Here is a 72,089-nt window from a genome sequence, read left to right as displayed (position 1 = left end):
CCGCCGGCCCAACCGGTTGCCGATCGATGCTCCCGGCCGACTGAAGAGGCGCCGACTAACCAGCCGACGGCCGGAGTCATCAGCATGATCTCCAAGCGGCTGGGACCGGGGACGTCAGCAGGGGGAGCCGACGAAAAGGCCACGCCCGGACGACGTAATCACTTTCACAGAAGACGACGTTCGGGGCATCCAGACTCCCCACGACGATGCTGTTGTTGTGTCGGCGACAATAGCCAATTATGATGTAAAACGAATTTTTGTTGATAATGGAAGTTCGACAAATATTTTGTTTTACTCGATCTTCTTCCGAATGCGACTGTCAACTGACCGACTTAGGAGGATCCCTGTGCCCCTGATCGGCTTTGCCGGAGACACCATCACGACAGAGGGAGAAATTACCCTGCCCGTGACGGTCGGCACCGAACCACGGCAAAGCACGGTCTCCCTCACTTTCGCGGTCGCCCAAGTTCCTTCGGCCTACAACGCCATACTCGGACGACCCGGATTGAACGCCCTCAAGGCGATCGTCTCGACGTACCATCTCCTTGTTCGATTTCCGACCAAGAACGGAGTCGGAGAGATGCGCGGAGATCAACAGCTCGCTCGCCGATGCTTCCAAACCTCCGCTCAAAGCGACGGGACGAAGGATCCTCTGACAATCGACAAACTGGACCAAAGGGAGAAGGAAGAACGGGGTTCGCCCGCCGAGCAGCTCGAGGCAATCCCGATTGGAGAAAATCCCGACAGAAAAATTTGGGTCGGGTCTCAATTGCCCGACACCGAACGTCACCGACTGGCGGAGCTGCTGACGGCCAATGCCGACATATTCGCTTGGTCGGCAGCAGATATGTCGGGCATCCCTCCAGAAACAATTACTCACCGACTCAACATCGACCCGACAATGAAGCCGGTGAGGCAGAAGAAAAGGTCCTTCGCCCCAGAAAGGCAGAAGGCTATCGACGAGGAAGTGGACAAGCTGCTCGAAGCAGGCTTCATTCGGGAATCTACGTATCCCGACTGGCTCGCCAATGTCGTCATGGTCAAGAAAGCCAACGGAAAGTGGAGGATCTGCATCGACTATACCGACCTCAACCGAGCCTGCCCGAAGGATAGCTTCCCACTTCCGAAGATCGACTAGCTGGTGGATGCGACGTCCGGATTTCGACTGCTCAGCTTCATGGACGCCTTTGCCGGGTACAACCAGATCCGGATGGCGCCTAAAGATGAGGAGCACACCGCGTTCGTGACTCCCAAGGGCCTCTACTGTTATCGGGTGATGCCCTTCGGATTAAAGAATGCCGGCGCCACCTACCAGCGACTCGTCAATAAGGTCTTCAAAGATCAGATCGGGCGTAACATGGAGGTGTACGTGGACGACATGCTGGTAAAGAGCACGCAGATCCCGGACCATGTTCAGGATCTCGAGGAGACCTTCCGCACCCTTCGACGACACCGAATGAAGCTCAACCCGACCAAATGTGCTTTCGGGGTGACCTCAGGGAAGTTCCTCGGATTCCTCGTTTCTCAGAGAGGGATCGAGGCCAACCCTGAGAAGATAAAGGCAATCCTCGACATGCGTCATCCGAACACCAAGAAGGAGGTCCAACAGCTGAACGGAAGAATCGTCGCTCTTAGCCGATTCATTTCCCGATCAGCTGAAAGGTGCCTCCCGTTCTTCAAGACCCTGCGCCAGGCGAACGGTTTTTCTTGGTCGGATGAGTGCGAATAGGCCTTTGAAGACCTGAAAAGGTACTTGGCTTCCCCGTCGCTGCTCGTAAAGCCGTAAGTCGGGGAGACCTTGTATCTCTACTTGGCCACATCTTCCGAGGCGATCAGTTCGGTGCTTGTTCAGGAAAACGAGTGCCGGGCTCATCAGCCCGTCTACTACACCAGCAAGGTGCTCCACGGCGCCGAAGCCAGATACTCGGAGATGGAAAAGATGGTTTTCGCCCTGACCGTCTCCGCGCAACGGCTCCGACCATACTTCCAGGCCCACGCCATTGTGGTACTCACCAACCGGCCCCTGAGGGCCATACTGCACCGACCCGACACATCCGGACGACTCGCTAAGTGGGCGATGAAGCTTAGCGAGTTCGACATTCAGTACCGGCCAAGGCCTGCCTTGAAGGCCCAGGTCTTGGCCGACTTCATCGCCGAATGCCCGACGACCGACCGAGGGTCGGGAGCTGAAGGCCCGGGACGGGATTCGGTCTCTGAGCCAGACCCGATCTCCACCTGGGTACTCCACATCGACGGAGCCTCCAACGCTCAGGGAAGCGGGGCCGGGCTCCTGCTCACGAATTCGGATGGGGTAGTCACCGAATACGCCCTCCGGTTCGACTTCAAGGCCTCCAACAATCAAGCCGAATACGAGGCACTCCTCGCGGGCTTGAGGATGGCGAAGGAGCTGCGCATCGACAGCCTCCGGGCATTCTCCGACTCTCAGCTGATCGTGGGACAGGTCAAGGGCGACTTCGAGGCGCGAGATCCGACCATGATCAAGTATCTTCAGAAGGTAAAGGACCTCGTGGCCCGCCTCGAGTATTTCGAGATCTCCCACATCCCCAGGACGGAGAACGCCCGCGCCGATGCTCTCTCCAGGTTGGCAACGTCGGCCTATGATTCTTTGGGTCGGACGTTCGTCGAAAACCTCCAGCAGCCGAGCATCGATCGGGTCGAAGAAGTGCAGCAGCTAACGTCCGAACCAAGCTGGATGGACCCGATCGCCCGGTACCTGTCCGACGGGACCAGTCCCGAAGATCCCACGGAGGCCAAGCGACTCCGATGGTCGGCGTCGCAATATGTGATCATGGACGGCCGACTCTACAAGAGGTCATTCTCCCTCCCTCTGCTCAGGTGCTTGGGACCAACCGACGCTGACTACGCTCTCCGAGAGGTTCACGAAGGAATTTGTGGGAATCACTTGGGGGGCAAGTCCTTAGCCTTCAAGGTCTTGCGACAAGGCTACTACTGGCCGACTATGAAGAAGGATGCGGCAGAGTTGGTCCGAAGGTGCGAGTCATGCCAAAAGTATGCCAATATTCAGCACCGACCGGCTAGCCAAATCGCTCCTATTGTCGCTCCGTAGCCCTTCGCTCAGTGGGGAGTCGATATTCTCGGCCCATTCCCACCGGCGTCGGGCCAGAGAAAGTTCATCGTTGTCGCCATCGACTACTTCACGAAGTGGGTCGAGGCCGAGCCCTTGGCGCAGATCACCGAGCGGAAGATGGAGGACTTCATCCAAAAGTCCATCATCTTCAGGTTCGGATTGCCGCACACCATCATCACCGATAACGGACGGCAATTCGACAACCAAGACTTCAGAGACTTCTGCGCCAGGTTCCACATCCGCCACCGACTAACTTCAGTCGGGCACCCACAGTCCAACGGTGAGGTTGAGGTGACCAACCGAACCTTGCTCCATGGACTCAAGACCCGACTGAACGAAGCCAAAGGTCTCTGGGTCGACGAGCTGGGCTCCATTCTGTGGGCTTACCGAACGACCCCCCGCGTCCCGACCGGGGAGTCGCCGTTCAGTTTAGCTTACGGGACAGAAGCTATGATCCCGCTCGAGATTGGCCTGCCATCTTCAAGGGTCGAGCAGTACCAAGAGCCGGACAGCTCCGAGAGTCGGAGGGCCGACCTAGACCTCCTCCCCGAGCTGCGAGACGAGGCTCAGATTCGAATGGCCTCGTACCGACAGAAGGTCGCCCGGTACTACAATGCCAAGGTCAGACCAAAGCTCTTCAGGCCTGGCGACCTAGTCTTGAGGAAGGCAGAAGTGTCGAAGCCCTTGGACCAAGGAAAGCTGGCTCCCAACTGGGAAGGACCCTACAAGGCCGCTGACACCTTCGGGCCGAGAGCCTATCGGCTGGAGACCCTTGAGGGGAAGCCCATTCCCCGGACTTGGAACGCCGACAACTTGAAGCTGTATTACCAGTGAGTTCTCTATTTCGATTGTCGGAATACAAGTTCAGTTTGAAAAATCGAGGTTCTAACTCTTCAGCTACTGGTCGGCGCTCAGCCCCGACGCATCGACGCGGACCTGGCACCGACGACACATCGGGCCCTTACACGGACCGATGCATCTACAATAACGGGAGTCAATACCCCTTCGACGACTCGTCGGACCTTCATAAGGGCCGATGGACTCTTATGAACGGGAGTCACACTCCTTCGACTTTCGGCAACACATCCGCCCCTGACAAAGGCCGATGCAGCTGTTGCGACGGGAGTTCATACTCCTTCTACGGTCGAATTTTCGGGCAGAATCCATTGCCGACAGGCCGATCGGGCCCCGACCGAGGAAAGGCTAAAAGCCCACGCGACTATTGTCGCGACTTTCGACCAGGCTACGGTCGGTCGAGGGGTATTCGGCTTACCACCGTCTATCACACGATGCGACCTTAGTCGCACCCACTACTTGCCGACCGACTTCCGGCCGGCTGAACGACATTCGGCTTGCTAACCGACTGTCGGGGATACAGGACCCGACGCAGGAGAGTGGGGACCCGACTTACTATCGTTCCCCGACATTGCGACGCAAATGACCGACTAAACTCATCTACGGAAGTCCGACTCCCCAACCTTTACCAGGTTCGGTCGGCTCCCGACTCAACAGATGGACCCAACTGACAACTTCGACTACCCGAAGCCGACCTAAAGTCGGGACGCTTTCTACCTTCGGGGCTACACAAATTGTCGAAGTCCTATCGACTTACGTAAGTTGGCGACTTGCTTAAGTTAGTCACTAAGGTTCCACATCGCAGCAATGGTTGGCATTACAAACAGGAAGGAAAAGAAGAAAACTTCATTCATTGATGAAAGGAAATTACAAAGTCAGGGTCGAAGCCCGATTACATGTATTTTCAAAAAGAAACAAAAAGGGAAGACGGTCGGCTGGGCCGATCATTCGTCCTAGTCGATCTCTTCAACCGACGGAGGATCGGGAATGATCGGCGTCTCGACTGAGAGCAGTGCTGGGTCAACGGCAGAAGGATGTCCTTCAGTCGGCAAAGGAGCTTCGGTCGGCCCCTGCTCCGGGACAGCTTCCTCCGCTAGGATGACGCCTCCCGATGGCTGGTCGGCTTCTTCTTCGGCTCCTTCTTCTTCGGCTCCTTCCTCGGCAAACGGCGGGACGACGCGGCTGACGTCCACCTCTGGGTACAAGGCATGGACGGTGTCCCGACCATCCTCGAACCCGACCCGGTATGAGGCGAAGCCTGATTCGAGCATCTCCTCCCGGTATCGGTCAGAGGACCGAAAGTCCTCCACCGCCCGTTCGGCCGACTCCCTCGCCGACATCGCCTCGTCCTCGGCTCGGGCGAGCTCCTCCCTCGCCGACTCCGCCTCGACCTTCGCCATTTCGGCGTCGACCTGGGCAATGGACAGCTCCTCTTCGGCTTCCGCGAGCTTCTCCAGGCTGACCCAAAGTTGCTCGCGTTCCCCTTTGAGTTCGGCAGTTGCACCATCCCGTTCGCGTCGAAGGCGACGTACGGCCCGACCTTTGTGCTTGGCCTCCTTCTTGGCCGACTGTAGTTCGGACCCAAGTCGGGAGACCTCGTCGACTAACTTGGCCTCCCGGTCGGCCGACTCCAGGAGTTGTTCGGCCAACATCACCCTCTCAGCTTCAGCCACCGCCGACTTCTCCTTGAAAGCTGCCCGGACGTTGCCGAACCTTCGGTACCCGGCCTCAAGTTCGGACATTGTGAAGATCAGCTGCCGATTAGAAAGCTTCGTCAGAATCGCATGATAAGCAAAAATTCCTAAGAAAAATTTCTGAGGAAGAGAGGACCCGAAGCTTACCTCGACCATCGCCGGGTAGAACCGAGACAACATCTCGGACACCTGCCAAGTTCGCAGCAACCCCACGTCGGTTGGGAGGAGGATTCCTTGGCACAACCTCCTCGCAAGATCGTGGTCGGCCAACGCCGACGCACCCTCGGGGTAGTAGGCGCTTGGGGGCATCGACCGGCCCCCCGACCTATCCTCCTCCGCGGGCTCCATCGGGGCTTTCCCCCGATCAACTGCCCCGACCAACGGGACTGGCAGCGACGGGACGCTGGAGTTTGACCCGGCGCCTCCCGTCGCGCCAACGGACGCCACCGGACGATGTTCGGTTTCCCGAACGTCATCCGGCTCCACCCGTGTAGGCGAAGACACCGATACTCCTTCGGCCGCCTCCTCAGTCGGCCTCTCCTCGACTTGGACCGTCGGAGCCGCAAGAGCTATGACTGGCTCCGACTGGTCGATTGCCGACGACTCGACGATCGGCGGGGCTGGGGTTGGCTTCTTTGCAGGATGTGAAGGGCCGGCCCCCGATGCTGGCCTCTTCCTCTTGGCGAACTGCCGAATCTCGGCATCCGTCGGCCTCATCCTCGATGGTGTCCCTGCAATGCCGACAAGAGAGTTAATGGCTGGACCAAAAGCCGACCAAAAGATGGACAAAAAGAAAAGCCGGAGGATCGGGCGATACCTATTCGGAGGACCAGACTCAAGCCGGCGTCATAGAGAGCTTGTTCGGTAACAAGCTCCCTCTGCTTCGGTACCGACATGTCCTTCAGTCGGTGGAAGTCCTCCCGGTCGTCCGCGTCCACCCGACTGTTGTCGTTGGCCTCTGTTCGGGGTGTACCCCAACGAGAAGGAAAGCCCCAAGAAGAGGAGGAGGAAACAAAGAAAAACTGGTTCTTCCATCCATGAATGGACGATGGAAGACCAGTTATGAAAGCAAGACCCTTCCGGGGGTTGAAGAGCCACCACCCTCGGGCTTTAGGGTGGGGTCGGAGCACAAAGAAGGCCCGAAAGAGGGAAACGCGGGGGTTGGTCGGCAAGAGCTGACACAACAGCGCGAAAGAAATGATTAGCCGAACAGAGTTCGGCGCCAGTTGCGCCGGACAGAGTCCGTAGTAATCAAGCAGATTCCGGACGAACTCCGGAATCGGAAGTCGAAGACCCGCGCGAAAGTCTTCAACGTACAGCGCCAGATCGCCAGGCGGAGGGTTGTTGACCCGACCGCCGGCCCCTGGAGCGGAGAGCCGAAACTGCTCCGGGATGCGATAGTGCTCCCGAAGCTGATCGACGTTCGGCCCCGAAAGCGAGGAGGCCTCATCTTCCGGAGCCGATCGGGAGTCGTCGGTCGGGTTCCCCGACCGAGCTCCTTGAGTCGGTTTCCTGGTCATTATGCAGGGACCGAAAGAGAAGAAAGGAAGGAAGAAGGAGAAGGGGGACCACGAACCGGATGGACCCTCCGCAGGCGAAGAAGAGCTCTGCCCGCGACGACTGAAAAATCGCCCGGACAGAGTTTCCCCAGCGAAATGTTGCAAATGTGGGTCAGGGTCCGGGAGGTCCTATATATATAGGGCCGACCGACGGTCGAGATCCTTCCGCGCCGACCGAAGACCTGCAGATGCGTGACGCGTGGCGACCCCAGTTGGCGGAAGATTCGGCGCGCCCCACCCCGGGACGGCCGCACCGCCCGCATTAAATGCCGGAGGGGGCGCCGGCCAACCACCTTGACACGCGGCACGCGGGGTGCGGCCCTGCATTCACGCGTCCGCACCGGTTCGCGTTCCCGATGGGATGCCTGACAGCGGCCCTCTCTCCCGCGATCGGCGCCGAATATCCGATCGACTGATGCCGTATCGTCCGACGCCCGATCTTCCGACACCGACGTAACGACTGACGACGACAAGACGTGGCGTCTGACACCTGACGCCGACATGACCTCTGACATCGACTGGACGTCCGGATCGCTGGGCATTCATGAGGCGTCTGACATCGGATCATCCGACAGTACGGTCGGATCTACACATGCGACAAATCCACTCCCAGTCGTCCGGGATTGCTGCCCGAATGGAAGCCTCGGCCAGCCCGCCACCCGACTTAGGAGTGGAGGGGGGCAACTGTTGGGGAATACCCGACTGCCGGAGGGCCCGACCGACTGCCGTAGGGCCCGACATACTGCCGGAAGGCCCGACCGACCGGAGGGCCCGACCGACCGGACGGCCCGACCGCCCGACCGCCTGGCGGCCTGACCGCCTCCGTTGGACGACTTCGACTGGCCGATAGGCCGACCGATCGTCGGTCGGGGCGACCGACTGACGGGAGCCATCAGCGGCTAATCGCCGGCCGTCCAACGGCCCGTCGCCGACTGGGGGTATGTCGGGCGTATCCATCCCGACCGACCGAACCCCGAGGTTTGATGGCCGACTTACATGATGCTCGCCGACCAATGGAGGGGCCCGACACCACTTATCTGGCTACCGACTTTGGGTCGGTCGGCTCCTCCAACTGCCGTACAGCCGCCAGACGTTGTCAGCTCTGACACGGACATGCGGCGCAGTTACCTAGGGGCATTGTCCCGCCGAGAACCGGGTCAACCCTGGTGATTAGACGGCTACACGACGACATGACGTTTTCACGGCGGCTCTGACAGTCCACAGTGAGTTGACAGTTCCTCACTTGTCCGCGCCATTAATGACGGCGCCATACCTAGCTCCACTATATACACCGGGGAAGGCAACAGTGCAAGGGATCGATCCGCCCATCTCTCTCAAAAACGCAGGCTCGCTCCTCTCTCTCTCTCACTCTCTCTCTCTCTCAGAGCTCTTTGTCTACATTTCACTGTTGCCCAGTCACCTCTCTGACTTGACCGTCGGAGGGTCCCCGTCGGAGCCACCTCCGGTCAGTGCGGACTTCCTTTTGCAGGTGCACGCTTCCCGACGATCGGGCGACGAGGCGATTGGCCGCAACAATGGCAAATATCAAAGTTGCCATAGTATTTTGGATTTTTTGATCATTTTTTCTTTTAATGCTCATCCCTTTTGTAGTTCTCACTACAACAAAATAGGATATTAACGATGAAAAAAATTCATCGCTAATAACGAATTTTCATCGCTAATAGTTATTAGCGATGAAATTATCGTCGTTAATATTTAGTTATAAATAATGACGTCGTCGATAATTTTTTATGATAGAAAAAAAATTTTATCGTAAAAAATCAATATTATCGATGAAAAATTTTTATCATTAAAAAAATTATTTTTTTCAAAAACTATTTATGATGAAAAATTTTAGTTGTAAAAAAAGATATTTCACGACAAAATGTTACGTTGCTAATAAAAAAATAATTATTTATAATAATTTTTTTCATCACTATTAATTTAATTAAAATTTTGAAGAAAATCAAATTTAAAAAAATATTAAAAATATAAATTTTTTATTGTAAATATGATAATTTTTGACATAATTTTTTTATCATTAATAAATAATAAATTAATAACGATGAAAATATTTTCATTGCTATTAATTTAATTAAAAATTTTATAAAAAATAAATATAAAAAAATATATAGTGATGTAAATTTTTTATTGTAAATATAATTATTTACGATGAAAATATTTTTATCGCTATTAATTTAATTAAATTTTTTTATAAAAATTAAATTTAAAAAAATATTAGTGATGTAAATTTTACGTTGCAAATATTACAATTTTTGATGTAAATTTTTATCAGTAATAATTTTTTAATTATTTATGATGAATATAGTTTCATCACTATTAATTTAATATAAAATTTTGATATTTTTAAATTTATTAAAAAAATTATTTACGATCAATTTTTCATCGCTAATATATTTTTTGGTAGCTAATATTTCATTGAAAATAATTCCATCGCTAATAATTTATAATAATTTATGAATGTATATATTTAATTTATATTTATAATATTTTTTATCAATTAAAAATAAAAAATAAAAATAAAAAATTCATACAATAAACTCATAAATAAATTTTATTATTTTATTATATTAAATTAAAATTAAAAAAGATTTAAAATAAAAATAAAAAGCTACACAAATAGGTCATTAAGTGTCGGCATCTGCAGAAGGAGAATGGACTGAGGAAGAGGAGCGCTCGGATGAACTCGGATTAACCTACTGCTGCCTCATCAGCTGCATCATCTGCTCCATCTGTGCTATCCACTTCATCATCTGGATCTGGAGCCGCTGGTACTCGTCGATGCGTACAGTCAACTCATCAGCTTGCTGCTCAGCCTACCTCTGCACCTCCACCAGTCGAGCATCGCAGGCAGCATGGATGTCAGTCCTGGACGAGCATGAGGATGAGGAAGCAGTGATCCCATGCCTTAGACCCCTAACATAATAGGATCTCATATCAAGTACCTGATCACAGATCTTGTCATCTGTGGATGCGGTCGAGCCCTCAGAGGTAGGCTGAGATCTGATGTCTATCATACGATCTTGAAAATTAAAATTATAGATATTTTAATTTCGTACTAAAAATCAAACTGTGAATGAAAAAAATAATTAAAAAAATTTATAAAAAACTCCTGGCTCCCCGTCATCTACTCTCCTGACCATCGCTGGCGAGTCCGCTAGTAGATATCGATCCTACCAGAAAGCTCGCTACTCTCAGCATCTCTTTGTAATTTGAGAATAATTAATTAAAAATTTTTTAAATAGTTAAAGAGTTAAAATATACTAATTAGAAATTACTTACCATTTACTCTATGTGACGAGTGAACGACCTCAAACTCTCACAATACGGTACGATCTGTCTCGTCCGATTCGTGGCATTCTGGATAGATCTTCTCTGTACAGTTAGTAGTCAAATTAGTAGGTAAGAAACTAAATTTAAGAATAAATGATCATTAAACTCAAAAAAAGAAGTTTGGATGTGTAACCTGATATGCTGGAACCTCGTAATGCTGGCATATGACAGTCCAATCATCCATAGTGATGCTGTCATAGGGTTGCTGCCACGCTACCTCCACCCTATGATCCTGCATTATATGTAATGCTGATGGATGCAGTGGTGATACTCCTTGAAATGCAAAGATAAATAAGCGTCCACAGCTCGCCGCATGGGAGATCCTCCTCAAAATCAATAATATCAAATACACCCTGTCAATAACAAATATTAAAAAAATATCATACAAATTAAATATTTATAGTATAATTTATTTTATCTATAATTAGGTGTAAAAAATCTCTCTCTGAGCTGGTACAATGTGACGCCAATCGAAAAATATCACGGGGGCATAGCTACGGCACATGATGCCCAGCTCGATTTACCACAGCTCGCACCATCCCTTAATGAGCCTAATGTAGCTAGGTGGTATCTTGATATAGAGACGCTATCTCGGGTGTTCGTATCTCCAATACTCTAGAGCGAGGTTCTTCGATGGACCTCGCCCTCACCTCACTACTGGTAGAAACTGTCCTGAAACAACAATAAATAAATCATCAGTACGATAGCTATCCAAATAAAAAAATTAAATTTTATTATATAAAAAGTATAATAATACCATTCGGATCTACCTCACTAGGATCCGCCTCACTCGGACCTGCCTCACTGGGACCTACTAGTGCAGGACCCTCTAGCGATGGAGCTGGTATGGCAGTGGAAATCGATGAAGACACCTTAGCCTCTGGGGTAGACTATGAACGTGAACGTCGTCGTCTATCTTCTGATGTCATACCGGCAATTCTTGACATATAAATGAATATAATATTGAATAATAATTATAAAAAATAAATTACATTCTAATGAATAAAATTATATCACATACCATTATTGCAAGAGAAGATTGAATAAAGAATATAGATCTACTCATCAATATTCATATCTTCCTCGATGTATAGATCTTCCTTCGAATCACAATAATCGACATATGTATTATCTTCTATCTCATCATCATTTATGAACTGATCGTCGCCCTCTGACTCATCAAGATTAAATAAAAAATCAGCTTCAACTTCATTGGATGACAGATCAGCCTATTCAAAGGAGTTGTTACAAGTTCTTCATCAACAAAAAGCTCAGCTAATATTTATTCATCCTCTTAAAAAGCTTTCTCTTTATGTAAATCCAAATTTTCATTAATCTCTAATCAGGTTGGTATGTCATATATGCTTTTAGATATTTTTTTTTGTATGACATGTCAATTACCTCGATACTTTAGATCTTTCAAATATATTACTTGTTTTGCTTGAGTTGCTAATATATACGGCTCATTCTGATACCATGTTCGTACAAAATTTATACTGATAAAGTATGGATTGATATGAATATTAATTTTTTTATTGCTAATATCCCACCATTCACACCAAAATAAGAATATAGAATTACTGGACCTATACTTCAGTTCTATGATATCTATCAGTACATCATAATATTCAATCTCTTCTTCTCTTTCATATCCTATCGTAGCAATCCCACTATTCTGGTTCTGTCGTTGTATCTCAAGCTTTCTTATGTGAAATTTTATTCCTCCAATGATACAGGATGCATAGTGGTTAACCCTTCGATCAGAATCACATGCTAAATCATAGAACTCATCAGACGCACCCTCTTCTCTATTGAAATACTTATATTTCATCTATACTATAATATAAAAAATTATATTGGTTCAAATAATTATTTTTATAATTATTAAAAATAACATATTACTAGTGCAACTTACAAGATCATCAAATCATTTTATAAATTTTTTCTATGTCGATCATCAGCATCCGTAATATTCTCTCTGTATATTATACTCTTATGCTCACTGCAACAAATCATGATTTTTAATTTTACATCGATATAAAAAAATTACTTAGAATATTAAATAGTATGCTAAAATAGTACTTACTCAATAAAATCTTCAATTTCTTCATAATTATTTAGAACATAGAAATGTACTTTGGATAGCTCATTCACGTCCATAAATTCATATCTCCTTCTACCAATGGGTCGAATCATTTGTTTAAATATAGACAGCATCGGTTCATTGTCACCCCATTCGCGGTCTACGTTACAATCTGTATGATTGAATCTTATTTCAATATCATCAAGATATATCGAATAGAATATGACACACTCCGTAGCTATGTATGCTCCGCTATAGATCCTTCAGGTCGTACTTTATTGCGCACATACTTTTTTAGGATATACAAGAATCTATAAATAAAAATAAATTTAAATTTTAGAAATATATTTATATCTTATAACTAATATGACAAAGTGCGTATAATTTTTTTACCTTTCAATATGATACATCCACCGATAATGTATCGGTCCAACCAAAGATAAATAGTCAAATGCATCATAACATCAAAAAATGATGGTAAAATTTTTTTTCTAACTTATAAAGAATGAGTACAATATTCTTCTCAAATTTTTCAAGAAAGTTAATCTTCAATTTTTGATAACACAATTTTTGAAAAAATAATTTCAACTCAATCAATACAGTTTGAACATCACCATTCAAATAGCCATGCATGACCATAGGAAGTAAGCGTTGCATCTCACATGAGAGTCATGACTTTTCATGCTAGAAATATTGCCGTCATTGTTTTCAATACATCGTAATACGTTTGAAGCATATGCGTCAGAAAATTTTATGATTTTGAATCATCCACAGAAACTATTCTTTTCCTCGCCAAACAGCTAATAACATGTAGGTGACATAAAAAATCTATCACCTCGACGAACTAAATGCAACTCCAGTCGTATTCCCATTTTCTACAAATTAAGATGAGCTTTTGTACTATCTTTTATTTTTCTAGAATATTCAATATAGTATTGATAATATTATCACAAATATTCTTCTCAATGTGCATTACATCCAGATTATGATGAAGTAGTAGCTTCTTCCAATATGGTAGTTCGAAAAAAATATTTTGCTTCGTCTAATTCAGCTCAGCTTCAATACGCTTCCGCTTGCGAGTCTAATATTTTCTCAAATTGGATGTTTTCAATGACTTCAAGTTGTTTTAAAACTTCTGCTCCACTTAACTCCTTAGGTGGCAGACACCGATCAGACTTACCATCAAAGTATTGGTTGTAATGAGTCCTCTAAGAATGATTACTAGGTAGAAACCATCGATGACCCATGAAGCATATTTTTCATCCATACTTTAAATGTAAGGAGGATGCATCTCTGTTACATATTGGACATACCAGATATCCTTTGATGCTCCACTCAGATAAGTTTTCATATGCAGAAAAATCATTTGTGGTCCATAAAATTGAAGCATGCATCTTAAAATTTCTTCGACTTACAGAATCATATGTCTATACTCCATTTTTTCATAGCTCCTTCAGATCATTGATTAACGGTCGTAAATATACATCAATTTCATTATCTGATACTTTCGAATCCAAAATCAATAGTGATATAAAAATAAATGGTTCTTTCATGCACTTCCAAGGTGACACATTATATACAACTAGCATCATAGGCCACATGCCGTAGGAAGTACTCAAATTGTTAAAGAGATTAAATCCATCTGTCGCTAGACCAAGTCGGATATTTTACGAGTCACTCACAAATTACAGATGCTTTGCATTGAAGTCTTTTCACACTACGGAGTCGGTCGGATGGCTAAATATGTTTTTCTCTGGAACTCGCTGCTCATGATGCCATCTCATTTTCTTTGCTGTCTTTGTGGACATATACAGCCTTTGAAGTCTTAGAATCAATAAAACATATCTCAAAATCTTTTAAGGTATCTTCTTTCCTTTCTTGTTATCAATTTTATCCCTAGGCTCACCGCATTTTGAACATTCTGTTGCCTGTTCATTATCCTTATAAAATAATATACAGTCATTTTTACAGACATGTATAGGAATATAGCAAAGTCTCAATTTTTGCATATATATTTTTATTTTAGAATACGATATCGAAAGTCTCTCTCCATCGAGAAGAGCTACTTTAATCAATGTCAAATTTTGGTCAAATAACTTTTGACTCCATCATTTCATGATTTTAATATGAAGTAATATTATCAAAAATTCTAACTTGGAAAACTTTGCACAATTTAGATAGAGTGGCTCTCGTGCATCTCTTACAAGCTTTGCAAACTATTCAGAAGTTCCTTCTACCTCAAGTTGGATATTGTATTCATGATCAGAATTGCCTTCAGATGTACTACTATTCATGCGTACATTTGAACAAACATCCTGATGTAAAGCATCCAATAGTTTTTCTATACCATCATGTTCGACAGGTTCAGCAGCATCACTATCATCTTCAATATCGTCATCGTCATGCACAACTTCATTCGGATCACCCTCTCAATGCTATATCCAGCAAGTATACTTCTTATCCATACCATAATGTAGCAGATGCTCTTCAACAAGTGTTATGTGACGATATACCATATTGACACATCTCTAGAATGGATATTTTATCTGACTAGTACTGTGAGTCTCATACCGTGCAAAGTCAATAAAATCTTGAATATTTTTTTGATATTCAGGCAAAAAAATATCTCTATCATTCATCCAACTTTTGTTGATATCCATCTAGTAACAAATATGAAAACCATTAACAACAAAAAAATTTTCAGTGGTATTCATCCGAATCGGATCTCAATCCGAATTTCGGATCGAATTTCGATCCAAATCCAGACATGGATCATTTTATATAAAACAATGCGCATTAAAGAACACAGACTAAACAGTAACACAGAAAATCTTCTTCCACCAATTTAATGAAGCAAAAATGCATGATCCTATCCATTTCAAATCATTGCTAATAGGTGTGGCTCTATTTCTTTCAAAAAAGTAATAATCTTATTATTCTTATAGTTGATATTTTGTTTCATTATTGTAAAAATTTTGATGGTATCTCTCTATAGTTCTCTAAGTATACGACGTAAATATGGTGTCTACTTATCCTATCCACCATATACCAGAAGAATAATGGACAGATAACTGTTGAGTACCAAATAATGAAATAAAATATCAACTATTAATAATAATAAGATTATTTTTTTTTAAAAAAGTTTGAATACGGGATATCCAAGAGTCGATCTTGATTAAGATCGATTCTTGAATGAAAATCTATGGCTGAATGCAATTTAACTATCATCTCTGAACGTACATTCAAAGATGAATTTATAAATCATCAAAAAAGAGTAACTCTATATTAAAATTTTTTCATCAAAAATTTTAGTAGAGTTTTTTTTAAAATAAAAATATTTTTTATATTTAATTATAATAAACAAAAGTATACAAAATAGCACACAAAATAATTAAATTGTAATAAGCAAAAGCACTGTGTATTGTGCTAGTGGAACAAAAAAAATTATAAATTTTAGCAATAACACTAAAAAATTTATGCAACAAATATAAAATAAACTATAAGTAGTTGAGCATGCAAAATAATATTGACGCAAAATAATAACACAAAATCTAATCTCGAGGGCCCAATGATTTTTTATTTTTTTTATTTTAAATATTTTTTATCTAAAAATATTTTTTAAATATTTTTTTCTAAACGAGCTCCGGACTCGGCCACCTACGGCCCCCGCTCCTACGATGCCAGCGCCGTCACCCACCCTGCGCTGCCTGAACTTTGCCCCCGCGACCCCCGCTCCCAAGGTGCCATCGCCATCACCCACCCCTCGCAACCCATCCCCCGCAGTGCCGCCATCCTCTCCAACCCCCCGCAACCTGAATTCCAACTCGAATCCTGATCAGATCTCGATCTGGATCTCAATCCGAATCAAGATCTCGACCCAGATCCCAATCTCGATCCAATTCAGATCGTGATCCAGATTTTATTTTTATTAATCAAATAATAAAATATTTGATTAATATTTTATTTTATTTATTTATTTTTATTTATTCTTTTTTTTCATATTTCTCTCTTCCCTTCCTCCCCCCAACCGTCACCCACCCCTCCCCGACCGACCCCGTCCCTACCATCACCCACCCCTCCTCGATCGATCCCCTCCATCGACCGACCCCCTCCCCAGCCCCTTGGCACTGCCATGTCGCCCTCGACCCCATCCCCGCCCCGTGTCGACCCCGGCCAACCACCCCCATCCTGCAACCCCCTCAACCGATCGACCCCCTCCCCAGCCCCGTGGTGCCGTCAGACGCCCATGGGCCCCCCTGCAACCCCCTCCGCCCCCCGACCCCATCCCCTCCCCCATCTAACCCCCAGCTGCCCACCCCCACCTTGTAACCCACTCTATCGACCGACCCCCTCGCCGACCCTGTGGCACCGCCGGCCGCCCCCCCATAACCCCATCCACCCCTGACCCCATCCCCGCCCCCGTCTCGCCCATGGCCACCCACCCCCACCCTGCAACCCCCTCCGCCGGCCCTGTCGCACCGTCGGCTGCCCATAGCCCCCCCCCCCGCCTCAACCCCCTCCGCCCCTTGGCGGTCTGATTAATCCAAAAAAAAAGGGGTTAGAAGAACCCTTACCTCCGACGGACGGCAATGGCGGCGCGACAATGGTGCGGATGGCGGACGACGGCGGCGACAGTGGAGACAGGCTCACCGGTGGGAAGAGAGGGGGGAGAGCTCGGAGAGGGAGAGGGAGAGAGGAAAGGGAGAGGGGAGAGGGAGAGAGGAGAGGGGAGAGGGGGAAGAAAGAGGGTTTTGCATGAAGGGACGTCGAGTTCACGTGCATTGAATGTAGAACTATTAACGATGCAAATTTTCATCGTTAATACCATTATTAGCGATAAAAAATTATTTTCATCGTCAATAATTTCTATTAAAAAAATTTTCTACTAAAAAAATTTTTTTTGTAAAAAAAATATTGACGATGAAAAAAATTCATCATTAATAACCTTATTAGCAACGAAAATTTGATTTTCATCGTCAATAATTTCTGTCAAAAAAAAATTTTCACTAAAATTTTTTTTTGAAAAAAAAATTACTGGTGATAAAAAAATTCATCGTTAATAATCTTATTAGTAAAGAAATTTTAATTTTTGTCACCAATAATTTTTGCTAAAAAAGTTTTTCACTAAAAAAATTCTCTAAAAAAATTTCATCTAAAAATAAATTAGTTAAATTTTTTTTTCTTTTTAACAATTTTTTTTCAAAAAAATTAAAAAAATTATTTTTAAAATAGTTTTTTTTATGAAAACTATTTTCCTCGCTAATAAAAAATTTTATTTCATTTAACAAATTTTTCATTCATAAAAATTAATTAAAATAATATTTTTAAAATATGATTGCTGATGAAAACTATATTTATATCACAAATATATTTTTTAAAAAATTTGACAAAAAAATTATTTTTAGATTTTTTTCATCAAGAAAATTTTTCATCCAAAAAATTTAACAAAAAAATGACATTAAAAAATATTTATGATGAAAAATAAAATTAATTTTCTTTTATTTAAAAAATTTTTGATCTAAAAATTTTTTTAAAATAATTTCATCAAAAAAATTATTTTTTTATTAATCAAAAAAATTATATAAATAGTTAATTTATGATTTTTTCTTCAAAAAAAAATTTTTCTCTCAAAAAAATTACGCACATAAAAAATATAATTATGATGAAAAATTTAATTTATATTGTTAATAATTATTATAAAAATAGCTCTTCGACTTTCGTAGTGAAATGGACACTATGGGAGATCGTAGTTGTGAGGTCTTCGATCTCCAAGAAGCTCATCTTCTTCTTGGAGTTCTCATTTCGAAAGTAAGAGTACAAGAATATCATGACAATTATGAGATCGCGAGAAAAATCTATCAAGATTGAGATTTGAAACATAGGATAGGGATAAAAAGTTAGAGGTCTAGAAGCTCGTATATTGCATGCATATAAAGATCGAGCTTAAGAAATTCGTTAAGAATTGTGTCAGCATCAAAGATCTAGCAATTAACCAGAATCAAAGCAGACCTGTGGATAGTGCAAGTTGTATTATAAAGCACAAGCTCATATTTATGCTTTACATTATTAGAAAGATAAATGCTCGTATTATTTATCTTCTCATGATTGAAACTCCTACAGAGGTATATTTGAGCGTCGATCAATATGAAAAGTGTGGTACCTTTGGAGATTGTAGAAGCCATGCTAGAATGCGCTATTTAACTATATGATTTCTGCATAAAAGGAGATTCCTTTCATGCAGCTTAAGACAGATACTCTATCAGAAAGATTCGTTGATATCACTAGTAACAGTGACAGTGATGAGCAAATAAATTTTACGTCACAAATAAATATATAGCTCATTTCATTCAAAAGGTCTATTCATTTTAATTTACAAATAATAATTAATTTTTGATTTTTTTAAATTTATGATTTTTTTAACTATTAGTGGTGAAAATTTTTCAACAAAAATAATTAAGTATTTATTATAAAACTTTTATTTTCATCGTAAATACTTTATTATTTATGATGAAAAATTTTCATCGTAAATAATAACCAACTTTTAATTTTTTTAAAATTTTTGATTTTATTTAATTATTAGTAATAAAAATATTTTCATCATAAATAATAAAGTATTTATGATAAAAATAAAAATTTCATCATAAATAATAGTTATTTATGATGAAAAAGTTTTATCACAAATAATAAGCAACTTTTGATTTTTTTTTAAATTATTATTTTTCTTAAATATTGGCAATGAAACTATTTTTGTCGTAAATAATATATTATTTATGATGAAAATTTTTTTCATCATAAAAAGAGATTATTTAAGATGAAAATTTTTCATCACAAATAGTAAGTAATTTTTAATTTTTTTTAATTTTTTAAATTTTTAATTTTTTTAACTATTGGTGATGAAAATATTTTCATCATAAATAATTTAATAATTTATGATGAAAATAAATTTTTGTTGCAAATATCCAATTATTTATGACTAAAAATTTTCATCACAAATAATTTATATTTTTTTATAATTTTTAAATTTTTTATTTTTTTGAAATATTGATGATGAAAATATTTTCATCATAAATAATGAGTATTTATGATGAAAATTATTTTTTATGATAAATACTAAATTATTTATGATATAATATTTTTATTATAAATAATTTATAATTTTAAAATTTTTAAAATTTCTTATTTTTTTGAAATATTGGTGATGAAATATTTTTAATCATAAAGAATTGAATATTTATGACAGAAAGAGCTATTCATCATAAATACTTAATTATTTATGATGTAATATTTTTATAATAAATTATCTATAATTTTTAAATTTTTTATTTTTTTAAAATATTGATGATGAAATATTTTCATTAGGAATAAGTTTATTGCTAACAAAAAATATTTTTTTATCATAAATACTTAAATTATTTATGATTAAAATATTTTTATTGCTAATATTTAAAAATTTAAAATAAAAAAATAATATATTATTTATGATGAAAATATTCATTGCAAATAATGAGTATTTACGATGAAATTTTTTTCTGTCGCTGATAGTAACTATTTGTGATGAAAAAATATTTTCATCATAAATATTTTATTATTTATGATAAATTTAGTTTTTCATCGTAAATATTTTTATTGATGATGAAAATTATTTTCATCACAATAATTCTGTCGCAAAAATATATTTTTTTTATAGTATCTCTTGATTGTAGTACGAATATTTTCCCTATGAGGGTCCTCTAGATAGTGATCCCACCATCAATCCTTTAAGTTGTCTGGTAAATCCGACAACTAGAGCTTGGGCAATTGCATAGTCAAAGGTATTTTGTTTAGTTTTGTAGGCTGTGCTGACTATGGTCATTTCTTAAAGAAGATTTAGAATATGATATTCTGTCATTTCGTCTATGTTCTATTTATAGATGGAGCCTCTAGAGTATTGTGCTTGTTTAAATTGAGATCTTTCTTCAAAGAGCGTATTTGGAAAGGTTGGTCTAAGATAATAATTTTTTTCCACCTTTCTCCAGTTTTGTATTTTGTTTATTTTTAATTCATCTTCTTCAGTTATTTCTGTTTCATCTTCACTTTCATCTATTTGTCCTAGAATAGCTATTGATTTTCTCTTGGAATATTGTTTTGGAGTATCTTAAATAACTAAGTCTTGTAAAGTTTCTAATTTTGCAAGTCTTTCATATATTTTTTTTTACTATATTAGGCTTTATTAATTATGGTATATATTTTCAGGGAATCTCATGAGGCTTGAACATAAGTGATTCACTTGTCGATCCATTTTTCTTTTCATTTTTGACCAAATTTTCTATCCTGATTAATTGATCTCCTATGATTTTTAGATTTTAATTTGTAAAATTATTTTATTCTATGATATTTTTTATGTCTTTTTCAGTCGATGGTTTTTATAGATCCATTTTTGTTTTGAAAGGTGATACAATAGCCTGAGCATCTTTTACTAAAATTTGGATTTCCTATAAAAATGGGTGAATATTTTCTATTACCCTACCTTTTCCATCTTGCCATTAAAGTATTATCTTATTTTTGATCAATTATTTATTTTAACATCAAAGAAATTAACATGGACTTGGGATCTCTTAACAAAGTCCAAGTATTCTTCTTGTATTTCCTTTCTATGGGTTTCTCCAAAGTTTCTAAAAAACCATTTTCTTTTTTTTTTTTATTTTCTTCTACATAGAATTCCATTTTTAATCTATCCTTATTTATTTCAAAATTGATTGTAATGGTATATAACTTAAGGTTTTGGTTTTCAGTTATTTGAGAATAAGTAGGTGATAGCGGTGGAGATTCTTTTTCATCACCCTTTTCTATATATTGTGGTTGTGGTATATTTTGGCTATTCTTGACATTCTCTATAGATCTATTATGGGTGTCCTAGTAATACTAGGGATTAAGGAGCGTGAACTCCTATTAGCTAGTGGATCCTATCTTTTCTCTACTGTCTTGAAGGTTTAGTCTATGAAATCTTATTACCACATCCCCATCCGGGTGTGCAGTAATGGTTTCTACAATACTTTTATCTACCTGAGTGGCTGGCACTGTTGTTTCTAAACCAATCCTTAGGAAGACTATTTGGTCCCAGACTAATGTTTTTGCGATATGAACGTTGCTATTGTTTGGGTTTGTTTGAAAATAGGTTGTTTTTCCTATAATTCTTTTGTTCTTTGTCCCTATATGATTTAAAGTATTTACCGTCTTGTAATAGACTCTGTAAATCATTGCAACAGGATATGATCCAGGCAACATCTTAAAACCATATAAGTTGATATTTAACTCTAATGCTCTCATAAAATTCTTGTCATTCATTTTGATAGTTGTATATGAGCTACAATTGAAATAAACCGGTCCATCATACAGACTAGTTTCAAGCATTTCTAGAGTGAATTTTGAAAGTCTACAAACCTGCCATCCCTGAGGCATAATAGGGTAGTAGTATTGAGGTCACGCCTAACTAAGGGTTTGATTGCCACTTGAACTAGTCCTATGTGGATGGACTCATACTTGATTCTTTGAGTTTTTATCATTTCTTTAGACAATAATGGAATGATCTCATGATCATTCATTATTGATATTGTTTTGTCTACTACTCTGATCATTGGATCAAAGATAATCTTGAAACCTCCATGCTTGTAGATGGAGTTCTTTGCCACTTTTTGGATAGACCGGTTATCTATTTGTCTTTCTTCATCTATATTATTGCCCAATTTACCTCTAAAAGATGAGCTTGTTGAATAAGATCTGAATAAAAAATTTATTTTTGAAATAGTGTCTATTCCTCTTGGACTGTCAACAGTTTATACCAAGTAACACGGCCAATACATGGTCTAAAAATGGCTATGCAACTTAGGGTTAGACAACAGAAAAAGATATTATTTTCAAAACTATCTTCTTGTTGCTACCTCCTTCAATCTTCTAGCACCAATACCATTATGTCCCAAATGATATTGAAAAATAGAAAGAAGGGTAGAACAGTTATTAAAAGATTGTTAAAATTTGCTAGAACAAAAATAATAAATGAGATGAACAATATGTCACCATATATATATTAGTATTATATTAATATAATATTAATATTTTAATATAATAAATTTATTAATATAGATATATAATATTAATATATTAATATAAATACTATATTAATAGTAATAAAAATATTATGTTAGTATAAATATTAAAATAATATTAATAAATTATAAATATTATCATACATATATATTAATATTAATATTATGATAATATTAATATTATATTATATTAATTTTATAAAGAGGAGAAAATAGAGATCTTGGTATATATCACTATTCAATATTTTATCTTAACCATCTATTGATATTTTGTATAATTTCAGTTATGAATCTTAAAAAGATATTTTTGAAAAAAAAAATCATCAATTTCTATCCCATAAAAAATCTCAAAATCTACCTTTTCTATAAATTTTTATTTTCTATAAAATGTGAAAAGTATCTTTTGAATGAAAGAGATTTTTTTTTTCTTTTTCTTTAAAACTCTAAGCTTTGTTAGTTTACTATAGGTCACATGAGATATAAAGCTGTTCTACAATATCTTTTTTTTCTCCGATCATATAATTAAAATAATTTCTTTATTATGTATCATCATCTATCTAGACCAAATTTACCAATCTTCTTATCTTCTAACACCTAAAATTATTACAATCGTTTGTACCTACGTATCCTACTTATCAAGCTATATAAAAACGAAGGGCTATAATCGCGGGCATGCACAGCCATATACGGTGCGCGCCAAAGGACACGGCACCTTCAAATTTGACCTCGAGCACGGTCTCCCAGGCAAAAGAATCGCAATCCTCTTCGCTTTTTTTTTAAATTTTTTTTGGTAAGAATCCTCCTCGCCTTTGCCAACCCCAAAAATCACCTTCTCTCCAAGCGTTTGCCCTCCTCTCCCTCTCACCCCCTCCAAACAAAGTGACCCCCCGACCTGCCCCCAATTTCTCCAGCTTAACGAGAGCCAATGGAGGATTCGAACACGGGGAAGAACAGCAGCTCGCCATTCCTGTACGTAGAAACCAATGAAGGAAACAACTCGATGCTTGTTCCCGTCGTGTGCTACGCTCCAATTATGAGCACCAAGACAGGCGTGTGGCTTGAAGATAGCTTCTTAACATTCCCCTTCCCCCTCTTCCTCTTCCAATGCTTGCTTATTATTGCCACCACACGAGCCATCGACTTCCTCCTCCGCCCACTTCGTCAGCCTCGCTACATCTCCGAGATCGTGGTAATTGATTAACCTACTGCATGCATCAACCAAATCCTTCTTTTTTACTAATTAACCATGTATCTACCATCGTTAAAAAAAATAAGTTTTTTGAAATCTAAGAGTATAAATTCTTTCTGGATTTGTCTGTTATTTTCGAAATATTTTTTTCTCTATAGAAAACAAAATACACCACCAGCGATTGATTCTTGAAAATATATTTAAAATTCTCCCATCTTACAAATATCATAATTCCACCATTCCTAGAAATTAATTGTAATCCAAATATGCGCAAGTAGGAAATAGGAATCCCCCACCATACTCAATTCTAGATTCTGATTGAACATATAAGAAATTTAGAAATCAAATATGGAAGTATAGAAAATTTCAGAATTTTCAAGAATTTTGATTGATCACATAAGAATTTAGAAATAAAATTTGGCCACGTAGAAATTGTGATCGTAAGTTATTTTTCTGAGATCTTGTATATGAGTTTTTTAACCAAAAAAAGGCATTTTCCATTTTTTCATAATATATGACCTATCTTTCTCGATTGTTCAAAAAGAAAGACAACATAAAAAAAAAAAAAAGATAGGTTGCTTTTACAAAGTCAACATGATAAAAATTAAAAAATTCCTCTCAAAATAAATTATAGCATTATTATTTAAATGATAATTTATAATATATATTAATTTCTATTTTTATTCTTTCACTCAAATGTGCATCATACTTTGTGGTTAATGTGCATTCATAGTTTGCGGTTGTAGGGAGAATTTTACACCCATCAGCAATTTTAATAATTCAAGCTGTAAATCAAGAAACGGAACTATTCCATATAAACTACAATATTTAAAATATCATTGTCTTGTCACCACATCAATTCCTTTTTTTTATATGGAATGCTTGCTGCAGTTTTGATTGGGTTTCCCGTTGACCTCATGCGTAAAATTGTAATGCTTTGTATATCTATATATCTGTTGTATGCTGTAATTTAATTGGCTCCATATGGGACCCTTCTTTGTAAGTTACATCTTGTGCTATGGTGCAAACTATTTTCCTATGGAAGAAGAAAGAAATAAAACATCTCTATCGGAAAAAATTACGCGTCTTTAATTGATGTCAGTAGTCTATGTGTGAAGTCCTTCAAAAATCAATATTGTTTCATTAAAACTACGTAATATTCCAGAGAACTTATTATATTATCATCCAGAGATTTCAAAACTTATGGTATTTTTTTACGATATATGGTTTAGATCTCTGATTGCATGTATCAGTACCTTTATATTTTGGATTTCTGACTTAAATCATTAAATTTTACAGACGGGGGTAAAATCCAAAATCCCTTTTTTTTTTTACCAATTAACAGACTCGGCACACGGTATAAATAATTAACTCACGTCCAATTAATGGAGCAGGGTGGGTTCGTGTTGAGCTCGTCGGTGATGGGACAGATCCCGGGTTTCAGCCAGAACGTGTTCCCGTTGTCGAGCCTGCTGACCCTGGACGGCGTGGCCCACCTGGGCCTCATCTACTACATCTTCGTGGCGGGCATCCAGATGGACGTGGACTCGCTCAGGGCCCGAGAAATCCGACCGTTAGGGTTCGCCGCGGCGTGCATGCTGCCACCGCTGGCCATCACGTGGAAGCTGGGCGCCAAGGTCCACCATCTCTTCGGGGAGAGCACCCAGAAGGGCGCCTTCCTCGCCTTCCTCGGCGTCGCGGTCATCGTGACCGCCTTCTCGGTGCTGGCCCGCATCCTCGCGGAGATGAAGCTGATCGGCTCCGACGTGGGACGGATCTCTCTCTCGTCCGCCAGCCTCACCAACAGCGTGACGTGGATGGTGCTGGCGACGGCGATGGCGCTCGCGCGGGAAGGAGGCAAGGAGATGGAGAAGTCGATCTACGCGATGGTGTCGGGGGTCGCGTTCTACGTGGCGTGCCGGTGCCTGGTGCGGCCGGTGGTGGTGTGGTTGGCGCGGCAGACGCCGGAGGGGGAGGAGGTGGACGAGCTGCACATGTGCGGGATCCTGGTGGGGGTGATGGCGGCGGCGTTCACGGCGGACGCCATCGGGATGCACGCCATCTACGGGGCCTTCCTGCTGGGTCTGATGGTGCCCAACGGGCAGTTCGGGGAGGCCATCGCGGACAAGGTGGAAGACTTGGTGATGGGGCTGATGATGCCGCTCTTCTTGGTGCTTAGCGGGATCAGGACGGACTTGTCCCGCATTCAGAGTTGGCAGGGGGTGGCGTTGTTGGTGCTCATGGTGTTCGCCTCGGTGGCGTCCAAGGTGGCGGCCAGTGTACTCGTGGCCGCTTTCTATAAGATGCCTCTCCATGATGGCGTGACCGTGGGACTGCTCGCGAACTGCAAGGGGGTCACCGAGCTGGTCCTCCTTGACATCGCCAAGGATTCCCATGTACGTATATAGCATACCTCCTATCGTTTCTCCCATTACTTATTGCCTGTATATCTTATATTACGATATATTTTTAATGTTAAGTCAAATAATATATTGTAATTGTGATGATTACTGATATATCTGTACATTATAGTATCTAATCTATCTCTAATGTATTGTATTTTTTATTGTATATAAAAATACGGTCACATATTGTATTAGTATATATCGTTTAACAATCTTCTTAGACATTTGATATATTATTGACAAATAGCATACACATCTACATGATATTATGATTTTATTTTTGTGCAGGATAGATGATGTGATATATATTGATAAACATTTATTATTATAAAGCTTATAAGATTGCACAATATGTTACATGATTAATTATAATAATAATATATAGAATACAAAATACATGATATGGTGTACATACTATCATTATTTTCTATGATAAACAACATATAAAAACTATAGTAAAATTTTGATATACTTTATGTTAATCGATTTAATATATGACACTATTTTTTATCATTATTTTTAGGTATATATTTTGCACTAGCAAAAATGACATCTAAACCCACCCGGTACGTACGGTTTTATCTCTTTTTTGGAAACTCAGTACTCATTCAAATAAGTAACTCTACAACCAATTAAGTTATTGGACATGAGAGTATGAACTGAGATAGAAAAACGATAATCATCCTTACCTCCCATTATAGAAAATCAAATTTAGACCAAATTGAATATTTTTTTTCTGACAATAAAATTGAAAATTTTGTTTCGACACCTATTACTCTCTAATCAATTAATATTATGGATTTCTTCTTCGTCAAAAGTTATAATTTGGCAAGAAGAAATAAGTGTCCAAATTATCCAATTTCTTCTCGGATGGTATCAACTATCATATATTTTCAAATATAAAATATTTTACAACTGCAGATAGAACAAAATTATCAAACTATAGTTTATTAATCTGGAATAGATAAAGCTAATGTAAACAATAATCTTCTTCTTATTAATATAAGAAATTTCTCATTTCAATTCCATCCCAGTTTTGATTCTATTTTGAAAATTTCTTTAGATTTTTAAGAAAGGAAAAAACCATGGACTCAAGTCCATTACAGCCCTCAAAATTCCTGGACGCTAATCCTTTCTTTTACCCCCATGCATCTCTCCTATCCTTCCATGCTTTAGATACATTATTCGTCCAAAATGCTAATGCTAAATAAATGGTACGTGCTCTTTTTCACCACAAAATTAAATTGTATTCTAAGTTCTAATAAGAAAAATGAGCAATTGAGAGTCGAGCAAGGTTAAGTTAGACGGTCAATATGGTCATTCTTCAGCCGAGATTTTGTGGAAAATTTCTTTCCATTTCCCATGTCATTCTGGTCCGAAACCAAATTCTTTTTTTTTTTTTTTGATGAAAAGAGAGATGATGATACTGCCTCTTTATTTATTCAGAAAAACCATGTACATTCCATTTGAGAGCTGAAACCAAATTCTTATCATCTCCTCTGTTCCCATCTTATGGACTATTAGATCATCGAGGACCAGACCTACACCATACTGGTGTTGATGTCGGTGTTGGTGACGGTGGCGGTGAGCCCGCTGATGACGAAGGTGGTGAAGCCGGTGCGGCGGCTGGTGTCCTACAAGCGGCGGACCATCTGGTGGTCCAACCCGGACTCGGAGCTCCGCATCCTTGCTTGCGTTCACACCCCCCGCCAGGTCCCTGCCCTCATCTCTCTCCTCGATATCTCCCACCCCACCAAGAGCTCCCCAATCTTTGTGTGCGCCCTCCACCTCGTTGAGCTCACTGGCCGCACCGCCGCCTTGCTCGTCGTCAACTCCGCTGCCCCCACCGCCGCCGCCAAGGACCACCACCACCAGCAGCACATCCCCTCCCTCGGCCGCATCCAGGCCCAGTCCGACGCCATCACCCACGCCTTCGTGAGCTACGAGCAGCGCGCCGGCGGCGTCACCGCCCAGTGCCTCACTGCCTTCTCTCCCTACGCCACCATGCACGAGGACGTCTTCGCCGTCGGCGAGGACCGCCACGCCGCCTTCATCGTTCTCCCCTTCCACATGCACCAGACCGTCGACGGCGGCATGGAGGTCGACCACCGGGCGATCCGTGGGGTGAACGAGGCCATCCTCACGGGCGCCCCGTGCTCGATTGGCATCCTCGTCGACCGGGGCCTCGGCGCCAGCGGCCACCGCGAGTCCAGGTACCGGGTGGCAGTGCTTTTCTTCGGTGGGCCCGACGACCGGGAGGCGCTGGCGTTCGCGGCGCGCATGGTGGGACACCCGAGGATCAACCTCACGGTGGTCCGCTTCGTCTACGGGGATGGGAGTAGCCGGCAGCAGCAGAACCACCACGAGAGGGCGGCTGGGAGAAGGTCGCCGAGGGCGGAGAAGGTGCTGACGATAATGAGCGAGGAGGACAGGGAGCGGCAGCTGGACGAGGAGCGCCTAAGAGAGTTCCGGGCGAGGTGGGGCGGGGACATGGTGGAGTACGAGGAGGTGGTGGCGACCAACGCGGAGGAGACAATGGCAGCGATGAAACGGGTGGATGAGAGGGGCCGCGACCTCTTCGTGGTGGGGATGGGGCATGGGCTGGAGTCGCCGCTGACCGAGGGAATGAACGAGTGGAGCGAGTTCCCGGAGCTGGGTCCCATCGGGGACCTACTGGCGTCGGCGGATTTCGAGGCCACGGCGTCGGTGTTGGTGGTGCAGCAGACCGGCGCGCGAGGCGGAGGACCGGCGGTCGACATGCTTATGTCGCCGGACAGTCCTGGGAAGTTGGGAAGGCCGTTTGGCAATAAGCGTGACGGTGATCGAGCGTGAAACTTTTTGGGACACGAAATTGGCCGGTTTTCATGGCTCCAACTTTGTTCATAGCTTGTATTCTAGCGCATAAGAGTAGGATGGTGATGGGTTTTTTCCTTAAAACCAAAAATTTTAAATTATTTTAGAATAAATATATTTATGAGCATATGTAAATAAAATGTTGAATGATTAAGAACAAATATCTCTCACAGATAGATCCCATATAATTAGCAATATATACTGCCTTCCAATCTCCAGCTATATTAATTTCTTTATATATATGTTTTATTTAAGAAGACTGAATAGGTAATGATTTTATTCTTTAACAATTATTTCAAAGGATGAATGGTGGTCTCTTGCACAAGTTGAATCAACAAGTCACATAGCAGCAAACAAAAATTCTTCTGATGTAGTTTATTTTATTATTTCAATTTTGAATCGTCACCTTAGTTCCACCAAACAAATGGATGGGAAAAATACATAACGTTGACTATGTTCACATAGAATAGGAAATGAAAGGATTTATAGCAAGGGTCATCGGAAATGTTGACCGTTTGACTTACCATCGTTTGCCTTCTTGGCCGACTGGCCGTCTCCTGCCTGGGTCATGAAATAGTCGTTGAAGTTCATGATGCACATATATTTAGATCTGTTGCGGCCAATCGCCTCGTCGCCCGATCGCCGGGAAGCGTGCACCTGCAAAAGGAAGTCCGCACTGACCGGAGGCGGCTCCGACGGGGACCCTCCGACGGTCAAGTCAGAGAGGTGACTGGGCAACAGTGAAATATAGACGGAGAGCTCGAGAGAGAGAGAGAGAGAGAGGAGCGAGCCTGCGTTTTTGGGAGAGACGGAGCGGATCCATCTCTTGCACTGTTGCCTTCCCCGGTATATATAGTGGAGCGCGGTATGGCGCCATCATTAATGGCGCGGACAAGTGAGGAACTGTCAACTCACTGTAGGCTGTCAGAGCCGCCGTGAAAACGTCATGTCGCCGTATAGCCGTCTAATCACCAGGGTTGACCCGGCTCTCGGCGGGACAATGCCCCTAGGTAACTGTGCCGCATGTCCGTGTCAGAGCTGACAACGTCTGGCGGCCGTACGGTGGTTGGTGGAGTCGGCCGACCCAAGGTCGGTGGCCAGCAGAGTGGCGCCGGACTCCTCCGTCGGTCGGCGAGCTTCATGTGGGTCGGCTACCGGGCCTCTGGGTTTAGTCGGTCGGGAATGGACCGTGGAATGGCCTCAGTTAGCCGCTAATGGCGTCCGTCGGCCTGTCGCCCGACTTACTATCGGCCAGTCAGAGTCGTCCGTCGGGCCGTTGGTTAGTCGGTCGGGCTGCCAGCCGGTCGGGCCCTCCGATAGTCGGTCGGTCGGTCGGGCCGCCAGCCGGTCGGGCCCTCCGATAGTCGGTCGGTCGGTCGGGCCGCCAGCCGGTCGGACCTTCGATAGTCGGCCGGTCAGTCGGGCCGCCAGCCGGTCGGACCTCCGATAGTCGGCCGGTCGGTCGAGCCGCCAGCCGGTCGGTCCCTCCGATAGTTGGTCGGTCGGTGGGTATCCCCCAACAGTTGCCCCCCTCCACTCCTAAGTCGGGTGGAGAGCTGGCCGATGCCTTCATTCGGGTAGCAAGACCGGGCGACTGGGAGTGGATTTGTCGCATGTGCAGATCCGACCGTACCGCCGACTGATCCGTTGTCAGACATCTCACGAATCCCAAGTGATCCGAACGTCTAGTCGATGCCAGAAGTCGCGCCGGCGTCAGGTGTCAGAAGATCGGGCGCCGGACGATACGGTGTCAGTCGATCGGATATTCGGCGCCGATCGCGGGTGAGGCGTCCCATCGGGGACGCAGACCGACGCGGGCGGCCGACAGCGGAGCCAACCCCCGCGCGCCGCGTGTCAGGGTGGTTGGCCGGCGTCCGCTCCGGCATTTAATGAGGGCGGTGCGGGCGTACCGGGACGAAGCGTGCCGAATCCTCAGCCAACCGACGGGCGCCACGCGTCGCGCATCTGGAGGACTTTGGTCGGCGCGGGAGCATCTCGGCCGTCGGTCGGCCCTATATATATAGGACCTCCCGGACCCTGACCCACATTTGCCATTTGCTGGGGAAACTCTGTCCGGGCGATTTCTCGGTCGTCGCGGGCAGAGCTCTTCTCTACTTCCAGAGGGTCCATCGGGTTCGTGGTCCTCCTTCCCCTTCTTCCTTTCTTCTCTTCTTTCTCTTCTTTCGGTCCCTGCACAATGACCAGGAAACCGACTCAGGGAGCTCGGTCGGGGAACCCGACCGACGACACCCGATCGGCTCCGGAAGATGAGGCCTCCTCGCTTTCGGGGCCGAACGTCGATCAGCTTCGGGAGCACTATCGCATCCCGGAGCAGTTTCGGCTCTCCGCCCCAGGGGCCGGCGGTCGGGTCAACAACCCTCCGCCTGGCGACCTGGCGCTGTATGTTGAGGACCTTCGTGCGGGTCTTCGACTTCCGATTCCGGAGTTCGTCCGGAATCTGCTTGATTACTACGGACTCTGTCCGGCGCAACTAGCGCCGAACTCTGTCCGGCTAATCATTTCTTTCGCGCTGTTGTGTCAGCTCTTGCCGACCAACCCTCGCGTTTCCCTCTTCCGGGCCTTCTTTGTGCTCCGACCCCACCCTAAAGCCCGAGGGTGGTGGCTCTTCAACCCCCGGAAGGGTCTTGCCTTCATAACCGGTCTTCCGTCGTCCATTCATGGATGGAAGAACCAGTTTTTCTTTGTTTCCTCTTCCTCCTCTTGGGGCTTTCCTTCTCGCTGGGGTGTACCCCGAACTGAGGCCAACGACAACAGTCGGGTCGACGTGGACGACCGGGAGGACTTCCACCGACTCAAAGACATGTCGGTCCCGAAGCAGAGGGAGCTTGTTACCGAGCAAGCTCTCTATGATGCCGGCCTGAGTCTGGTCCCCCGAATAGGTATCGCCCGATCTCCTAGCTTTTCTTTTTGTTCGGCTTTAGGGTAGTTCTGGTCCGGCCTTTGACACTGGTCGGTTTTGCAGGGACACCGCCGAGGATGAGGCCGACCGATGCCGAAATTCGCCAATTTGCCGCCGCGAGGAAGAGGCCAGCGCCGGGGGCGGGCCCTTCGCGCCCTTCCAAGAGACCAGCCCCAGTCCCGCCGACCGTGGAAGCGTCGGCGACCGAGGGGTCGGAGCCGATCATAGCCCTCGCGGCTCCGACCGTCCGAGTCGAGGAGAGGCCGACCGAGGAAGTGGCCGAAGGAGTGTCGACGGTTTCGCCGCCGCGGGTGGAGCCGGATGTCGTTCGGGAAGCCGAACATCGTCCGGAGGCGTCCGCTGGCGCAACGGGGGGCGCCGGGTCGAACTCCAGCGTCCCATCGCTGCCAGCCCCGTCGGTCGGGGCAGCTGATCGGGGGAAAGCCCCGATGGAGCCCTCGGAGGAGGAGAGATCAATGCCCCCCAGCGCATACTACCCTGAGGGTGCGTCGGCCTTGGCCGACCACAACCTTGCGAGGAGGTTGTGCCAGGGGATCCTCCTCCCTACCGACGTTCAGTCGTTGCGGTCTCGGCAGGTGACCGAAATGCTGTCGCGGTTCTACCCGTCGATGGTGGAGGTAAGCTTCGCGTCACCTTTTTTCTTAGAAGAATTTTCGCTTGCCGCATAATTCTGACAAAGCTTTTTTCCGTCGACAGTTGATCTTCACCATGTCCGAGTTGGAGGCCGGATACCGAAGGTTCGGCGACGTTCGGGCAGCCTTTAAGGAAAGGTCGGCGGCGGCCGAGGCCGAAAGAACGATGCTGGTCGACCAACTGCAGGAGTCGGTCGACCGGGAGGCCAAGTTGACGGACGAGGTCTCCCGGCTTATGGCCGAACTGAAGTCGGCCAAGAAGGAGGCCAAGCACAAAGGTCGGGTCGTGCGTCGTCTTCGACGCGAACGGGACGGTGCCACCTCCGAACTCCAAGGGGAACGCGAGCAACTTCGGGCCAGCCTGGGGAAGCTCGCGGAAACCGAAGAGGATTTGTCCATCGCCCAAATCGACGCCGAAATTGCCAGGGCCGAGGCGGAGTTGGCGAGGGAGGAGCTGGCCCATACTGAGGACGAGGTACGGTCGGCGAGGGAGTCGGCCGATCGTGCGGTTGAGGACTTCCGGGCCTCCGACCGGTACAAGGAGGAGATGCTCGAGTCGGGCTTCGCCTCCTACCGGGTCGGGTTTGAGGACGGTCGGGATGCCGTCCATGCCTTGTACCCGGAGGTGGACGTCAGCCGAGTCGCCCCGCTACTCGCCGAAGAGGAGGGAACCGAAGAGGAGGCCGACCATATGTCGGGAGGCATCATCCCAGCGGAGGAAGCCGTCCCGGAGCAGGAGCCGACCGAAGGTCCCTTGCCGACTGAAGGACATCCTTCTGCCGTTGACCCAGCGCCGCTCACGGTCGAGACGTCGATCCTTCCCGATCCTCCGTCGGTCGAAGAGATTAACCAGGACGAATGATCGGTCCGGCCGACCGTCTTCCTTTTGTCTCTTCTTGAAAATACATGTACTCGGGCTTCGGCCCGACTTTGTAATTTCTTTTGATCAATGAATGAAATTGTCTTCTCTTTTCCTTCTTGTTTGTAATGTTTCTTATCGCTGTAATGTCGAACCCTAGTCACCAACTTAGAGAAGTCGCCAACTCGGGTAAGTCGGTAGGACTTAACCGGCTTGCACAGCTCCGAAGTAGCTTGTGTCCCGACTTTAGGTCGGTTTCCAATAATTGTAGTTGCCGTTCGGGCGCATCTGTTAAGTCGGGTGCCGACCGAACCTGGTAAAGGATCGGCAACCGGACCTCCGTAGATGCACTTAGTCGATCATCGTCCGGCGCAGTGTCGGGGGCATGATAGTAAGTCGGGTCCCCATGCTCTTGCATCGGGTTTCATGTCCTTTGACAGACGGTGGCAAGCCGAGTGTCGTTCAGCCGGCCGTAGGTCGGTCGGCGAGTAGTGGGTGCGACTAAGGTCGCATCATGTGATAGACGGTGGTAAGCCGAATATCCCTCGACCGGCCGTAGCCTGGTCGGAAGTCGCGGCAATAGCCGCGTGGGCTTTTAGCCTTTCTTCGGTCGGGGCCCGATCGGCCAGTCGGCCGATGGATTCTGCCCGAAAATTCGACCGTAGAAGGAGTATGAACTCCCGTCATCGTAGATGCATCGGTCCGTGTAAGGGGCCGATGTGTCGTCGGTGCCAGGTCCGCGTCGATGCGTCGGGGCTGAGCGCCGATTAGCAGTCGAAGGGTTAGAACTCCGATTTTTCAAACTGAACTTGTATTCCAACGATTGAATTACAGAATTCACGGGTAATACAGCTTCAAGTTGTCGGCGTTCCAAGTCCGGGGAATGGTTTTTCCCTCAAGGGTTTCCAGCCGATAGGCTCTCGGCCCGAAGGTGTCAGCAACCTTGTAGGGTCCTTCCCAGTTGGGAGCCAACTTCCCTTGGTCCAAGGGCTTCGACACCACCGCCTTCCTCAGGACTAGGTCGCCAGGTTTGAAGAGCTTTGGTCTGACCTTGGCGTTGTAGTACCGGGCGACCCTCTGTCGGTATGAGGCCATTCGGATTTGAGCCTCATCTCACAGTTCGGGGAGAAGATCTAGGTCAGCTCTCCGGCTTTCGGAGTTGTCCGGCTCGCGGTACTGCTCGACCCTTGAAGATGGCAGGCCAATCTCGAGCGGGACCATGGCTTCTGTCCCGTAGGCCAAACTGAACGGCGACTCTCCGGTTGGGACGCGGGGGGTCGTTCGGTAAGCCCACAAGACGGAGCCCAGCTCGTCGACCCAGAGGCCTTTGGCTTCGTTCAGTCGGGTCTTGAGTCCATGTAGCAGGGTTCGGTTCGTCACCTCAACCTCGCCGTTGGATTGTGGGTGCCCGACTGAAGTTAGTCGATGACGAATGTGGAACCGGGCGCAGAAGTCCTTGAAGTCTTGGTTGTCGAATTGCCGTCCGTTGTCGGTGATGATGGTGTGCGGCAATCCGAACCTGAAGATGATGGACTTTTGGACGAAGTCCTCCATCTTACGCTCGGTGATCTGCGCCAAGGGCTCGGCCTCGACCCACTTCGTGAAGTAGTCGGTGGCGACAACGATGAACTTCCTTTGGCCCGACGCCGGTGGGAAGGGGCCGAGAATATCGACTCCCCACTGAGCGAAGGGCCATGGAGCGACAATGGGAGTGATTTGGCTGGCCGGTTGGTGCTGAATATTGGCATACTTCTGACATGGCTCACACCTTCGGACCAACTCGGCCGCATCCTTCTTCATGGTCGGCCAGTAGTAGCCCTGTCGTAAGACCTTGAAGGCTAAGGACTTGCCCCCCAAGTGATTCTCACAAATTCCTTCGTGAACCTCTCGGAGGGCGTAGTCAGCGTCGGTCGGTCCCAAGCACCTGAGCAGAGGGAGGGAGAACGACCTCTTGTAGAGTCGGCCGTCCATGATCACATATTGCGACGCCGACCATCGGAGTCGCTTGGCCTCCGCGGGATCTTCGGGACTGGTCCCGTCGGACAAGTACCGGACGATCGGGTCCATCCAACTTGGTTCAGACGTTAGCTGCTGTACTTCTTCGACCTGATCGATGCTCGGCTGTTGGAGGTTTTCGACAAACGTCCGACCCAAAGAATCATAGGCCGACGTTGCCAATCTGGAGAGAGCGTCGGCATGGGCGTTCTCCGTCCTGGGGATGTGGGAGATCTCGAAATGCCCGAAGCGGGCCACGAGATCCTTTACCTTCTGAAGATACTTGATCATGGTCGGATCTCGCGCCTCGAAGTCGCCCTTGACCTGCCCCACGATCAGCTGAGAGTCGGAGAATGCCCGGAGGCTGTCGACGCCCAGTTCCTTCGCCATCCTCAAGCCGGCGAGGAGTGCCTCGTATTCGGCTTGATTGTTGGAGGCCTTGAAGTCGAACCGGAGGGCGTATTCGGTGACTACCCCATCCGAGTTCGTGAGCAGGAGCCCGGCCCCGCTTCCCTGAGCGTTGGAGGCTCCGTCGAGGTGAAGTACCCAGGTGGAGATCGGGTCTGGCTCACAGACCGAATCTCGTCCCGGGCCTTCAGCTCCCGACCTTCGGTCGGTCGTCGGGCATTCAGCGATGAAGTCGGCCAAGACCTGAGCCTTCAAGGCAGGCCTCGGTCGGTACTGAATGTCGAACTCGCTAAGCTTCATTGCCCACTTAGCGAGTCATCCGGATGTGTCGGGTCGGCGCAGTACGGCCCTCAGGGGCTGGTTGGTGAGTACCACGATGGCGTGGGCCTGGAAGTATGGTCGGAGCCGCTGCGCGGAGACGGTCAGGGCGAAAACCATCTTTTCCGTCTCCGAGTATCTGGCTTCGGCGCCGTGGAGCACTTTGCTGGTGTAGTAGATGGGCTGATGGGTTCGGCACTCGTTTTCCCGAACGAGCACCGAACTGATCGCCTCAGAAGATGTGGCCAAGTAGAGATACAAGGTCTCCCCGACCTGCGGCTTTACGAGCAGCGGTGGGGAAGCCAGGTACTTTTTCAGGTCTTCAAAGGCCTGTTTGCACTCACCCGACCAAGAGAAACCGTTCGCCTGGCGTAGGGTCTTGAAGAACGGGAGGCACCTTTCAGCTGATCGGGAAATGAATCGGCTAAGAGCGACGATTCTTCCGTTCAGTTGTTGGACCTCCTTCTTGGTGTTCGGATGACGCATGTCGAGGATCGCCTTTATCTTCTCAGGGTTGGCCTCGATCCCTCTCTGAGAAACGAGGAATCCGAGGAACTTCCCCGAGGTCACCCCGAAGGCGCATTTGGTCGGGTTGAGCTTCATTCGGTGTCGTCGAAGGGTGCGGAAGGTCTCCTCGAGATCCTGAACATGGTCCGGGATCTGCGTGCTCTTTACCAGCATGTCGTCCACGTATACCTCCATGTTGCGCCCGATCTGGTCTTTGAAGACCTTATTGACGAGTCGCTGGTAGGTGGCGCCGGCATTCTTCAATCCAAAGGGCATCACCCGATAACAGTAGAGGCCCTTGGGGGTCACGAACGCGGTGTGCTCCTCGTCTTCAGGCACCATCCGGATCTGATTGTACCCGGCGAAGGCGTCCATGAAGCTGAGAAGTCGAAATCCGGACGTCGCATCCACCAGCTGGTCGATCTTCGGGAGTGGAAAGCTATCCTTCGGGCATGCTCGGTTGAGGTCGGTATAGTCGATGCAGATCCTCCATTTCCCGTTGGCTTTCTTGACCATGACGACATTGGCGAGCCAATCGGGATACGTGGATTCCCGAATGAAGCCTGCTTCGAGCAGCTTGTCCACTTCTTCGTCAATGGCCTTCTGCCTTTCTGGGGCGAAGGACCTTTTCTTCTGCCTCACCGGCTTCATCGTCGGGTCGATGTTGAGTCGGTGAGTAATTGTTTCTGGAGGGATGCCCGACATATCTGCTGCCGACCATGCGAATATGTCGTCGTTGGCCGTCAGCAACTCCGCCAGTCGGTGTCGTTCGGTGTCGGGCAATTGAGACCCGACCCAAACTTTTCTGTCGGGATTTTCTCCTACCGGGATCGCCTCGAGCTGCTCGGCCGGCGAACCCCGCTCTTCCTCCTCCCGTTGATCCAGTTTGTCGATTGTCAGGGGATCCTTTGTCTCGTCGCTTTGGGCAGAGATTTGGAAGCATCGTCGGGCGAGCTGTTGATCTCCGCGCATCTCCCCGACTCCATTTTTGGTCGGGAATCGAACAAGGAGATGGTACGTCGAGACGATCGCCCTGAGGGCGTTCAGTCCGGGTCGCCCGAGTATGGCATTGTAGGCCGAAGGAACTTGGACGACCGTGAAAATGAGGGAGACTGTGCTTTGCTGTGGTTCGGTACCGACCGTCACGGACAGGGTGATTTCTCCTTCTGTCATGACGGTGTCTCCGGCAAAGCCGATCAAGGGCGTGGAGACCCCACTAAGTCGATCAGTCGGTAGTCGCATTCGGGAGAAGGTCGAGTAAAACAAAACATTTGTCGAACTTCCATTATCAACAAAAATTCGTTTTACATCATAATTGGCTATTGTCGCCGACACAACAACAGCGTCGTCGTGGGGAGTCTGGATGCCCCGAACGTCGTCTTCTGAGAAGGTAATCACGTCGTCCGGACGCGGCTTTTTCGTCGGCTCCCCCCCTGTAGACGTCCCCGATCCCAGTCGCTTGGAGATCATGTTGATGACTCCAGCCGTCGGCGGGTTAGTCGGTGCCTCTTCAGTCGGCTGGGGTCGTCGATCGGCAGTCGGTCGGGTCGGCGGACCCTTTCGAAATTTGCCGAGATACCCCCGACGGATGAGATTTTCGATCTCATCCTTCAACTGGATGCATTGCTCGGTGTCGTGGCCGTGGCTCCGATGGAACCGGCAGTACTTCCGATGGTCGAGGCCCTTTGCCTTCAGAGGCGGAGGCCGTCGCAGGTATTCTTCCCCTTCGATCTCCATCAAGATCTGCGCACGGGGAGCGGAGAGAGGAGTGTAGGAGTCATACCTGGGACGCACCGACCTCGGAGTCTGTTGGTGGGGTGATTTTTGGATCTGTCAGGGTGGAGAAAGCCGACTATCGGCCGGGGGCCTGCTTGGTTCGGCGGGCTCTCGACCTTTTCTTCGCTTCTCCTTCGGACCCCTGGGCTCGACCAAGCGTCGGTCGGACGCTCCTTCGTCCGCGCGCATATACTTGTATGCGCGCTCCAGTAGCTCGGCGTATGTTCGGGGGAGGGTCTTGTCCAGAGAATAAGTAAATCGGGACGACCTCAGGCCCCGCTTCATGGCTGAAACTGCCATGTCTTCGTTGAGGTCCCGGACCTCGAGCGTGGCCGCGTTGAATCGCGCCACGAAGTGTCGGAGCGTCTCGTTTTCCCCCTGCTTGAGGGAGAAAAGGCTATCCGACGTTCGCGGCGGCTTTCGGCTGGTGCTGAAATGGGCCACGAACGAGTGCTCGAGCTGCGCGAAGGAATGGATACTGCCCGATCGAAGACCGGAGTACCAAGCCCTGGCAGCCTTGCGAAGTGTGGCGGGGAAGCCGATGCAAAAAAGAGCGTCGGTTGCCCCTTGAATTGTCATGAGAGCTTTATAGCTCTCGAGGTGGTCGACTGGGTCGGTGGAGCCGTCGTATGGCTCCACGTTCGGCATTTTGAACCGACTGGGAATCGGCTCATCGAGGACCAGTCGAGAGAGAGGCTGGGCGGTCTGGAAGTCGACGTCGTTCGAAGACTTCTGGCCGTCCATCTGCAGTTGGGCGAGTCGGCGGTCGATCTCCTCGAACCGTCGCTCGTAGTCGTCCGCTCGTCGATGCTGGGAGACCCCGGGAGTGGAGCCTCCGGAGGATTCTGAAAGAGAGGCCGACGGTGTGCGCGGCCGCTTTTCCTTCCTCGCCCGTTCCAACGGGGATGGAGAGGGCCGCTGGGACCGTCGGTCGTCGCGCCGCGGTCGCCCCCCCTCTCCGTGGGAGCGCTGTTGAGAGCGCTCGCAGGGAGGCGACAGGGGTCGGCGCGGCCGTCGGCGGCTGCTCCTGGAAGGCATCGGTCGGGCCACCGGTTGTTGCTGGAGGCTTTTGACTGCGTCGGTCAGCACGGTCATCTGCCGTACGATGGCCGCAATCTGGGCCTCCGTAGTCACTGCAGGGCGCGGAGAGCTAGGCTCCGCCGCGGGTGGTGGTGGAGAGGCCTCTTCCCGGCGGGAAGAGCGCCTGGCCGACCCAGTGACTCTCGATCGTTGAGCTCTTATCTTTGTCATGCTGTCCCCTTCCTGGCGCGCCAATCTGTTGCGGCCAATCACCTCGTCGCCCGATCGCCGGGAAGCGTGCACCTGCAAAAGGAAGTCCGCACTGATCGGAGGCGGCTCCGGCGGGGACCCTCCGACGGTCAAGTCAGAGAGGTGACTGGGCAACAGTGAAATATAGACGGAGAGCTCGAGAGAGAGAGAGAGAGAGAGAGGAGCGAGCCTGCGTTTTTGGGAGAGACGGAGCGGATCCATCCCTTGCACTGTTGCCTTCCCCGGTATATATAGTGGAGCGCGGTATGGCGCCATCATTAATGGCGCGAACAAGTGAGGAACTGTCAACTCACTGTAGGCTGTCAGAGCCGCCGTGAAAACGTCATGTCGCCGTATAGCCGTCTAATCACCAGGGTTGACCCGGCTCTCGGCGGGACAATGCCCCTAGGTAACTGTGCCGCATGTCCGTGTCAGAGCTGACAACGTCTGGCGGCCGTACGGTGGTTGGTGGAGTCGGCCGACCCAAGGTCGGTGGCCAGCAGAGTGGCGCCGGACTCCTCCGTCGATCGGCGAGCTTCATGTGGGTCGGCTACCGGGCCTCTGGGTTTAGTCGGTCGGGAATGGACCGTGGAATGGCCTCAGTTAGCCGCTAATGGCGTCCGTCGGCCTGTCGCCCGACTTACTATCGGCCAGTCAGAGTCGTCCGTCGGGCCGTTGGTTAGTCGGTCGGGCTGCCAGCCGGTCGGGCCCTCCGATAGTCGGTCGGTCGGTCGGGCCGCCAGCCGGTCGGGCCCTCCGATAGTCGGTCGGTCGGTCGGGCCGCCAGCCGGTCGGACCTCCGATAGTCGGCCGGTCGGTCGGGCCGCCAGCCGGTCGGACCTCCGATAGTCGGCCGGTCGGTCGGGCCGCCAGCCGGTCGGTCCTCGATAGTCGGTCGGTCGGTGGGTATCCCCCAACAAGATAATATCCCATTTCTAATAGCCTTTATCTAACATTTTTACTGTTTATTCAACCAAAATAGCATATCTAAATTTCAAACCCACATTGTAGGTTAAACGTAACATCATTATTTTCCCAAAAAACAACCTAATATTATTATATAAAAAGTTATGAAATGATGCCGTTAGGATGTCGTTATGGTTACTCATATTTGAATGCCTATTCACGGCCATTAAAATTTTGATACAATCCATTAATTAATTTTAAAGACTATTTTATTTGATAAACACCAAGATAGCTAAATAACATTGTTAGTTAGTTGCTATCTCAACTATCTTTCATGTCATAAACTCGTATAATTAATCTGTGATAGAATTGTTTGTGACAAAATATAATCTTTAAAAGTATTATGAAATTGTTACGGCTAAGCTCTAGCGGAGTCCTCGATCTGATGCCAAGTAAGTACCTTGCCTTCGATGGAGAATGAAGTCGTAAAAAATCTATTTACTAGTAGTTGTCCAACGAAAGATCTTCCGATGTCTAAGTTAGTCGAAGTTGAGAGAATAGTAGAAAAAACACAAAGGCAAAAGCTTAATTAATCAGAAAAAATATATCCTAGTCCTCTATCTTACCTCCCCTTATATAACGGTAGAGTTTGCCATTGTCTTGTAACTTCCATCATTTGGAATGCGAGTAAATTCAATATAGATTTAGTAGGCAGTTACTCTGGCTTACGGTTTTTTAGTTATAAGTAGTTAATGCTCTCGTTGTGTATCATAACCATCCTATCTCTTGATTTTTTGGATCATGAGTTACTATTTCTTCATAATTACTCGATAAACATTTGAGTAAGATTGTCCATTTGATACTGCGATAGTCGATCTACGAGTAATTACACTGCCTAGCTGATATTCAGATATTCTCGATATCCATCTTGAGTTGATCTAAGGATGTAGGTGTTTGTCGGTCCTCAATCAGATAAAAAAGTCAGGTTTTTGCCAAGGTCATAATTTCGAATAAATATCCTAACAAAAATTATTCTAAAAAATTTATCTTCTAAAATCTTTAGGTAAATAGCAGTTTGCATGAAACAAGTTTCAGACAAACAGCTTATATGGTCACCAATCTGATTATGGGCTCCTAGAAGTAGGAGCAAAGGTCATCCCAGATCATAAGACATTTGACCTTCGCTTGACCTGGATGACAGATTATTCTTTTATTACTGCTTTCAAGTCAAAGTCAAACTAAACGACGCGCGCACATAGAAAAGAAACTTACAGTACTTCTACTTATTTGGTTTTGGCCTCTAACATGATCAGGTGCTGGACGGAGATGGTGCGATCTTGTGGGGGACAGTAGCACTAGAGACGCGGTGGTGATTGTCGTCAACCGGTCAACCCACCGCCTAAGCGGTGGTGATTGAATACTTGTGTATTTTGAGCTGTTATGTATTGAATATTTATACATGAAAATGACATATGAATCAAATAAATTAGCCGTTACCTCTCTAGAACGTTCTAGAGAGCTAGACGAAGAGAGAGTTTTTTCTTGTTGTTGGAAGAATATTTTTACGTCTCTCTTTCAAAAGAAAAAATCTTTAAAAAAAAATAAATGAGAAAGTACTCTATTTATAGAGTAGGGATAATTATCTAATAGTTGATTCAAACTGAAAATTCAAACTCAAACTCTATCTTACCGAAGATAGAGCTTAATTCAAATTTAATCTCTTATCTGAAAACCTTATCGATCAGTTTAATTCAAATTTAATCTTCTATTTGATAATCTTATTAGATAGGGATCCAATCCCATATGGGTGGACTCTATAATATTTTCAATATCTCCCACTCACCCATATGGGAAATGGGGCATGCAATCTAACGAAAAGCATATGAATAAAGGAGTGCATTATTAAGTCATCACTAAAACTAACAATGCACATCAACTCAAAAGCATCTCATATACCTCAAATCATCTATATCCACAAGATTAAGCACCTTGAATCCCTCATAACAAGCAATGCATAAATATCATGGGTAATATACTAATGACTTTATTAGTACAAAACTAACTAAGCCATCCAAACTATGAGTCTCAATACCATATGCAATACTAGATGGTCTTCTCCAAGCGCTCATGTCAATTTAATTTAACTCTATCATTTTCTTAGACATGCACCGCTGGGCCACATCATTCCATGACCCTAAGTAACATGCTAAAGTAGCTGTCATTGGGCTTCCTCTTCATAACATAGTCTTAGATTAATAAGGGTATACATCGGACCAAGTATAAACGATTCTCGGAGCTCACATAGTGATGAAGCAAAGATTCATTCATCACTCCCACTATCGGTCAGCTTCTAGCACATACGGTATGATGTATATGCTATGGTGTCATCCCCAAAATATGGTCGTATCATCCATAAAAAAATAAATGACATCATACGGATCTTAGTTTAGTCGTTATCTCAACACCTAACCTAAGTTAAACAGTCCGGTCGTTTCTACTACATCTATCTGAAAAACTCACATCCAACTTTATACAAGCTTCATAGAGTTATGAATATACTCTATGATCAAGCTTAGAAAAGATCTCATCTTAGTTCCGACTAAGGCGACATATAGCTATTTAGTATCGCAACATCTTGCTCATTCTCTAAGCACCAAAGATATAAATGTCTCATGTTGCTTGCTATCTCAGTGCCAAGGTAAATTGCACATGTGAGAGGGCCAATTCTAGCCAGTGACACTTAAACAAGGATGTATTCTCCATTCCAAAAATAACACAAAGATATAAGAAATGAATAAAACTATATGTTGGTGCAAAAATCCACCTGTACCAGAGAAGCTGGAGTTGTGGAGGTCGCAGTCACCACCGGGACCTGCAAAAGAAGTCTAAACTGGAGGTGGGGTTACTCCGGCAAGACCCTCCGACGCTCAAGTCAGTTCTCTGCCTCAACAAGAATGGAGTGCTCGAACGAAAATTTTAGCAGAGTTTCTAGGTAAAAATGAGAGCTTAAAAAATAACGTATCTGGGGTCTCCTTTTATAGACTGGGGGAGCAGCGAGTTGATAGCGACTGTTTATGATCGCCTCGTAGTGGGCCGTACGGAGCCAGGAGGAATTTATCATGAAGAGTAATGGGGTGGAGTCATGGCTGTCACCATGGCTCGCCACGTGGAATCAGTTGCGGGGAGTGGAGCGGCATCCATTGTCGTGACTCGTCAGGGAGTGGTGGAACCGCACAGGATCCGCCGCAGGGAGTGGAGCAGAATCGTGGCCGTTACTGCGGCCTGCCAGGGAGTAATGGAGCCGCGTAGGATCTATCGCAGAGAGTGGAGCAGAGTCGTGGCCGTTACTGCGGCCTGCCAGGGGGTCCAGACTTGTCGGCTGAAGTTCGGTTGGAGTCTGTAGCTGGAGTCAGATGCGAAGTCCGACTCCCGTAGGAGCTCGGACGAGGTCTTCCTGCAGTCGACGTCGGGGACAAAGTCCAGCTCCCGTAGGAGTCTGGACGGAGCTTGTCTGCAGTTGGAGTCGGAGACGGAGTCCGGCTCCCGTAGGAGCTCGGATGGAGCTTGCCTGCAGTTGAAGTCGGAGATGGAGTCCGATTCCCGTAGGAGTCCGGACGGAGTCTTCTTTCGATCAGAGTCGAGGGCGAAGTCTGGCTCCCGTAGGAGTCCGGACGGAGTCTGCCTGCAGCCGAAGTTGGAGGCGGAGTCCGGCTCTCGTAGGAGTCCGGACGAAGCCTGCCTGCAGTTGAAGTCGGAGACGGAGTCCGGATGGAGTCTTCTTTCGATCAAAATCGAGGGTGAAGTCCGGCTCCCGTAGGGGTCCGCACAAAGTTTTTTTGCAGCCAAAGTTGGAGACAGAGTTCGGCTCCCGTAGGAGTCCGGTCTGCAGTCGAAGTTGGAGACAGAGCCCGGCTCCCGTAGGAGTCCGGACGGAGCTTGACTGCAGTTGAAGTTGGAGACGGAGTCCGGCTCCCGTAGGAGTCCGGATGGAGCTTGTCTGCAGTTGAAGTCGGAGGCGGAGTCTGGCTCCCGTGGGAGTCCAGACGGAGCTTACCAGCATTCGAAGTCGAGGATGAAGTCCGGCTCCCGTAGGAGTCCGGATGAAGTTTGCCTGCAGCCGAAGTTGGAGACGGAGTCCGGCTCCCGTAGGAGTTCGGTCTGCAGTCGAAGTTGGAGATGGAGTCCGGCTCCCGTAAGAGTCCGGACGGAGCTTACCAGCATTCGAAGTCGAGGATGAAGTCTGGCTCCCGTAGGAGTCCGGACGAAGTTTGCCTGCAGCCGAAGTTGGAGGCGGAGTCCAGCTCCCGTAAGAGCCCGGTCTGCTTTCTTTTGATCAGAGTCGAGGGCGAAGTCCAGCTCCCGTAGGAGTCCGAACGGAGTCTTCTTGTAGAATCCCCGAGGGGTCACTCCGGACACGAACTTCGACTGGGGGGGTTTTACACCCAACACCAATCCCTCTACTTCTGAGTTCGAGTTTCGATCAAAGGAAGTACAGAAAATTTTCACAGCCGAAGTCGTTTCCTTTACTATTGTTATTGTTGTATTCCCTTCTTTCTTTTTCTCTTCTTTTCTTCTCTTTTTTTTTTTTTTTTAACGTCGTCCGTAGGTTACCGGTAGTTGTCACGCCGGCTCGCCTTTCAGTTATCTTTTTCTTTCGACCTTAATGGCTCTATAATGCATATTTGATGAAAAATATGAGAAGGAAATTTTTTGCTACCTCTTTTACTCATGTGTTGAATTGTCGCTTGCCGAGCTTCTTTTCGGCCTTTACATCATTCGGAGGTACCCGATTGTCATCGTATCGATCCCTCTTTTTCGTCCGTGGCTGCAGATTCGTCTAGGGCCACTCGGGTTTAGTGCCCCCCATCAGGGCTCGAGCTCGGAGGTCTGAGCTTCCGTCACCCTGAGGAAGTTGTCTTATCTTGGGCTTGCGTTGAAAGCTTCCTTGAAAGCTGGGGTTCTTGATAAGAACCCCAATCCTTGCTGAGACGGGATCCTCTGCATCTTTGACGTTGTTTATTTTCCATTCATCGCCGACGTAGTCCATCGCTTTCCCTTTTAACCCCTCTCCCCTTTTTCTTTTTCGAGTGGGATTTTTCCCTCCGCTCTTAGTGGAGCTGCAGGAGTTCGGCTCCCGTAGGTGAAGTCGGAGCGAAGTCCGGCTCCCGTGGGAGTCCGGATGGAGTCTACCTGCAATTGGAGTCAGAAGCAAAATTTGGCTCCCATAGGAGTCTGGGCGGAGCTTACCAGCGGTCGAAGTCGGGGACGAAGTCCGGCTCCCGTAGGAGTCCGGGTGAAGTTTTATTGCGAAGGGGCCACTGGGGAAGGTCCCCCTTTTTCTCGTTTGGTCCTGGATGACCAGACCTTAATTGATGTCAGGGCGAGGTTCTTTCCCTATTTCTGCCGTAACAGGTTTCAGCTCTGGTTAGGACGAGGTTCTCCTCTTGTCTCTAACGCGGCTGTAGGGGCACATATGGGCGTTGCTGGGCCCTTCCCTCCATCCGGTCTAAAGAGAATCGGGCCTTCGACTTTGCTCAAGTTAGGGCGAGGTTCTCCTCCCATCCCTAACAGGGCTGTGGGGGCGCATATGGGCGTTGCAGGACCTCTCCCCCCATCCGGTCTAAAGAGAACCGGGCCTTCGACTTTGCTCAAGTTAGGGCGAGGTTCTCCTCCTGTCCCTAACAGGGCTGTGGGGGCGCATATGGGCGTTGCAGGGCCTCTCCTCCCATCCGGTCTAAAGAGAACCGGGCCTTTGACTTTGCTCAAGTTAGGGCGAGGTTCTCCTCCTGTCCCTAACAGGGCTGTGGGGGTGCATATGGGTGTTGCAGGGCCTCTCCCCCCATTCTGGTCTAAAGAGAACCGGGCCTTCGACTTTGCTCAAGTTAGGGCGAGGTTCTCCTCCTGTCCCTAACAGGGCTGTGGGGGCGCAAATGGGCATTGTAGGGCCTCTCCCCCCATCCGATCTAAAGAGAACCGGGCCTTCGACTTTGCTCAAGTTAGGACGAGGTTCTCCTCCTGTCTCTAACAGGGCTGTGGGGGCGCATATGGGTGTTGCAGGGCCTCTCCCCCCATCTGGTCTAAAGAGAATCGGACCTTCAACTTTGCTCAAGTTAGGACGAGGTTCTCCTCCTGTCCTTAACAGGGCTGTGGGGGCGCAAATAGGCGTTGTAGGGCCTCTCCCCCCATCCGATCTAAAGAGAACCGGGCCTTCGACTTTGTCGAGACGAAGTTCCCCTCCTGCTTCCGACATAGTTTGTTTTGACTGCCCTGTCGATATAAGCTAGTGCCAAGAGGGGAGACATGTAGATATGCAATTTTTACTTAAAATAAAGTTATCGGTAATACATTCGTAAGTTTTTTGAGCTCCATGGTCGCGGGAGGTCTGCTCCTCCGAGCTCCTTGAGGTAATAAGTTCCGGACCAGACTACTTCTTTGACCTCATACGGGCCTTCCCAGTTTGGGGCGAGCTTCCCTCGATCCTGAGGTTGTGAGACAGCGGCTCGTCGAAGCACTAGATCTCCTGCTCTAAAGGCTTTATTCTTGACCCGGGAGTTGTAATAGTGGACGACTTTCTGTCTGTAGGCTGCCATCAGAACTTGAGCTACCTCCCGCTTTTCTTCCAGCAAGTCAAGGTTGGCTTTAAGGCCTTGCGAATTTTGATGTTCGTTGAATGCCACGACTCGTGCCGACGGGAGTTTAAGCTCAATTGGGATGACGGCCTCCGTTCTGAAGGCTAAAGCAAAGGGAGTCTCCCCCGTGGGCAGTCTTTGGGTAGTTCGATACGCCCACAACACATGATAAAGTTCGTCTGCCCAAGTTTCCTTCGCCTTTTCAAGCCTCGTCTTGATCCCTTGCAGCAGGGTTCTGTTGGTCACTTCAGCTTCGCCGTTCGCTTGAGGATGGGCTACTGATGTGAAGTTGTGGGAGATATTTAGATCTTCACAGAATTCGATGAATCTTGCTCCCGCGAACTACCGCTCGTTATCAGTGATTAGGGTTCTCGGTAGACCGAACCTGCAAACGATTGACTTCCAGACGAAATCTTGCACTTTAGCTTCTGTGATTTTTGCCAGTGGTTCGGCTTCGACCCACTTGGTGAAGTAGTCAATCGCTATCAGGAGGAACTTTCTCTACCCCGACGTCACGGGAAAGGGTCCAAGGATGTCCATCCCCCATTGCGCAAAAGGTCATGGGGCACTCAAGGGTGTAAGCTCGGTGGCGGGCTGTCTCTGGATATTGGTATATCTCTGGCATCGGTCACATTTTCTGACGTATTCAATCGAGTCATGGTGCATCGTCGGCCAGTAATATCCTTAGCGGAGCAACTTGTGGGATAAAGATCTAGCCCCCAGATGGCTTCCGCAGATTCCTTCATGCACTTCCCACAAGGCGTAGTCAGCTTCTGAAGGTCGGAGACATTTTAAAAGGGGCAAAGAGTATGATCTCTTATACAACTTGCCCTCATAAAGGATGTATCGGGAGGCTTGATTTCGGAGCTTCCGAGCTTCTTTCGCATCCTGGGGGAGAACCCTGTCTCTGAGATATATTATCAGTGGGTCGATCCAGCTGGGCTCGTGGTCAATTTCCATCACGGGCCGTGATTCTTCCATACTCGGACACTTGAGCACTTCAAAGAGAACATCTTTGGGTAATTCGGCTGGAGCCAGTGTTGCCAGTTTGGAGAGAAGGTCGGCCCTGATATTTTTCAACCTCGAAATCTGCCTGATGTCAAAGCTGCTGAAGGCGGAGATGAGCTCTTTTACCTTTTCAAGATATTTAGCCATGCTGTCCTCCCGTGCTTCGTAGTTTTCGTTGGCTGGTCCCACTACTAGTTGAGAGTCACTGTGGACCTGGAGCCGATCTATTCCCAGCTCTTTGGCGATCCTCAGTCCTGCGATCAAAGCTTCATATTCCGCTCCGTTGTTCGTTGCGGGGAACTCGAAGCGCAGAACGTACTCCGCGATGATTCCCTCCGGACTGATCAAGATCAGGCCCGCACCTGCACCTGACATGTTGGAAGACCCATCCACGTAGAGGGCCCAAAAGCAAACAGAGGGATCTGCTTCTTCTTTGGGGGAGTTCGGTCAGGGTTTCAGGCCGTCAATTTCCTCCTCTGGGATAGTACACTCCACTATGAAATCCGCCAATATCTGGGCCTTCACTGCTGGCCTAGGTCGATAGTTGATGTCGAATTCTGTGAGCTCGATCGTCCATTTTGCCATCCTCCCGGAGGCATCCACACGGTGTAGAATCACCTTGATCGGTTAGTCGGTGAGCAGCGTTATGGTGTGCCCTTGAAAGTAAGGTCGGAGCCTCTGGGCTGCAATCAACAGGGTGTAAGTCAGTTTTTCTAATTTAGTATACCTGGTCTAGGCGTCTCTCAACGCGCGACTGACGTAGTAGATTGGCCGTTGGACTTTTGCTTCTTCTTTGACAAGGACTGCCGCGAGAGCCATGGGAGAGACCGCTAGGTATAAAAACAGTTTCTCTCCAGGCTCTGGCTTCGCCAACAGTGGAGGTGAGCCGAGGTAGCTCCTTAGTTCTTCGAATGCCTGTTGGCACTCAGGGGTCCAACAGAAGTTCTTCGGCTGCTTGAGGGTTTGGAAGAAGGGTAAGCACCGTTCGGTCGATCTCGCGACGAAGCGATTCAAGGCTACTACCCTCCCTGTAAGGCGCTGAACCTCTTTTATCGACTTCGGGGCGGCCATCTCCTGGATGGCATAAATTTTTTCTGGGTTGGCCTCAATCCCGCGCCCCGACACCATGAAGCCCAGGAACTTTTCCGAGGTCACTCCGAAAGCGCATTTAGTCGGGTTCAGCTTCATTTTATATTTTCGGAGGGCGTCGAAGGTCTCCTCGAGGTCGGTGACATGATCCGTGGAAGATTTGCTTTTTACGACCATGTCGTCTACGTAGACCTCCATGTTGCGACCGATCTGCTCCTTGAAGATTTTGTTCACCAACCGCTGGGAGGTTACGCCTGTATTTTTTAGGCCGAAAGGCATGATCCTGTAACAATAAAGGCCACGGTTAGTAATGAAAGCAGTCTTTTCTTCATCTTCCGGCACCATCCTGATTTGATTATAGTCGGAGAATGCATCCATGAAGGTGAGGAGCTCATGGTCCGAGGTCGCGTCCACTAGTTGATCGATTCTGGAAAGAGGGTAGCTGTCCTTTGGACAGGCTTTATTCAGCTTTTTGAAGTCTATGCACATCCTCCACTTGCCGTTTGCCTTTTTGACTAGGACAATGTTAGAAATCCAATCAGGATAATTGACTTACCTAATGAATCCGGCTTTCAAGAGTTTGTCCACTTCCTCGGCTATCGCCTTCTGCCTCTCTGGTGCATGACCTCGGATTTTTTCTTTCGTCGGTCGATGCTTTGGATCGACGGTCAGACGGTGCTCCATGACTTCCGTGTCAATCCCCGGCATGTCCACTGGAACCCAAGCGAAAACATCCGCATTCTTTCGTAGAAAATCGATGAGACGCATCCGCACCTCTTCCCCCAGGTTGGAGCCGATCATCGCCACATGCTCCGCATTCCCGTCGTTCAAAGGGATCGGTACCAGATCTTCAATTGGACCGCCCCTCTCTTCGGCAAGGTCGTCGCGAGCATCAAGCCCATCAACTGGACAGGGGTCGGATTGGTCACTTCTTTGCAAGGCTATGTTGTAGCAATGTCTGGCCAGGGCTTGGTCTCCTCGGACCTCTCCGATCCCCTGGTTGGCAGAAAATTTCAACTTCAAATGGTAGGTTGATACGATGGCTCGGAGAGCGTTGAGGCCAGGTCGGTCGAGGATTGCGTTGTAGGCTGACGGCGCCTTCACCACCAGAAAATTCACCAGAGCCCTGGATTGCCTTGGATATCGGCCCGCGGCCACAGTCAAAGTTATCATTCCCTCCACCGGAACAGCATCGCCGGTAAACCCTACTAGAGGGGAGCTAATCGACCTCAAATGGCCATCAAGGGTGGACATTCTTGAGAAGGCGTCGTAGAACAAAATATCGGCCGAACTTCCATTGTCGATGAGAATACGGCGGACGTCGTAATTTGCTATATTCAAGGAAACTACAATCGCGTCGTTATGAGGGAATTGGACTCCCTGAGCATCTTCTTCAGTAAAGGTTATGGGCTCCTCAATTTTTTGTCACTTGGGGGGTACGGCCAGTACGTTGATTGCTTCCTGCCGGAATCCTCCCGAGATGGTGTTGGCAAAATCCATCAGAGGCCAATTATCCGATCGCTCCATGCCGGCCACCGTTGCCGGAGGATGCGGGGCCTGGAGAACTGGAGGCGAGGCCGGAGCCTGAGATCCAGTCGCGGAGGCCATGGATCGTCGCGTGGATGCCTTACAGGGAGGCATCGGGCAAAGACCAGGTGGAGGAAGGAGGAGAGGACGTCGGAAAAGATGCCCGGGGGCGGTCCCGTCGAGCGCTCCTTTAAGAACAAGGGTACTGCGAAGACACACCCCCTCCTAGCGCCAATCCTGTTGGTGCAAAAATCCACCTGCGTCGAAGAAGCTGGAGTTGTGGGGGTCGCGGTCACCGTCGGGACCTGCAAAAGAAGTCTAAACCAGAGGTGGGGTTGCTCCGGTAAGACCCTCCGATGCTCAAGTCAGTTCTCTGCCTCAACAAGAATGGAGTGCTCGAACGAAAATTTTAGCAGAGTTTCTAGGTAAAAATGAGAGCTTAGAAAATAACGTATCTGGGGTCCCCTTTTATAGACTGGGGAGCAGCGGGTTGATAGCGACTGTTTATGATCGCCTCGTAGCGGGCCGTACGGGGCCAGGAGAAATTTATCATGAAGAGTAATGGGGTGGAGTCGTGGCTGTCACCATGGCTCGCCACATGGAATCAGTTGCAGGGAGTGGAGCGACGTCCGTTGTCGTGACTCGTCAGGGAGTGGTGGAACCGCACAGAATCCACCACAGGGAGTGGAGCAGAATCGTGGCCGTTACTGCAGCTTGTCAGGGAGTAATGGAGCCGCGTAGGATCTGCCGTAGGGAGTGGAGCAGAGTCGTGGCCGTTACTGCAGCCTGCCAGGGGGTCCAGACTTGTCGGCTGAAGTTCGGTTGGAGTCTGTAGCTAGAGTCGGAGGTGAAGTCTGGCTCCCGTAGGAGCTCGGACGAGGTCTTCCTGCAGTCGACGTCGGGGATGAAGTCCGGCTCCCGTAGAAGTCCGAACGGAGCTTGTCTGCAGTTGGAGTCGGAGATGGAGTCCGGCTCCCGTAGGAGCCCGGACGGAGCTTGCCTGCAGTTGAAGTCGGAGATGGAGTCCGGTTCCCGTAGGAGTCCGGACGGAGTCTTCTTTCGATCAGAGTCGAGGGCAAAGTCTGGCTCCCGTAGGAGTCCAGACGGAGTCTGCCTGCAGCCGAAGTTGGAGGCGGAGTCTGGCTCCCGTAAGAGTCCGGACGGAGCCTGCCTGCAGTTGAAGTCGGAGATGGAGTCCGGACGGAGTCTTCTTTTGATCAAAGTCGAGGGCGAAGTCCGGCTCTCGTAGGAGTCCGGACGAAGTTTTCGTGCAGCCGAAGTTGGAGACGGAGTTCGGCTCCCGTAGGAGTCCGGTCTGCAGTCGAAGTTGGAGACGGAGTCCGGCTCCCGTAGGAGTCCAGACGGAGCTTGACTGCAGTTGAAGTTGGAGATGGAGTCTGGCTCCCGTAGGAGTCTGGACGGAGCTTGTCTGCAGTTGAAGTCGGAGGTGGAGTCCGGCTCCCGTGGGAGTCCGGATGGAGCTTACCAGCGTTCGAAGTCGAGGATGAAGTCCGGCTCCCGTAGGAGTCCAGATAAAGTTTGCCTGCAGCCGAAGCTGGAGACGGAGTTCGGCTCCCGTAGGAGTCCAGTCTGCAGTCGAAGTTGGAGACGGAGTCCAGCTCCCGTAGGAGTCCGGACGGAGCTTACCAGCGTTCGAAGTCGAGGATGAAGTCCGGCTCCCGTAGGAGTCCGGACGAAGTTTGCCTGCAGTCGAAGTTGGAGGCGGAGTCCGGCTCCCATAGGAGTCCGGTCTGCTTTCTTTTGATCAGAGTCGAGGGTGAAGTCCGGCTCCCGTAGGAGTCCGGACGGAGTCTTCTTGTAGAATCCCTGAGGGGTCACTCCGGACACGAACTTCGGCTGGGGGGGGGGGGTTTTACACCCAACACTATACATAAATAAATGTCAATCACAAAAGGTGTCTATACAATGTGTCTCAAAGTCTACATAATCCTATAGTCCTAACATCAGAAAGAAATATACCTCTAACTATTGGTTTGGTTGATAGATCGGCCATCATACCAGTAAGAATGTGTCTAAGGACTACCTCCTCTTGTGCCACCATGTGTCTGATGTAGTGATATTGGATGTCAATATGCTAGCTTGGTCCTGTCGTGATATTTAGGATCCTTGGCATAGACCAAAGCAGACGTGCTATCACAATGCACAGTTCCAAGCTTCTTTGCATGAGCTGTGACATTCAATCATCTTAAGAATCTCCTCAACCAAACAACTTTCTGAATTATTGTTGAACATGCAATATATTCCAACTCCATCGTAGATAAGATGATGCAAGCTTGCTTCTTGCTTCATCAGAAAATAACGCCTCCTTTCAAAATGAACATATATCCAGAAGTAGACTTAAATTCATCCGTGTCACTAGCCCAATTAGCATCGCTATAGCCCCTCAGTCTCAAGTCACCTTCAGATCATTGGTTCCATACGAATATCAAAAAATTCTTTTCACCACTTTTCAATGAGCGGGACCAGGTTCCTCTGATAGCGACACACCAACCCCATTGCATAGGACATGTCTGGATGGGTATACAATATAACATACATTAGACTCCCTACAACAACCGCATAAGGAACATTGGATATGTGATTCTTTTCTTCTTCAGTCTTGGGGCATTGGTCCAGGCTTAAGGCATATCCTTTATCGATTGGAATGTTAATATTCTTGGAGTTATGCATGCAAAATTGCTCAAGAATCTTATTGATGTAAGTCTGTTGAAACATACTCAGAAGTCTCCTGGAGTGATCTCTAGCAATCTTAACTCCTAACACATAGTTGGCCTCACCCATGTCCTTCATATTAAAAGCAGAGGACAACCACCCCTTGGTTTCAACAATAAGCTCCATATCATTTTCAATTAAAAGGATGTCATCAACATACAATGACAGAACAAGAAAATCTTCATTGGATCATTTAACATACATGCAGTAGTCCTCTTCTATCATTTCAAAACCAAATGAGATAATTGAATGATGAAACCTCAAATACCACTGCCTAGATGATTGTTTGAGGCCATAAAATATTTGAGATGGCAGACCTTGCGGTCTTGTCCTTTGACCTTAAACCTAACAGGTTGATCCATATAGATCTCTTCATCTAGTTCTTCATTGAGAAATACGTTCGTAATATCCATCTGAAAAAGTTCTAAGTTTTACTGTGCGACAATAGCTTGGATCATAGAATAGAGGCCAATCTCATCACTGAAGAGAATATTTTCTCACAGTCTATGCTCTCTTTTTGGATATAACCCTTCACAATAAGATGTGCCTTGTACTTATTAATTAAACCTTCTGCCTTTTGCTTAATCGTTAGGATCCATTTATTCCAATGGTCTTGCACCCTGTCAAAAGGTCAACTAACTCTTAGACCTCGTTCTTAGTCATAGAACTTATCTCATTCTGCATGGCGGCTAACCACTCTTTGCTTATAGATGACGCAAATGCTTCATCCACAAAGGATGGCTCATCATCATCATTAGGAGTGCACATCAAAACATCCCCTTCAATCTCAAAGTGACGACGGAGAATTTGTCCACGTTTACTCCTACGTACTTGTAAGTCTTGTAAGTCTAGCAATTCACTACCACTAGCTGAAGGTGTTTCTAGTAGCACACTTCTACTGTCTGATACACTCTCACTAGATTGAGGATTACTCTCACATCTTCAGCAATTACAGGGTTAGAAATTAATTTCCTCCCCTCACTTGAAGATGGTAAAAGATCTCCCATGTCATCATCCTTATAGAGATCAAGACTATCATTTGTGTCACCAATGTTCGAAAAATCATTCTCAATGAAATCTACATCATGAGATCTACCTTGCTCATCCCTCTATTTGGATGTTCACCATATATAATATAATCCTTTGAACCATTAGAATGTCTTATAAAGATATGCTTTCTAGCTTTAGGGCCTAATTTTTCATGCTTATGGGAGGTCTTGTGAACAAATCTAGCAAAACCCCATGGGCAAAAATGGCCCAAACTGGGTTGTTTACCATGCCGCAGCTCATATGGAGTCCGAAGAACTAACTGAAAAGGCATTCGGTTAAGTATATAGATAGCAATCATTAGGGCATCCCCCCAAAATGATATTAGGAGGTTGGCCTGTGCCATCATATACCTAACCATATCCAACAAAGTTATATTCTTTCTCTTTGCTACATCATTTTGCTATGAAGTGCCAGAAATAGTAAGTTGCCTATGTATCCCTTTTTCCTCACACAATCCCCTAAAATATTCAGACAAATACTTATACCCTTGGTCAGTGTGAAGAACTTTTACACTTTTTTTTTTGATTCTCAACTTCCACTAAGAAATGCTTAAAACAATTAAGCATTTCATAATGGTGAGCGATCAGATAGACATAACCACATCATGTATAATCATCTATCAAAGTAAGGAAGTAAGAGGCACCATGGCATGCCTTCACATTTATTGGTCTACAAATGTCAGAGTGGATTAGCTCCAAGGGTTGAGTAGCTCTTTTAGCTTTTCTAAAAGGCTTTCTACGTGCCTTGTCAGCCATACAAGGTTCACATATAGGTAAGTTGACTTTAGTAAGGGAGCCCAATAAACCTTCTCTAGCTAATCTTGTCATTCTGTCTTGCCATATATGCCCCAACTGAGCATGCCAAATGACAAAATCAATATCAACATCAATCACAAAAGTTAAAAAAAATATCGAATCAATCAAATCTAACTTAAATAAATTATTTTATAAAAATCATGTTCGATAACAATACCATCCAAATAAATGTCCATCCTATCATCATCGAGATCAAAAGAGTAATCTAAGCCAAGTAATACTATAATTAAAAGTAGATTCTATCGGAGTCCAGGTGCGTAAAGCACATCGTGTAGAAGTAGCGTGTGCCCAGTACGTAAGGTGAGCTAGTATGAACCAAACCCAAGTACTTCATTAGTATCATTACCTATGTAGATCCACTGGGTACCAGATGGAATCCTTCTATAATCTACAAACCCTACTAAATCTCACGCTATATGTTTGCTTGCTCCTGTATTAATTATCCAATCATTAGAAGAATGAGTAACTAAAGCATTTGTGCTTACACAAATATGGAGAGAGACAAGGTTTAGAGATACCTTCTTTGGCTTGATGTACTCATGAGCAAAGTGTCCCTTCTTGTCACAAGTATAGCACTTTTTACTGGTCTTGTCCTTCTTGCCCCTGCACTTGTCTCAATAATTTTTGGCATTTTTCTCTCTCTTGGGTCAACCTTCTTGACACTATCTTACACTACTACAGAATAGACCTATGGCAGCACTTACTACAGCAGTGGTTCAAAAATCACTGTCATAGTAAGTATAGCAGCGGTTATTCATAACCACTGCCATATATCGGACATATGGCAGTGGTTATAAGTAACCGCTGCCATAGGCTATCTATGGCAGTGGTTAAAAGTAACTGCGATCATAGGCCAAACCTATTACAGCGGTTACAAAAAAACCATTGCAATAGGTTCTAGATATTATAGTGGGTGATTAACCCGGTCATAAGTTAGAGATATAATAGTAATTATAAATAACTACTGTTATAGATTCGGCCTATAGCAGCGGTTATGTGTAACCGCTTCTATAGATTTGACATATAGCAGCGGTTATAGTAACCGTTGCCATATCTCCTATCTATGGCAGTAGGTAGATATAACCGCTGCTATAGGTTAAACCTATGATAATGATTAATAATAACCACTGCTATAACTAATTATAGCAGTGGTTTAGTGCAACCACTGCTATATAGGTTGAATATAAATTTTTTTGATATTTTTCTTTAAATATGATATAATTTTAAAATTTAAAGTCCATCTTCATCGTTTATTATCTAAATAATTATTGTTAAAGTATGGTCATAAAAGACTATCTCGATCCAATAATCCTAGCTATGTCGATTAATAAAATTTAATTTCGATAGTCACAAACGATCGTATGATGATCTGATAGATAGAAACCATCAATGGATCTAAAAATTTACAATAATGATTTCGGTGATGTTTGTAGCATACTATCAAAAGTTTACTTCAATCGGACATTATTATCATGATTAATTTAGCACACAATGATTTTGACTATTAAATAAAAAATGAGTGATGAAAAGACCAAACTGCGTCTGATTATAAGATGATTTTTTAGATAAATGATCTTTACTACTATTTTAATTATTTATATGATGGTGATCATAAAATCCAAACTATATCTATATGAATCATCTATGTTAAGCAGATCTTATAAAAGTACAAGCATAATTACTTAAGGATTTTAAGAATGAGTATCAAGAGACACATATAATTTTGGATCGTTCATATATGTGTGATTTGAATTTTATGATCACCACCGTACAAATGATTAAAATAATAGCAAAGATCATTTATCTAAAAAATTATCTCATAATTGAATACCGTTTGACCTTTTGGTCATTTATTTTTTATTTAGCAGTCGAAATCATTCGGTTCTAAATTGACCATGATAATGATATCCGATTAAAATAAAATTTTGATTGTGTGCTACAAACAACATCAAGATCATCATTACAAATTTTTTGACCTATCGATGGTATCTATCTATCAGATCATTATATGAACGTTCGTGATCGTCAAAATTGAATTTTATTAATCGATATAGTTAGGGCTATTGGATCGAGGTGATCTTTTGTGATGACACTCTAACAATAATTACTTAGATAATGAATGATGAAGATAAATTTTAAATTTTAAAATTATATTATATCCAAAAAAGTATGAAATTTATATTCTACCTATGGCAGCGGTTATTCATAACCGCTGCCATATGTTCCTATTACAGTGGTTATGCATAATAGCTGCCATAGGACACATGTGGCAGCAGTTATGCATAGCATATGGCAGTGGTTTTTAAAACCGCTGCCATAGGTTAGATCTTTTTTCCAGCCCGCCCCCTCTTCTTCATTTCGCACCGGTATTTTGGTTTGTCTCCTCTCTTTCTCTTTCTCCCCTCACTACTCGAGCCTTACCTTCTCCATCGCTGGCCTGTCCCACCGTCACCCCCTCCTTCCCCGATCTCCCTCAGTCCCACGGCCTGCCTCCCTCTTCCCCAGCCTCCCTTGGCCCCGCCTCCCTCTTCCCCTGACCCCATCTCCCTCAGCTTCGGCCTTCATCGGTTATGCCTCCCTCTTCCCCTGGCCTCCGGCCTCGGCTTTCCCTGGCACCGCCTCCCTCTTCCCTCGGCCCCACTGTCGGCCCCCTTTGGCCCCGCACCCTGCCTCCCTTGGCCCCAACCACCTTTGGCCCGAGCCCCCTTTGGCCCTATGCCATGCCGTGCCACCGCCCCCCTTCCTTTAGCACTGCTGCCGACGACCCCCGCAGCTCTGCGCGACCCTCCTCCCCGCAGCTGCAGGTATGATTTTTACTTTTTTTTTCATTTCATGTCATATTATTTTTGTAATTATATTTATAATTATATCATAATAATATTTAATAATAATTATGTTATAATAATAATTATGTCATAATAATATTTAAAGAAAACCACCGTTGGTGGGTTCTAGACCTTGCAGACGGCTGTGGGCCATGCCGTCGGGTTCCGTGCCGATGGGTTTTGGACTGTACCGATGGGCTTTGGACTATGCCTACAGATTCTGGGCCATCGAGTTTTGGATCGGGCTTGTGGGTTCTAGGTCGTGCCGGCAAGTTCTAAGCCATGTCGGCAGATTTTGGGCCGTGCCGACAAATTTTGGGTCATCAGGTTCTAGACCGAATCGATGGGTTTTGGGTCGGGCTGGCGAGTTTTGGACCATCAGGTTCTGAGCCATGCCAATAGATTTTGGACTATGCCGGTGGATTCTAGGCCATCGGATTTTGGGCCATGCCGGTGGGTCCTGGGTCGTGTTGGCGGATTCTGGGCCATGCCAGTGGGTTCTAGGCCATGCCACTTTATGAAAAAAAAAATTTTTCTTTTTTTTTATAAAGAGGCTGTGATAATTTTGGATGAAAAATAGTTAATTCTTAGCATGATTTTAGTGATATTTCTCACTTATTTTTTTTCTTCTTCTACAAATATTTTAATAATTTCAAATAGTAATGTGATCTTGGATGGTCTGCAGCTGTTTAGCGGGCAATCGTTCACAGTCAATTTGATTTACTTATAGCAGATACCCAAAGTAACGTTGCAATACATGATTAAATAGTGAATTTGAGCCTTCCTTTTACATATTATTTTTATAATTATATTTATAGTTATATCATAATAATATTTAATAATAATTATGTCATTATAATTATATCATAATAATATTTAAAGAAAACCACCGTCGGTGGGTTCTAGGCCTTGCCGGCGGTTGTGGGCTATGTCGGCAGATTCTAGGCCATCAGATTCTAGGCCGTGCCGATAGGTTCTGGACCATTAGATTTTGGGCCGAACAAGCAAGTTCTAGGCCATGCCAGCAAATTCTGGGCCCTGCCAGTAGGTTTTGGGCCTTGCCGGTGGGTTTCGAGTCGTCGGGTTTTGGGCCAGGCCAACGGATTTTGGACTGAATTGGCAGGTTCTGGGTCATGCCGGTGGATTTTGGATTGTGCCGGTGGGTTCTAAGCCATCGGATTTTGAGCTGTGCTGGCGGGTTCTGGGCTGTGTCGGTAGATTCTGGGCCATACCACTTTATGAAAAGATTTTCTTTTTTTTTATAAAGAGGCTATGAAGATTTTGGATAGAAAATAATTAATTCTTTACATATTATGGGATTGTGGAGAAGATAGTCATCTTGGACTAATATTCTAAAGGGAGGATTGCATTAATGAAATGCGATTGGTTTGACATCTTGTCTCAGTCAGAGATGAAGACTGATGAGTGCGGTTTTACTCTCATCAATATGCAATGCCATCTCTACACTGAAGAACCATATATACTTGCCTTCTAAGCGAGTCAAGTCTTCTACATTAGTGATCCCTTGGAGCCTCAATGGGGTGTTGTTGTGAGGATGGTGTTTAGACATATCTTTGATGATATCGAGATTAATGATGATGTTGGACCATGCATACAAAGTATTTTTCTAGGATAAAACTTACTTGGTGTTGTCGAGGTCTCAGATATATTTGTCAGGAGTGATGGTGATGTCCACATTATAGATACCACTAGACGATAAGTTCAACATTTTGGTATAAATATTAGTGTTTATTTATTGATGCTCTACTAATATTATTGTTCAACAACATGTTATATTGGTTAATATTCATTAATATTACAGGTCACGATGGCACCAAAATATCATTTAGCTTTCACCCCCATCCCTCGACGGGCTATGCGGAGCTCCGCATCTAAGCCGCTACCAGAGCATACTCCATCCACCTCCACATTGACATCGACGTCACAGGCACCATCGACATCTGAGCCTCCATTGACAGCCACATCTCCGATACATATTTCACCTACCGATGAGGCTCCACCAACATCTACATCATACAATCTCAGTGAGAATAGATTTTTATTGTGTCAATTATTTATTTATTTATTTATTGTATAGTTATTAAACACTCTTATATATTCATAATATATTTTCATTGTAGGTGCATCATCTAGTAGGATATTTCATAATCCCACATGCATGCCGCATGTGTGGAACTGCCAGCATCAGGTCATGATGGAGTACGATCAGGAGGAGAGGCTAGTAGAGGAGATCGTACAAGAGATGCATTCCTTTTTTGGAGTACTTGTGAGATGGTCCGATATCATTTTCGTATTACCTGTAAACTAGTGATTGATGGATGCTGGTGTCAAGGATCGGGTGTGAGAGAAGATTTGGATAAATATATCTTAATTATATATATGCATGTGATATGTTTACACTATGTTTGATTAGAATAATTTCATAATTGACTTTTGATAAATTTGTGCAGAGGAGGTATGATTTTTTAGATCATTAGAGGACTCGAAATGTCCGACTACAGAAGATTGGAGAGTTGTACCGGAACTACAAAGTCAAGCTCTACAGAGGATGGCTAGAGCACCATAGGAACACTGAGGAAGAGCTTATTCCTTAGATCTAAGACTGTCTCCGAAGTCAGTAGGAGGGGATGGTCAGGCATTGGAGAAGTCAGGAGTTTCAGGTTTAATTTGTAACTTATGAATTTTTTATTACACTAATAATTATATTTAATTTTTAATTTATATAATTTAAATACTTTTTAGATTGCCTCCCATCAGAATTGGAAGAACTAGGCTGCTCAAGAGTACATTCACACTCTCAACTGTGAGTCTATGGCCAGTCATGTGCATAGAGAGGTAATAAATTTTGATCCTTAGTTTATATTGAATTATTATTCTTTTACGTATTTCTTACAAGTTGATTGATTGTTATAGCTAATGAGAGAGGGGGTGATGCCCATCCGTAGTGCCATCTTTCGATCCAGTCATATGGACAAGAAGGACAGGCTGATGAATGCCGCGATCGAAAAGATTTTTGTAAGTAATAACTAGAGTCTGATTAGTATGATTAGTATTATAACATTTCTTATGAGATTTTATTTGAATTTACAATTACAGAAGCAGTTAGACGTGCTTATGAGTGAGAGTCCGGACACCTCTGGCCCCTATAACCATCTATCTCAGGTCTTGGGACCTGAGCACTCTGGGAGGATTCGTTGCACACCTAAATATATACCGACGAGCTACTGGTCTGAAGTAAGCTCTCCTCATACGCTTCCGAGGTTGTCAGTCAGGAGTAATTTGACGAGGTCTTAGCGCAGACAGCTCAGACTGAGGAGCACGTATCTCAGCTACAAAGCATCGTATCCGCTATGGTGACACAGCTCTCTGCTCACCTTGGACCTAATTTTTTGAGCATTCAGGATATGTTGGCCAGTGTTTCAGCTCTAGCCCCTCTAGCTCCTGCTCCAGCACCTGCTCTGCCCCTTTTGGTGATAATGAGATGCTTGGAGAAGAGGATTTAGATTTAGCAGATTTTTGATGTATTTTATTTTTATTTAAAATATATTATAATATAATTTGATTGATAATAAAATTTGAGTATTTGAGACATATTCCTGCATTATTATTGAGTTTTATGTGAAATTTTTAATTCTTTCAAATTTTAATTTGAGCAATTATATATTGATTACATTTATCAGGTAAAAAAGATAAAAAAAGATAAATTTATATTTTTTTTGTTGTCCAACAGTCTATGGCAGCAGTTGCGCAACCACTGCTGTATCCGTGTTTATCGCTGCCATATATCTATGCTAACTACTACCATAATCTATGGCAGCATTTCAATAACTACTGCCATAATTTATGGCAGTCGCTGTCATAATATATGACAGCAGTTCAATAACCATTGTCATAATTTACAGTAGTGATTTTCTAACTACTCTTAGAGGATCTATAGCAGCGGTTCTTAAACCACTGCTGTAGAAGCTATAGCAGCTGTTAGGAACCGCTGCTGTAGACTCTATAGCAGCAGTTTAGGAACCACTGTTATAGATGACATAACAGTAGTTGGTAAACCACTGCTATATACCGCTGTGATAGATCCAATTTTAGTGGCTGTTTAATAATCGCTGCTATACTCATTTACGATAGCGATTACCGTAACCGCTACAACAACTGCTATCATAGACCTACGGTATGGCGACAGTGGCAGTAGTTGTGAAACCACTATCGAATCGCTGTTATAGCCCTGTCTTGTAGTAGTATTACTTGTCCCATCTTTTGCATTTACCTCCCTGGGCGACAAGGGCAATAGCTCAGTTCACCTCCTGGCACTCCGCCTCAAGCTCCACATGTCGAGAAATATCAAAAAAATTCATGATATTCTCATTATAGGTCAAGATTGCTTCATTTGAGTCCATGAATCAGACAACAAACGAATCACAGTCTGAACATGTTGCTCACCAGTGAGCTTATTCCTGGCAACCTTCAATTCTCGAATCATACTAGATATCACCCTAAGATGCTCAGTCATCGAGTTGCACAGGTCTTTCCTGTAGGTCTCAAATTTTAGGACAAGGGCCCTTAGCCTAGTGGTTGAAATGCCATCAAAGGCAAACTTAAGTTGGTCTCGCATATCCTTGGCAATAGGGTAGTTCTCATACTCCCCGATCAAATCATTATGCATGCTGCTCAACATGGTAAAGTACATGCTGCGATCCTTATTGAATCAAAACTGATAGGCCTCTTGGTCCTTATGGTGTTGGGCTGTATTGCCCTCCTCAGGTTGGGCCATATTATACCAGTCAAGTGTTTCAGGAGCTCCTGCTCATTCTGAAGGTATTGGATTGTCCTATGCCAAGTGCCATAGTTGGTTCCGTCTAACTTATCACCCTTAGTCAAGTTAGCTATTACATTCTTGGTGGCCATTTTGATCACTACATAAACATGGGTAAGGATTGATATTAATTAGCACATCATTGAATTCGTTACTACAAGTCCAAATAAATAATATATATTATTTTTCTTAACACAATAAAATCAAAAATGGGCCTATGGCCCACAACCATCTTCCGTAAGTCCTTGTCCAAATAACATTATTTAATTAACTTTGAGCAAATTATAATTAAGTTCAATTTTAAGGAAACTAATTTCTAAGATAGAAACATATTCTCCTTTAATCCACATAATAAATATGCATAAATGTATATTGGCAAGAATTTATGAAGCATAATTGATATTTCTTGAGCTCATGTTAAGCATATTTTATAAATATAACGCATTACGCGAAAACACATCTCCTTACATAGCTTCTTAAAATAATAAATACATTCTCATAAAAAATATTACATTGCGAAAAAAAACCTACTACATCAAACGACTTAATAGAGACAGCGACTTCGTGTTACTCCGATAAAATATACTTAGAATCCATACATCACACAACATAAGCTCTTAAAAGAAATATCAATTTACATATTCAATTAGTCATATTATCATATGCATGTGCCAAAATGCATGACATAGCAATATGCATGATTCTAAATATTTTAAATATGCAGAGCTCTTTCAATTATTATTTTTTCAATTTACAAAGAAAAGAAAAATAATTTTGCATACCATTTTCTTAAATTCTTAGGTTACTTAAAGTCCTACAAATAAAATAAAATACAAATAAATTGAGATAAAAGTCCACATTATTCCAAAATATACGAAAATTATCAAAAAAAATAAATTTCGAACCGAATCACAGGATTTGCAAGCTTAAAAATAATTTTTATTAATTTTTAAAATAATTTTAAATTCTAAAAAATTATAAATAGTGGCTTCTATAAGCTCAAAAAATTCCAATGAATTTTCAAAAAATTTGGAGGATCACCATCTTTCTTTACTTACTGGCAAAGTGCCAAATGATCATCGGGAAAGGCCGTGGTGGCTCCCATGCACTATTCTGCACGTGAGTGTTGTAGCGATGGCAGTGGGAGTTGCTTTGCCCAGCCCAAAAGCCGCCCAGTGTGCGTGAATGCCATGTGCCACCATCCCATACTCGTCTTCAGTACATGTGGCCTCCACAGAGTCGTCTGATGATGATATGTTCGATTGTGGTCTTAGATCGACGATCGACGATGTGCACAAAATACACACACCATCAACCTAAGATCAATATCCACTCTCCGGCCATCAAATTTGGATTTTCTGGGTTGTCTCCAGCAAACCATAGTTCGTGAGACCCACTTTGAGAGCTCATATCTCATTCAATTTGCATCGAAATTATACATGTAATATACTGTTGGAAAGCTCATGCATCATACTACACATTACCAAGTCAAAATTACATAGAAAAGAACTATAACATGGAGAAAAAGAGTTTCAAAATTCAGAAAAAAAATCACCAATCTAACATGCCATATTTCATCTAGAAATTAATCCAAAAATTTATGAAAAATAGACAAGCTAGAATCATGCCAAAAATTTGAATTTATTATATCACGCAATCTATGATTTATGTGATCTCTGATCTACATGAGTCAATAAGTAAACTACCCATGAAGAGAAACCCAAATCTAAACCAGTTTATTGCTACAGTCTTTTCAAGCTCGCACGATCTCTTGCACATACAATCTGGATTCTCAATGCTCCTGTACAAATGCTTTGCCCCTCAAGGCCATAGGGATGGCTATCTCAGTCCTCTTGAAGAGAGCTTTTTCTTGTTGTTGGGAGAGTGTGTTTATATCTCCACGTGTTCTCTCAACAATGTGAAAGTATCGGATAACTATCTAATAGTTAGTTCAAATTTAAAATTCAAACTCAAATACTATCTCATAAAAAATAGAGTTTTATTTAAATTTAATTTTATATCTGATAATCTTATTAGATAAGAGTTAATTTAATTCGAATTTAATCTCATCCAATCCATGTACTCGAGTCATTATTATTTAATAAGAGTTCGGTGGCAGCTTTCTCCTATTCCATCGAGAGCTGAAAACGAAATGCGTTGAGTGCGATCGGTTCTAGTTTTTATGTGTTTTTGGTTCTCCCCTTTTTGGTGCAGCATTAAAATGAGGGCCCATCTCCTAATCCGAGCCAGGTCCCGAGCACATCCCCTGAACTTGTTCCTACTTTCAACACTCTTTACGATGGCTCCACTACCGCTCATATTAATATGATGAACCAAAAGGCAAACTATACGTCACGCAAAATAAAGCTATTCCGTGGATTAATTATTCATGAGGAGGAAAGAATAAGAGTTAGACATCCGTATCTTAAAGAAAAGCCACAATAAAGAAGAAAAGATAGAAGGACTATAGATCTTAATCTCGTGGCACTGTTAGCTGGCCAAATATACTACTCCATTGAATAGGAAACATCCGCTGTGTAATGTACTATAGATATGCTCCATCAAAAATTAAAAAAAAAAAAATTATTTATATGTTTATATGTCAGAAAAAGATTCAGAAAAAAATCACAATGGAAGAGCCGGCACATCTATTTTGAAAACAGAATTGAATTTTTCTTATTAACCATCCACCTTTCTCTCAGCTTTTTTTTTTTAGATTAACCCATGCCCTTCAAAAGATCTCTCTCTTTGTTCAATCCGTGCTTGCTTTGGCCCGCCAGTGTGTGCACAAGAAAATAAAATGCTTTCAGTTAAAATAACTATGCAGCCATTCCACTACCCATGGATTTTTTTTTTTTTTTTTTTTCATTTTTCTGAGGAACCCTAGCAACAAAACTTGTCATGCCTCGTGAAACCACAAGCGAAACTACAAAAGTCCAAATTGGATACAGCGGGGCAGCAAAAAAAAAAAAAAAAAAAAGATGCATCTCATAAAATGCACTATTCATAATTATTTTATCATCGTAGAAACAAGAATTAACACCATGAATCTAGAAGCATGGAGAAGCGTCCAAATGAGATTGTTTCTTAGCGAGCCATCCAAAATAGCACAAGGCCAAAACGGTGCAAACAAAGCCTCGGCCTTTGTGATGGCCCATGGTCCAAAAAAAAGTACTGCTCGTCGAGCAGCAAACAAGCATTGGGCATTGGAAGCCCAAAAATATAATGAAACAAGGCATGAAGCTAGATACATGTGCACAATTTTTGCAACTCTGCAGATGTCTGATACCAAGGGTTTCTAGCTATTGGCTATATTTTTATGATATTCTATACCCTTTGACACATTCTACAAGAAATAGTGACCATTTCCACAACCATATCTCTTTTTTTTTGTTAATTAAGAAAGAAAACATCGCCCAATAATTTTTAGTCTTAATTTATATTCATATTTTCTTCCTCTATGTTTTCATATGTCTATAATCCATGTGATAATCCTTACAAGTCTAGTATATTAAATTCTCAGGTAAAAATGCAGCGTATGTGAATTTATATCCCGGAACAAGATTAACAAAATCTTGTTACATCCTGGACGAGTATTTACTAGGACTTGAACAGGCCAGGCCCAATTAGGGTTCAGTTAGTAGGACTAGGTCTGGGCCATGTGGCTCGAGCCTAGCCCACTTATAATGCTTCTCTTGAGCATTTCTTCGTTCAGCTTTTCTTGACGCTAATTTCCCTGATCGCAGCACGTAAACAGCAAACTAGCAGACAATTCTCACAAATAATCCATACAGAAGATGATTACTGTTTAACTATACACAATATGACATTATATTATATTATTTTTGTCAAAAAAGGTCAAAAAATCATAATGTGACAATCATTAAGTTTAAGCATGTTCTAACATTTCACACAATAATGTTATCTCTCATGAAAAAAAGAAAAGCATCATCACTGTTCATGGAATTTAATAAAATAGTATGATATATTATTATATATCTAAAAATATGTATGATGTTATTGTTTTAAAAAAAGTGTATCACTATCACTACTGTTACCATGTAAGCATAAAATACCTATAATTTTGTTATTTGATTGGCGTAGCTCAGCATTTATTTAGGTAATTGACAAGTAAAATGACTCACAAGTTACTTCTATCACATTTTTTAAGAAAAATATTTGCACAGAATTATTGCAATAGCATGTAACAGTTCTAATTAGGCTATACATATGATGTAATACAATATCAGTGTAATGCTTGTAGGATCTAATTTTGTTAACCATTGGCCGTTCTAGTTTTTGCTCAGAAAATATTATTATATTTATAAAAATTCAAAAAAAAAATATTTAGGATTATTATATGAAAAGTGTTTTTAAAAGAAGAAAAGTCAAAAAAAAAAAGAAAAGAAAAATAAAACTAGTTTCCAGCTTCTCCTGTTTCTTTTTCTCAATAAAGAAGAAGCAACATCAAATTAAGTATGTCCACGGATGGGACCCCAAGTAGGATATATTGCCCCAAGGAACTTGTATAAGATTTTTGGCAGTTATAATAGAAGGTTGAGAAACCCTAGAAATAGCTGCACTGACCAAAGTTACAAGTTATTTTTGATGGCAGCGTCACGTGGGGCAGGTACATTTAATATTCATACGGCAGATATATACAAGGCGAAGGGGACGGAGGATCTCACATCAAGAATAGGAGAGGAGGTGTGGATAAGCGTTTACGGACAAGGAGAACCGAACCAGACTTTGGGAAAGGAAACGGGAAACAGATAGAAAAGCATAGTGTTGGGTACCATGCACAACGTTTGTCAATAATAATGCTGCTGCAATCATCCCATGCTTAGCTATCATATCCATGTGGACCACCGCAAAGACACAGTATCATATAAAACTGATAACCACATTTTAGTGTTCGACCTCGTGGGTCTGTCACTGATCCATGCATGCATGCCCCTCAGGATAAAGATGATCATGGAATTGCTATGGTTCTTTAGAACGGAAGATGAAACTTCTTGTCACAATTTGGATGGTGAGGAAAATATTAAAAGATAAATATTACTTTTTCCTAATTATTAGGCTTGTTTCTCTTGATTATTTGTAGCCTTAATATCTGGAAAAAAGGAGCATGTGTTGCCATCAAAATCCAAGCTGAAGGTAGCGAGGTTAGATAGGTACCCAATCGGTAAGATCATATGATTCGAGATGAAAAGTTGAGCCGGAAAAAAAAAATTACGACTGGGCTTAGAAAGAATCTGGCATTAGCAATTTGAACTGAAATCAGGAAAAAAAAATTCTATTTGCTGGAATTTGTCCAATGGACTGAGTTAGGTAAGGATTTGGAAGAAAGTTGTGGAGATCTAAGAAAGTTGCAAAGTGGAAGATAGATTAGAAAGCGTACCAAGAGGTCGTCCATCTGGGCACTATTTATATTATGAAGGGCAAGAGTTCATGTCCGTGACTGAATTAAATGAAACCGGACTTTAACTGTTCCGTAACGGCCTGCACATCTTATGCACTATGGATAACGATGCAGATCGTACAGTAACCATTTAATCATTTGGCACAACCTATAACCACCCCACAAAGTACCCATAAATTGCGGGATCATAATCTTACCTTCAATAAACCTTAACCATCTTTAAAATGTTTGAATTCGGACACACATAGCTCTACCATTGGTCGGCCGGTCTCCTTGGGTCGGTATGAGGTTCAGATCGGCAACCTGGCTGATGCCGAGGTTAGCAGCTTGAACACCTGCAGTGGTTGGTAGCTTAGTACGTAGATGCCGAGGTCATCATCATGCTCGGTTGCCAAAATCAGGCTGATGAACGTATACCATATCAACATTGAGGACATTTATCTCTGGTTTAAAGACTTTGGAAGAGATTCTAACCCCACCAACTACCTTGGTTGGAATCCAGGGCTTCGCCATAGAGCGAGCATAGTACTCATAGAACCGAACTACCGAGTATTGGAGCCAATTCGCGCACCCACCTTTTCTCTCTTTTGAAACAAAAGCGTGTCTTCTTTTCTAAAGGACGAGCAGGAGCATGCCTCAACTGTCCGTTGTACTGCCATGATGGTTGACCTTTAAGCATCCTATTAAAAGCCAGTGACCTTTCCCCCGGAGAGAATTTCCCTGCCCATAAGCTAGGCCTATATACTTTTTTGTCTCAAAAAGAATTGAGTAGGTGAAGTTGCTTAAGGTTGAAATTAGGGCAACCGTCATCCCATGTAATCACATATAAGATACTTGCCCTCGGTTATCTTAATTTAGTGTAACATAACTACAGTCATTGGATTGACAGGTGATCTAATTGAAGGCAATGAAAATGTCATCTATTAGTAAATCCAATCAAAACCTTCGTGTCTTTTTCCATTAAAATACTGGAGTTGCCAAATATGCTTCTAAGGAAATAAAGTCAGGAGTAGGTTACTTGTGACATGTGGATTGGGTAGCAAAATCGGACTGTTAACCTCTGCTTCAATTGATGATGACGATTCGGCTGGCGTTAGCTATACTTTTGAAGATTTAGAAACTGTATACGTGCTTTAATTTTCCAAAGAAAATGTTGCTAGTCAATACCAATAGGCTAATCAACATCAATCCTGTTGATGGCAGCAAGGTGAATATATCAGCAAGCTTCGCAACTTCCACACAAAGCACAGGATTCTCGGATGTGCTTCCAAGGATGTGAAGTTGGGAGTAGGTTACTTATGGATAGGATAATAAAATAGGCTATTACATTACCAACACATATATGCTATAATTATAAGAGATTAAATGTTGTTGCGGTCAAAAACTCATAACTCGACACATGAGATATTATTCGTTCTAACTCATAATATTTTATCTTTTAAAAAACATCTCATATGAAAAGAATGATTTCTTCACAGAATTTTGTTTGACTCACAACCAATATAAAACTAATGGTGTCTTCCCTTTTACACCACATCAGATGTTAAAAAAAAAATTTCTTTTAAAAAATTAATGAAAATTAAACACCTGAATATAAAAAAAAATGTATTACTAATTAGGGATAATATAAATATTTTTTAGTTTTTATAAATAAGTTGAACCTCTAACTGAGGAGTCCAATTCTGCCGGTGGTGGCAAGGTGACGTTGCTGCCTTGGTCATACCTGAACCAAAAACTAAATCCCGAAGTTTTCTTTAGGAAGGCGTGTTTCTATGGCCAGATGTTCCCCGAATATGGTAGTTCCATCAACCCACAGAGAGTGATAGAGAGAGAGAAAGTTCCACTGTTTACCAAAAAAAAAAAGGTAGAAATGTACTAAAAAGCTAATAGTGCCCATGACCGTAGGGGTTAGAGAAGGCCCTTTGGCCACTGTTCTTCCAATTTGTCATTTATCAAGGCCACCACCCAACCGTTGCATCATCCTTCTTTATTTAAATAGTTACTTAGATCGAGCTTTACAAGACCCGACTTTTAAAGTAGATCTCTCGATCTCTTTTTCTTTCTCTTCCAAAAGAATACGTAGTCCCTTTAATCAAATGATGAACCTTTTTGCTATGCAGTTACATCAGAGAAAGATAGAAAGAAAGCATAACAAGTAATATAGAGGAAGTTTGAGGATTTGAGAAAGTGAAGGAGAGAAACCACATCTTTAGTTGAGACCACCCAACCAGCATTTTACGTTCTATAGCTTCCTTTTGTCCTGAAGTCAGAACTTGAAAGGTAAAACACTAGGGATCGACGATTATTTAAGGATTTTTATTTAAGTGCTTACCAATGAAAAAATCATCCTCCAAAGGGTAAAACATCTTTTTCTATTTTAATTAAGAAGAACTAATGCAAAAGCTGATGGCCAATGAGCACTCTACCAGCCAGTCCAAAATATAGAATGTTTTGACATCCGTTCAAGCACAACTACTAAAATTTAAGTGATCAGGACCAGAATTCAGGAAATTATAATTAATACGGGTAGGTTAAGCAAAATGGTTTATATAATTTGTGAATCCAGAATCTTTGACTAAGAAGTGAAATTCAAATATCTTCAAACTTTTTTTTAAAAGAAATCAGCAAATAATAAACAATGAACAAACGCACATGAAATTGTTGTACACCATTTTTTTTTTTTTTTTTGTCTTTTTGGGTAAACCTACACCATTTTGTTCGTCATTGCCCACTTTGCATGGTGTTGATAAAACTATCATGATAATGGCTACGTAGCAGGTATCTAATAAAGTTGTGATAAGCCCTCGTGACAAATTCTTGTGAAGTAAAAAAATAATATGGTGATGCCATGTTTAGTAGCCATTATTAGACGTTGAAGCAGGATGTAATTGCTTTAATTGATAGCATAGGGAGGGGGGGAAAAATAGAATGCTATATTTTTTTTTTTTCTTTCTGTCTTCGTGGATTAAGAAAACCTCCATTCTTATCTTGGAGTGGTTGCTTGTGTCTTCACGTCCAGTAATTAGATAGGAAAAATAGGGATAACAATTTCTATATTCAATTATCTGGAAAATGGCATATTATTTAGCCCTAATACAACATTACGTAATACTTGGTGCAAGAACCATTGGGATCCGGACCCAGCTCTCGGCAAGCTGGGACCGCTTACGCAACCAGTCACGAGCGTTGCAAAAAAGAGGCGGTGGACTTCCTACGCGCGGAAGCAAGAGGCTAAAGCGCGGCAGTTCAGTGGCGGGGCCCAGCATGGGAAGCTGACGCGGGCGATGCCACAAAAGACAAAAAGTCTGGCGATGCAAAAAAGAGGAGTGGAACAGTTGGGAGTTTGGGGACTCGGGGGAG

At 44.6% G+C, this 72,089-nt stretch overlaps 1 protein-coding gene across 1 annotated transcript; it reads left to right on the top strand.

Annotated features, from left to right (window-relative positions):
• Positions 1-23,555: 23,555 nt before the first annotated feature.
• Positions 23,556-29,350, top strand: LOC105052415 (cation/H(+) antiporter 15-like). Its single transcript, XM_010933212.4, has 3 exons — positions 23,556-23,925; positions 25,320-26,321; positions 27,855-29,350. The coding sequence occupies exons 1-3, from the start codon at positions 23,662-23,664 to the stop codon at positions 29,160-29,162; spliced, it is 2,574 nt and encodes an 857-aa protein (XP_010931514.1). The 5' UTR covers positions 23,556-23,661; the 3' UTR covers positions 29,163-29,350.
• The last annotated feature ends 42,739 nt before the right edge of the window (positions 29,351-72,089 follow it).

The sequence above is a fragment of the Elaeis guineensis genome, chromosome 10, assembly GCF_000442705.2.
Source record: "Elaeis guineensis isolate ETL-2024a chromosome 10, EG11, whole genome shotgun sequence".
In the NCBI taxonomy this organism is placed as follows: domain Eukaryota; kingdom Viridiplantae; phylum Streptophyta; class Magnoliopsida; order Arecales; family Arecaceae; genus Elaeis; species Elaeis guineensis.
This window is presented reverse-complemented; position numbering and strand designations above follow the sequence as displayed.

What these genes read in the sequence shown, in the direction of transcription:
- LOC105052415 (XM_010933212.4), top strand. Translation starts at nt 23,662, where the DNA reads ATGGAGGATTCGAACACGGGGAAGAACAGCAGCTCGCCATTCCTGTAC. An exon ending in GCTACATCTCCGAGATCGTG is followed by an intron (nt 23,926 to 25,319) that starts GTAATTGATTAA and finishes TTAATGGAGCAG; the next exon opens with GGTGGGTTCGTGTTGAGCTC. An exon ending in ACATCGCCAAGGATTCCCAT is followed by an intron (nt 26,322 to 27,854) that starts GTACGTATATAG and finishes ATGGACTATTAG; the next exon opens with ATCATCGAGGACCAGACCTA.